At 32.8% G+C, this 54853-nt stretch overlaps 3 protein-coding genes across 3 annotated transcripts; all 3 read left to right on the top strand.

Moving 5' to 3' along the window:
* The first annotated feature begins 9619 nt into the window (after positions 1-9619).
* Positions 9620-13096, top strand: LOC100799646 (transcription factor bHLH79). The gene is made up of 6 exons (XM_003549604.5): positions 9620-10008; positions 10096-10320; positions 10412-10477; positions 10582-10650; positions 11059-11136; positions 12609-13096. The coding sequence occupies exons 1-6, from the start codon at positions 9886-9888 to the stop codon at positions 12735-12737; spliced, it is 690 nt and encodes a 229-aa protein (XP_003549652.1). The 5' UTR covers positions 9620-9885; the 3' UTR covers positions 12738-13096.
* A 5530-nt stretch (positions 13097-18626) lies between these two features.
* LOC100798786 (transportin MOS14) lies at positions 18627-40266 on the top strand. Its single transcript, XM_003549602.5, has 27 exons — positions 18627-18980; positions 19352-19429; positions 19589-19651; positions 19876-19923; positions 20050-20196; positions 20491-20622; positions 20738-20778; positions 21353-21444; positions 22731-22858; positions 25121-25196; positions 25352-25472; positions 25555-25654; positions 25965-26046; positions 26918-27000; positions 27285-27404; positions 33053-33104; positions 33292-33447; positions 34223-34346; positions 34446-34527; positions 34608-34696; positions 34803-34877; positions 34987-35041; positions 35504-35623; positions 38800-38892; positions 38977-39122; positions 39339-39516; positions 39616-40266. The coding sequence occupies exons 1-27, from the start codon at positions 18858-18860 to the stop codon at positions 39892-39894; spliced, it is 2883 nt and encodes a 960-aa protein (XP_003549650.1). The 5' UTR covers positions 18627-18857; the 3' UTR covers positions 39895-40266.
* Positions 40267-42326: 2060 nt separating this feature from the next.
* Positions 42327-46578, top strand: LOC100798259 (serine/threonine-protein kinase AtPK2/AtPK19-like). The gene is made up of 6 exons (NM_001252972.3): positions 42327-42958; positions 43133-43215; positions 43325-43445; positions 43812-43985; positions 44587-44694; positions 45778-46578. Exons 1-6 carry the CDS (start codon positions 42491-42493, stop codon positions 46069-46071), a joined length of 1248 nt encoding a protein of 415 aa, NP_001239901.1. The 5' UTR covers positions 42327-42490; the 3' UTR covers positions 46072-46578.
* Positions 46579-54853: the final 8275 nt, after the last annotated feature.

The following is a 54853-nucleotide window of genomic DNA, read 5'->3' as shown; positions in this document are numbered from 1 at the left end:
TAATTGACTAATAAATGTGTCCCTAAAAAATGAAAATATAAAATTTAGTCATTGAAAAAATGTAAAAAGTGCGACAAATGTATTCAGCCCGTTAACTTTCGTTCGTCACCGTTAATAAAATAGTTTACGTTATCAGAGAGAGATGAATTTGTTGCTGAAATGATTGTCAATGTGATCATCTCTAATTGTGACCATATCTGATGGCCGATGTGACCACTTCTAATTGTCAGCATAATGAAATATTTGTCAATAATATCTTTTTACTTTTTATCTTCCCACTTTGCTAATAAATGCATGTCTGAAAAATAAAAATGTAAAATTTAGTCTTTGAAAGTATAAAATGTACGACAAATATATTCGGTCGTTAATAATAGATTGTGATTAATTATTATAATTTTAAAAAAATTATAATATTTGTAACAAAATTTTGGGAGAATTATATTACACCAATGTCTATTTCCGTTATATAAAGTCAAAGAAATATTATATAACAAATATTTTCCTATACTGACAATTAAAGATGACCAATAACAAATTTGTCTTTATATGTCATGTAGGCTATTTTATTAATGGTGACAAACGAGATATATTTATCGCATTTTTTACTATTTCAAAAACTAAATTTTGTATTTTCATATTTTAGAAACATAATTATCAATAAATTACACATTGAAAAATAAAAATGAATATTTATCTATAATTTTATTTTAATTATTGTCCTGATAATACTCTCTAAATTTATTAGTGAGCTACTTCTTTTGAACTTTCTCGTTTGCTCGACACCATGCTTGGCATTTGGCATGATAGAATTAAATCTCAATCCATATTTGGCAATCTTATCTTTGAGGATGTCCTTCTTTAGAAAGACACTATAGAATTTAGGGCCAGAAACTTGGACTCAGGTTACTCACAGAGTCACATTCCTCATCGTGGTCTGGGACATTCACATATACTTTATAGTTTATAATATAGTCTAGAAATTGATACCAACATTTTGCAAGCATCATTCCCTGTTAATTGCCACGTATCAGGGACAACTGATTTTCTTCTTACAATTTCGCTATCTCCTCTCCATTGATTGAGTAACGTCACAATCAAATTGATCAAATCCTCTTTTCTGGGTCGGTTATAGTGATAAGGACATTCAACTGATTTAATAAAAATTGATTAAGCATAAGGTTATGATTCTTCCACCCAAGTTACAATTTTTATTTTTTTTTTACAAAAAAACTTTGAGGGGAAGTACGTGCCAAAAGCCAAAGCAAGATAGTAATAGGCCTTCCCTTAAAAATAGAGAGAATGGATCTAAAACATTTGTAGAACATTATTGAATGATATCTGATTCTCTGTTGATTAAACCAATTCGTATGAATTAACTCACATCGCTGCATAAGTCGTTCATATAATTTTAAAAGCCACATTAATGCTCAGATACAACGCAGGGGTGAATTTTAACTTGGGCTAAATTTTCAAATAAAAATTTGTGGCGTCATAAATTTGTTTTTAACGCTCCTAAATATATATCAATTCTAATAGGAAATCGATTAATGATACTGCTGAGACCAAGATGGTTAAGCCCTCAAATTTTAATGATAACAAGTAAAATATAAGACTAATGACCGAATGTTGTGTCTTATCTACTTTTTTTTTTTATAAATAATTTAAAAGAACTAAAGTCCTGTTTGGCGAGTTTTTTAGAAGCATTTCTATGAGAAAAAAATAAGAATAAAAAAATAAACTTTTCTATGAATTAAAATTAAATTTTCATTAGTTAATTTGTAAAAATTATTTTATATATCTTCTTAAAAAATGAAAACGTCTACAAATTACTTAATACTTAACTAAACGAGAGTTAATTTTAATTTGTAGAAAATTTTATTTTATTTTTTCTTCTTATTTTCTAGTTCTCCTATAGAAAAGTTTACTCAAACATACCCTAAAATCCGATGGAACCGTGGAAAATGCCATTAAGCATGGGTAGTAGTAGTACATCACTTTTGATGCTAAGGCATGTGCTTTTAGAATGTGCTGGAAAAGTATTGACTTGTGACTTAGGAAGCTTGTTCCAATCCAAACAGCTTATTCAAAATTCAATCAAGTGTGTAAAATTAAGATTATGTTTCACAATACATTTGAGTTCATTTTTAGTTTTTTTTTATTAGTCGAAAAAAATTTATTTTAATTATGTTTATAAAATTATAGTTGAAAGTTGAAAAACTAATTGAAAGCTAAAAAATTAATCGGTAGTTGAAAATTAAAAAATTAATTGGTAGTTAAAATATAAATATTCGATAAAGTTAATTATTAAAGTAGTTGAAAAGTATAAAATGACAAAAAATAATAAATAATGATTTATCTAAAAAAGATAACAAGAAAAATGAATACAAATATTTAGGATAAATCTGAAAAAAAATATAAAAAAATTATAAGTTACAAACTAACGTTTTAAAAAACACTACTTCAAATAATATTTAAAAAAATAATATATGCTAATGAGAAAATACTAAAAACAATTTATTTACTGAATAACTAAGATTTTCAGCTAATAAAAAAGTTAGAAACTTAAATATTTTATTAAATATAATTTTAATTGTTTGGTAAATAAACTTTTTTTAAGTAACTTTTTAATAATTTTTAATATTTTTTAAAATGTTACTTGAAGTAATATTTTTTAAAATGTGAGCTTTTGATTTTTTTTATTTTTTATTTTACTTTTATTTTTAATATATTTATTAATTTTTCTTGTTACTTTTTTAAATAAATAAATAATTTATTATTTTTTATTGTTTTATATTTTTCAGTTATTTTAACGGTTGATTTTAACAAATATTTTAATTTAATAAAATATATTTTCAAGTACCAATTATCTTTTCAGATAAGTTAATTTAGTTAAATATAACCTAAAGCTCAATGAACACGGAAAAACCAATAGCTAGCTAGTTTAATTATTCCGGTATTCCGCGGGGCACATGAAATATTGAAATTGGAAAACTTTAATTGGGCATGGCAAACAGAGTCTTTCGCGGGGTTATTTAATTTTGCTTGGCTAATTATCACTTTTGGGTAATGGCGAGTGATGGTTATGTAGGCAAAAGATTTCATAATTGACCAGATAGGCAATAATGCTATACTGAGCCTGGAAACTTCTCAACCTCTCTCAAGTGCTCCACATTTCACAATCTGGGGTAGCATTTATCATTGCCACCAACTCGGTGTCCATAGCATGGATTGTGGTCGTCAACTTATAAAATTGATTTAATAAAGAGAAAAAAAGTTATAAAATTTACCAAATAATTAGAGAAAAAAAAATTAAAATTGACTTAATAACTAGAGGGAGAAAAATAAGATTATGGATTTAAATTATTTTCATTAACAATTTTTTAAAATAAACTTACGGTTAATATTTGTTAATAATGAACAAATAAATTATCAATTTCATTGACACATCAACTCAAGAAAAGGATGTTCACACTCAACCCATACAAATATAGAGCAATAATTACCATGGATAAAAATCCTAGGAACAAATATTTGAAACTGATCATTGAGAAAATATTATTTTATTTCTTTTTTACTTCCTTTCTTTGGTTATTAAGCTTTGAAAAAAATAGTTGTTACTCTCCATTTGATATATACCATTTCCGTTTTATTTATTTTATCAAAATCTTAGTAATAAAGGAAATAGAAAGAAAAAAATAGAGGTAATTTTGAACCTGATAACTTGGCTACGAGTAACTATATATTTTATAATAACCAGGTACCATAAAAAATTGAATAAACTATTTTTATGAATGTTACTAAAATAGTTTAAGCTTTTTATACTGTCAATATAAAAAATGTCAACCTGTTTACCAATTAGAAATTATCCTAAAAATGACTTTTGAAGTAATTATTTTTATGATACATAACGATTTATGATTAATTAATAGTGTAAACATTATATAAATGATTAGTATATTAATTTTTTATTCATAAATCATTAGTGCATTCTAATTAAATTTAAATAAATATATTGTGAATTTATAAAAAAATAATAAATCACCGGTTTATTTTAAAAAGAGTATTTATATATTAAATTAAATTTTAGTAATTATTAATGGGAATATTGTTTTCCTTTCAAAAAATAACTCTAATTTCATATTATTAATGTGTGCAGAAGCATTTTAATAAAATATATTTTAAGAAAATCATAGTTAAATCACTAAAATACTCCTTTAAAAAAAAAAGTAGATGTGTGGACATTATGGTAGTAAACTCACAATAATTTACTAGTTTATACTAACATTTTGAAAAGAGTATTTTAGTTACATCTTAATAACTTGGGGTTGAAAATTGCAAATTGAGATAATATTCTCTTCTAACAAGTTCTATTTCAGTTGGAGTTGGTCCCAATAGAATTTCAACTTTAGATCTCTAAGATGGAGTACTCAATGGACAATAATTTTAATTAAGTGGTTGCGTAAAGTGCATCGACGCATAACATTTTGTTATGGTCAACTATTGTCGTATAACATCGAATCAACCAAACTGGCAGAGACACTTGGGCATTTTGTTCTAGGTTCAAATTTAGGATCAAATCTTTCCTTACACTGAACACCTTCCGCGTCACACAAATGATAAGAAAAAGAACGGATAAAATATATACAAATTTAAATGGTATTTTATTTTTTCATATTTGTTAAAAGTGATGTAGTTTTAGTTAATTATTACTTTATTAGAGACAAGAAACATATATTTCTGTTAAAATATATAAACTAAAATCATATTATTTTCTTAAAGAAACTAAAATAAATTTTTGGCATATTTTAAGATACTAAAAATATTCTCTAAAAAAATACTAAAAATACATTGAAAAAAATAACACTCACTGTATGGTCAATTATTATTAATATTATTGCAGTAGGGATGTAATCAATTAATGCCTATTAGTCTCAATTGTAATTAATGAATTTAATATTCTTTAAGCAAGACAATAGGATGAATTTTTGTTAATAAATTGTAGATATTATGAGAGTTTTTTTCTTCCTTAAATGAATTCTCCTTATCAACTGAACTTCCTTTTTTTTGGCATTATCAACTGAACTTAATTAATGTTTATAATGACTTTTAAATATCATCATTTTTATCGGTCAGGTTATTAATTATTAACTGATAGTATAAATAACTTATCTGCTCTTTTATTTTTCTAACTAAAAATCTAAATTAGAGTACATAAATAATAAATTATTCTAACAACAATATGAAATTAGATTTCCCTTAAGCAGTGCACGGCAAAGTATATATAACAAATTAAACTCTGATATTTAAGTATTTACCAAGTAATATGAAATGGGATTTCAAACACCGGCAAAGATGAATTTGATGGTTAAAGCAGAGGCAATCTAATGTTGGATTTCGATTAGCTTTGTTTCGAATTATGTGCAAAACAAAATACAAAGAATGAGATCTAAGATAAACGACAAAGAAAAATTGTGGTAGAATCTAATCTAATCCTCTGGTGGCTGATGATTTGTGCAGCATAAAGGGGGTACACATCATTCTGGTGTTTTGAATTTCTTTTCAATAATTAATTAGACTTTACCCCATCGTTTTTATATTGAAGAAGTCCCTCAACCATTAAATTAATTTTTGCTTTCCACAGCTACGTACCTTTTTATGCAGTACAATTAATTAATTGTAAGAGGATGCAAATCCTATATTTTCTTGTTAATTTATCTTATTTTTAACTTTTGTTAATGATTCATTTCGAGCTTTTTGCAAACTAAAAGGGGTCCTCATTTTGTTGCGGTTCTCATGAATGTTGGTAGAGAGGAGAATTTTTTATAGGGTCCGATTTTTGGAATCATATTCAACATAAGACCTCAATTAAGCAATGTTAGGTAAAAGTTAGAAGCAGGATATTATGGTTCTTTCAAATTGCAATGAAGGAAATGACCCAACATCATTGCAATTAGGATAACAATGATTTCATGCACACGTTAATCCTGGGTTGGTGCTCCTATGAGTACAATGTCGCCCAAAGTCAATTACCCAAATCTACTAATAACGTATTTAATTGGTTTTATATATATTTTTTCGGTGGGGGAAACCACTATATAAAAGTAGTATCTTTTAAGAACTTCACGATAATAAATGTAAGTTGTTTATATCATAATCTTGGTAAATATGAAAATTCAGTATTATTTTGGCTAGAATATATCATTGATAAAAAAAAACACTTGTCTATTTGAAGGAAAAAAAAATTACATACAGACACTACTAGAAAACTGCTATTCGATCTACTAGAAGTTATTCCATTTTTAAGAATATCATACTGTGTTATAAGGAAACTGCTATTCGATCTACTAGAAGTTATTCCATTTTTAAGAATATCATACTGTGTTATAAGGAAAATATAACTTTTTTAACTTATTTATTTTCTCTTCATTTCATTATGTATATGAAACTGCATATTTACAGGTAGATTATTGCATGCTAATTTTTGTCATACCCCATCAAAGATATCACTCTGCTAAATGCTAACCATACAAAGTAGGAATATGAATATAACAAGAAGAATCAAGTCAAGGGTCTATTCATTTCTATCCAACTGATTGATATGTAATGTAAGCGACTAATATTTTGAAAACTTGTGCCACCAATTGACCAAGCAAAATTTGGAACCTTGGACTAGGCCTTGAGTCCTTTGACAACTGGTATGGTTCGAACTGAATGAAGGATAATCAAGTCCAAAAGGAAAAGAAGATAGCATGGTCATTCCATTTGCCTTTGAAATTTTCTCAAACAAGAAAAAGAATGGTTATATTTTATTCTTTGGCTGTTTGTTATCCCCTTTCGTGTCCTGCCCTCTTCTAGTTACTTGACACGCTTCAGTCTCTTTTTCTTAATTTGCTTATTTACATACACGAGTTTCATATATATATATATATATATATATATATATATATATATATATATACATAATAACATAAATACATAAGGCTAATTTTGGAGATATCTTAGGTAAGGTAACAATCAAGACATTCATCATAACATTTAATATATTATATGTTGTCATAAACTTTCGATTAAGTGCAATTTATCTCATCAACAATTGAATCAATATTTTTTTATTGACCCGAGCATGGGAGGGCAATAATTCACTCTGTACATTAACATAAATGATAGGTAAAAAGTTATAAACTATGTAAATTATTTGGACAATAAGAAACATCTTAACATACATTTCCCATTGTTTGCAACAATGGACACGTGCGAGTGATCAAATATTAAGAAGAGGTTATGGATGTTTTTAAGGTTTTTCACATGCTTGTCTTAAAACAATTTTCCAGCAAAATCCAAATCCTTCGTTCTGGTAATGGCACAGAATACATGTCTAAAAGCATGACACAGTATTTAAATTCTCATGTATCAAGAGGGGTTGTTCCTTTTGTTTGATTTTTTTTCTTCTTGCCAAACTATGGCAGAAGATCATTCTTCTTCGCATATATTGCCTTCAGGAGCTACAAGTTTTCCTGGTGTGCCTTTTGCAGTAGCTACAGGTTCCACTAGTGTGGCTGTTGGAATAGAATTTGAGTCTAATCCTAATCAATGATTGAGCTCTGTTGTACTAAATGAGTTCAATTACCTTCCTTGGTCAAAAGCCATAACTCTTGCTCTTGGTGGAAGATCTAAATTGAGTTTCATTGATGAGAATAGTTCTCCTCCAGATGAAGCATCTCCTTATCATGAATCATGGTTGTCCAAAGACCAAAAAGTGCGATCATGGATTCTTAATTCCATGAGCCCACATCTTGCTGAGATTTTCAGCTATTCAGATTCTGCTACGCAACTATGGACCACAGTTCGTGATATGTATGGTCAACAATATAACTCTGCTCGCATCTTTGAACTCCAACAAGACATTGTCAACTTGCAACAATCAGGTAAACCCTTTGTTCAATTACTTGGCAATCTAAAAAGAAGGTGGAATGAACTTGAGGTGCACCGTCCACACACTGTTGATGCTGCTATACTTTGTAAATGTGTTGAAGAAGACAAAATTTTCCAATTGCTAGCAAGTCCTGGTCCTGAATATGAAGATCTTCATAGTCATATTCTTATGTCCCCGGAACTCCTGTCATTATTGTTTGTCTGCTCTACGATTCAAAGAGAAGAAGCCAGGAAGAAAGTCATGAATGCAAAAAATAAGTCAAAGCTATTCGACACTCATGCCTACACTTCCATTTATATAGTTTATCTTGACAGTAATTTTACTTCATGTGGAACTTCAACATTTTTCCTTTTGCTCAGGATTACCCCGCCATGTGAGTACACTCATTCTATCTAGGGTGACAACAATTTTAGAGACTTTTTCAATCGGATAATTTTTAATAATGTGTTAGGTAGGCACAAACTAAGAGCATGTGTTGTCTTACGATTGTAAGGTTATGTTTAAAGTAAAAGTAATTTTATTAGACGGATTATCATCTTTATTTTTAGGAATTTTCACTGTTATGAGTTACCTACGAATCTGAATTAACTTAGATCGATTTGAACACTTTGGGTTAGATTATTTATGTATTTGAGTCCAAATCAAACCGAATCGATTAAAACTGTTCATGTACGGGTTGGATCACATATTTAGATTTATAGATCCGATCAAAACTGAATCAAACCAATCAAAATTTTTAGATTAACATTGGGATTGCAAGTGTTGGAACGACAACCGTGAAACTTTTTAAGATATTACTCTCAAGTACATTGTTATTTGTTTAACTTTTTTATATTTATTTTTTTTATTATGTTTATAATATTAATGGATTATATTTTATTTATTTGTTTTATTAAATCTGGTTGCAACAAATCTGGTTAGAATAAAATTTATTGTAAGAAATTAATTTATAGGAAATAGTTGTGATTCAAATTATTATAGCAAATCTCGTTAAAGAATTTTTTATTTTAATTTGTATTAGTCTATTTTAGAATATTATTTTTTATGATATTAAATGAATCAATTTTATTATTTTCAGACATTTGATAATATTGTGTTAATTATATTGAATATTTAGATAAATCATGATATAAAACAATAATTCTAAGAAAAAAAATCAAATTTAAATGAGTAACTCGTTGACCTGAACCAAATCAAATCGATCATGAATGAGTTTGGTTAAATTCCAAAAAAAAATTATGAAAACTAAACCGATCAAATTTGATTGAATTGAATCCTAAATTTAATAAAAATCGATTGAAACCAACCCACCAACAATCTTATTTATTTTGTGTTAATTATTTTTACACGTTAGATTTATATTAAAATATTTGTCACAATAATTTCAACTACAAATCAAATATACACTAAATCAAACCTACTCAAACAAATTAATTTAAATCTTATAAGAAACATTGATCATAATCTAACCCATCATATATATATATATATATATATATATATATATATATCTTAATAATTGGGAATACAAGGAAGAGAGCCAACAAATTAAATCATATAATACCTTTCATAAAATAAAATAAAAAAGAGTTATTTAATTTGAATTAAATTAATTCGTGCATGAAAGGAAAGGGGTAGAATATGACACGTAAAATATTTGTTTTAAAAAAGATAGGAGGATGGGATGAGATAAAAGTGGGAAGAAATAGTTAAGTAGCACGGTAGGCGCAGTAGGCCACAGTCACACACAGCCTTTGCCTTTGCCTTTGCTGTTCAGTGCTCCCACTCCCAGTCCGGGCCGAGGCAGAAAATATCGGAAACTAACCTTTCACACTCACACATCCATCGTCATATCTGAATTGGCAACTCATTATTAAATCAATTACGAAAACGAAGAAACCCAACAAAACAATGGTAGTAGCTTAGCTAATTGCCTAATTGAATGAATCTCAATGGAACCTCCTCTCATCAACGACTCCACATTCTCTTCCGCTAACCCTTCCTTGTCCGAGATTTGGCCCTCTCATTTTCCCACAGACCACACTCCCAGTAACAAGAGACACCTCTCCCCCTCGGTTCTTTCCTCTTTCTCTCTTCATTTCCACCATTTCAATTATTTCTAATCCATTTCTCACACCCTCTTCTGTTTGGGATTCGAACAGACTGATTGTGGCAGCAATAAACATATCAAATCATCAGGATCAGGATCCCAGGATCAAAACGGTGCCTTGAAGGCGGGTGAAGTGGACGCGACTTCAGTAGCCGGTAACAAGTTACCCGAACAAACGGCGAAACCTAGTTCTTCCGAGCAGCCACCTAAGCAAGACTATATACACGTGCGAGCTAGAAGAGGCCAAGCCACCGATAGCCACAGTCTCGCTGAGAGAGTAATTCACAATTCACCTCTCTCTCTCTCTCTCTTTCTCTTCATATCTTCAATGACCTTTGAAAGAGTGTTGTTTACACTTGTTTTGGCAGGCTAGGAGAGAAAAGATCAGTGAGAGGATGAAAATTCTTCAAGATATAGTTCCCGGCTGCAACAAGGTATAACTAAACATGATATTTCAGTTTCTTCGGTGCTAAATTTTATTCCATTTTTATTTAATTATTTGTTTCGTTTCGTGTTATTGTGTAATTTTTCCGTTTAGGTAATTGGTAAAGCACTTGTGCTGGATGAGATAATTAATTATATCCAGTCACTGCAGCATCAGGTTGAGGTGGGTATCTTCTTCATCCATCCTTCTGTTCTGTCTCTCAATGCTCTTTCCTGCTTTTATCCTCCGCCACTGAAATGAATCTAATTGTGTGCTTAGCTGAACAACTTTTACAAAATTAACTGATTTTTTTTTAATGAAATTGATGTTGATTAAAATAAATTTTAAAAGTGAAATGATTTATGTTTTTATTTCAAAAATTAGAAATGAAAATCGATATAAAACTTTTAATCCAACACAAAAAATACTTTAAATTGCTTTAATTCATAATCGATTTTCGACTCAAAATTAATTTCTAAATATGAGACCAAACATGTGAACGTCTATCTAAATATTTTGACATGATTTTGAATGATTTGATACACTAATTCTGTGCAAAATAACTTTTTTTTGTTTTTTGTTTTTTTGCAGTTCCTTTCTATGAAGCTTGAGGCAGTTAATTCGAGATTGAGCATGAGCCCTACTATTGAATGTTTTCCTTCAAAAGAAGTAAGTGCATTGACATAAGTATGCTAATCTAACGCCAAAGCCGTTCATAATTCATTCCATTTAGAAAATCTTAAGCAAAATGTTACATGGTGGGGTATTATTGGCGTTTTAGAATACCCAGGAAATGCCCAGTGCTGGTTTGGTGTACATCGATGCAAGCTATGATGTGTATCGTACATGGATAAGGAAAGAATAAAGGTAGTGGGAAAACAAAACATAAATTATTAAGATTGATAGAAATTGCAATGATATGGTAAAATTCATTTTCCAACCAAAAGAATATAATGATGCAACAGCACCGGATCAATTTGAAATTGTGATTTTGAATGTCTGATTCCAGCACGGGTGGCAGTTATTGTAAGTTATCCAAACATTGCAAACTTTTTTGGGTGTCTAAAAGCCTCCCGAGTAGAAGAGACTTAAGAAAATGAGTTGAATCTTTTTGTGAATTCTGTGAACCCATAGTCCTTTGACCTTGTTGATTGTCATCCAGATTGGTTTCATGTAAATGTAAATTATCATTATCACTATACAGTGATCTACATGTATCATTGTACAGAGATGCATGAATCCTCAGCTCAAGTGAATCCTGTTGTCAAGTATCTAAGTATATTTACTTGATTCTAGAAAATGTTCTGCAAGCTCTCACTATCCTGCACAGCAGATCTGCATCTTGGTTTACTAATTGCTAACTTCCTTGGGATTCATGTTTATCTGGTGTTGCTGCTCATGAATTATATCTTTGGCTTTTACTGTCCATTTTTTGTGTATGATTTCTGCACAGTTTTCTGCATCATTCATGAAATTTTCTATTCTCGTTATTAATATTGATTTTCCTTCCCAAAGAATTTAGAGATTCTTGCAAACTGGTTACTTATCTATGGTCTTTTGGCATGTGTTATTTGAAAGATTAAGAGAAAAATAAAATTAGTTTTTTTCTAATGAATTAACTACAAAATGAATTATGCCAAAAAAAGTCAATCAGTGAAGATGCCTAATGAGCTTTTCCAAGTGACAGCAAAATTAACTTTTCTATGCAAGTAATGTGAGCCAATAATGAATTTACTACTTTTGGCTTCAAATTTATTCTACGATCATTTTTTTTTTTTACTTACACTTTTTCGTTTATACTTGTACAAATATACCTCTAGGTGCAAATGCAGCATGGCTTTTTTTATTCATTGAAAGTAATCTCAATTGGGACAAGAAAAGAGCTAGTTATGCTCTCTTTGACTCACTCTTCTCAACACATTCTTTATGATCGAGTCAAATCTATGTTATGTAGGATGAACTAAATCGGGGCTAAGACTCGCATGGATTTCATTGAATCATAGAGTGTGATGTTCTTGGGGCAATATGTTCGTCTAAGTATTGTTAGCTAGACCTAGAACATATCTTTAACACATCATTGTTTTTTGGGACTGTTTATTTTCATAATACTGTGATTTTGATCAGCTATTTTGTTGGTTCAGGTTGGCACTCAGCCATTTGACCTTGCCGGAATAATATTTGGATCACAACCGGCCAGGGGATATGCTCAAGGATCACAGCCGGGATGGCTGCATATGCAGATAGCTGGTGGTTTTGAGAAAGCAACATAATTTGAGGGAGGTTCATTGGGAATGACAGACCAATCAGTGTGGTTGGTTTTCCATTGAAAAGGAAAAAGTCACTTGGCTGGTTGGTTAGCATGCGCTGCTCTATTAACAACCTAGTCAATTGATGCAAAATGTTGTAAGGTCTGTATGTTCTTTGTCATAGTATGATATCAATAGTAAGAAATGCATCTAATTTCCTTGCGCATCATCTGACTGGGAACGTAGTGTTTCACCATGTTAGCAATTGAAATAATCTTATTGTGGTTTAGTTTTCGTTTCAAAACTCTGGTGTGGTAGGATTCTTCTCTCCTGATTTGTTCTATCACAATTCATATATGATTAGCAAGATATTATTCGCGTTAGGGACAGTATGAAAATTGCCCCAAGGTCGTAATTGAGTCCTTGTCTGAAGTTCAAATGTTTGATTGCGACTAAACAAGTAATATGTTAATGTCAAATGTTTGAGAATTATCTATATCTATTTTTGAGGATGAATTATCTATATCTATTTGAATAACCTATCATTTCTGAATAATAATAAAAAATGAATAAAAAAAACCTATCATTTTGGAATTTTAACTAAAACCAATTGAAAATTTACTCAATTGTATAATTCCCTCCTTCGCACCAATCCAATCTTTTTGCCACGAAATCGCACACATGGGTTCCCACAATCAATATTCAATAACTGACACAGAGATGGAAGCAAGAATCTAATACTCATTAATATAAGAACATGCTCGCCTCAAAGGAACAAGCAGTTCAAATTGCATGGCAAATATAACCAAAAACCAGAATTGTCACAATATGACGCAGCAGCCGCCATTGCCGCTGTCAATCCTTTGTATGGACCTCATTGTTGAAATCGTGACATGGCTTCCTGTGAATCTCTAGTTCGATTCAGGTGTGTGTCCAAGTCCTTAAAATCCTTGACCTCCCATGCAAGCTTCGTGAAATTGCATCTTCAGAGGTAACAGAAAAATGCCAGCACCTTATTTAAGATCCACCGGTACCATTGTTCAGCCATCCAAGGAGCATCACATTATTGGTTCCTGTAATGGGTTGATCTGTTATGTTGCTGGTGATAGCCCTTCTAATGCACATATGCTGCCATTTAATCATGCATTAGCATTACCTTCATATAAAAAATACCCGTTTTATTTGTGGAACCCAGTTACTAGGTTAAGATCAAAATATTTGCTATCTCTCTTCGTCTATGAATCACATTTGACTACGACTAGGTTTGGTTCGGCTATGATAGCTTATATGACACTTACAGAGTGGTAGTAATCATTTTCAATTGGTACAAAATAGCTAACTATGTCACTAGCAAGTTGAGGTGAAAGTTTGCGAGATAGGTGACTTTTGTTGGAGATGCATCCAACATTTGCCTATTTTCCCCATCTCTCTACACTTCCGATTTAATGGTATATATTTGGGTTTTTTCTTTTTCCCTACACTACACTTTCTTTCTTCTTATTTTTTCCAAAATACACCTCCAACAAAAATAATTCCTAAACTAAACCTTTCTTTAAAGTGTGGAGAGAAGTCGGGTTGATGAACCCAACTCCTCCTTGGTTTCGTTTCCTTTTTTATTTATTTATTTTTTTAAAATATTTTTTTTTAATTTTAAAAAATTATTATTTTTTAAATTAATTCACTTGTTTTTTAAATATCATTTTCATTAAAAAATAATTAAATTTTTTAATATTATTATTTTATTAAATATAATTTTTTTGTTTATATTATTTATTTATTTTTAAAAATGATAATATTTTTTGTTTAACAATTTATTTGTACAAAAATATATTACATCATAAATAAAATAAACAATAATATTTGTTTAAGGAAAGGTTGAAGATGAAGGTATGTTGGGATAGTTTTTTCTGTTATGGGTTGTCGACAGATTCCACATCTTCCATCTCAACAAGGAATGCGAATTGAAATCGGACCCCACTTATCTCCTTCATATTTTTGCCACGTTAATTCATGTGTTTGTAAACCAAAGGAGTTGTCATAGACTTCCAAAATGTTGTTTTGTACAAATAGTGTCTGCACATAATTCATTGGATCAATATTAATAGATTTGCATGCAGTCATTGCATGAGAACACGGTAAGTGTTTAGTCTGATATTCACTACAATCATAATTTTGGGATTGTAACATGACCCTAAACCTTTCAGGTGGTTTGAGTGTTTGAAGTGGGACTTGGGTCTCTGTTATAAAGAATGTGTGGTTATGTTTGTCGAATTCGTTAACAATGTGTGTATTTGATTATTGTTGATAACTATTCATGGCCTCCGAGACAACTTCGAAATACTGCGAGTTGGAGTTGATCATTGCCTGGGTGGGTTTGTTGGCCTCTAATAGCAAAAAAAATTGTGGTCTTGAAGTACGTCTCCTCTGATGACATTGACAATTTGAACATGAAATTGACCAACTCAAACAAATTTGTAGTTATATGTCCCCAATGTTTCCCCTCATCGAAGTACTGTACCAAATATATATTGTTTGGGTAACTGATCAAGTTATTCAGGTGCACTTGACTTATTCGCACGGATATGTCCCCAATATGCTGCTAGTGCATCTTCTTTGTGTATGCGTACCCTATAAATATTCAATCAATTTAATACATTATGAAGTTTGAATTAAAATAGTTTAACGAAAAAAATATTATAGATTATCACCGGGCCTGCATGAGTGGTTTCTTCAAATGTTTGTAATTTGGGTTACCGCGAAAAGAATTTGTGTAATGTGGCGTAGGAAAAATAAATGAGAGAAATGTTACTCTGCGGAGTAACTTCTAAGATTCTTCAGGAAAAACCCTCACGCTGAATTGTCTCCCCTTCTACAATACTCTTGATAATTCATTTCTTGGGCGTCTTTGAATTGCATGCGCCTAAGCTCTATGCACAACTATTTTCATGTGATTTAGACATGAAGTTTGGTTTTTTCTGGTCAGAATATATTGTTTTGCAATCAAAATGATTTCTAATATTATATTCTTTGATTGCTTAAATACATTGTGCTTTTTCATTGAAAATCATGCCAACCTCAAGTGCATCAGTTAGTGGTTGTACTCGATCTTTGTTGTTAAATGAAATGATGTTGATCAATGTATTGTGATAGGTGGTACAGGTTCAACACCTAAGTTGGTGATATTGCAACGGAGGTGACGTTAGTACGACAATACCCTCATCATTGTTTTGGTCATTGTTGTGATGAAACAACTTTTGATCCCCATGCTCACTAAAATCATCCATATTTTATTTGTGAAATCGTATAATGGGATTAGTGATGAGATGTTCATTTGAGTTTGATGTTTGTGTTTGTGCTTGTTATGACAAGGGTGAGGTTGTAAAATATTGTGATGGATGATAATTTTGTTGGTTAAAAGATGTTTGTTGGGCACAAGAAAAAGAATCATGTTAGGATAATAGTTGTATGTATGAAGTATAAATGTCAAGAGCGTCATGTGTTTCACGGTTGTTGTTGTATGAAGACACTAGTTGAGTTCAGGTTGTGGAGACGATAATTGTGGTTGTGGAGACGATAGTTGTGGTTGTGAAAACGGTGATTGTGGTTGAGGAATAAACTCAGTAACAACATAAAATTTTGGCATAATTCAATTATGGATTTTGGACAATTGTTTTTAGCATGCCCTTAAGATCGTCATTATCATGTAAATGTGCTTAAATAAAATGTGTTTGGCCATGATTAAATAAAATAGAGACACGATATAACAATTATCTCTATTGCACGATTAGGGATACAACTGTTAATTTTTGGAATAAATTGTGTTAACGTAATAAACTCATGTATATAAATATTAGGTTCATCACTATGGACGACAGTTGATATTTTTCTAGGTGGAGTCATGGGTGTGTTTGGGGGATGTGAATGGGAAGACTATAAGAAATAGGAACAAAAGTTACTTTTGTGAGGATGTTGTTTTGTGTGATGTGTTGCGAAATTGTGAAATTATATATAGGAATTGTTAATAAATTATTAAACAAAAAATTCTCATTATTTAAAAAACAAAATAATAATATTAACAAAAATAAATTATTTTTTAAAAAAATCAAAATTTAATACAAAAAAATAAATTACAAAAAACAAAACCAAACCGAAGTTGGGGTTCTCCAACCCCGACTTCTTAACTTTAAAATTTTAATAATTTTTTTAAATAAAAAAATAAATGGGAAGAGAGAAGGTATAATTTAGGAAAAAGAAACCTATATATTTAAGGGGTACTTTTAGTATATATAAAAGTATATTTTTTAATTTTATTATTAAAATAAATGTTATATTGATAATTATATTTAAATTTATTTACTTATTAAATTGGTTATTTTGAAATATATTTTATGAACAATAATAATTAAAAATAACAATTTTATAAAAAATTTAGTTGAATATAAAATGTTTTACAATATTTTATTTTAGTTAATAATTATAGATAAAAATTAAAATAAATACAAATAAATTTATTAATCTACAAGAATAATTGAAAAATGAATTTACAATACCAAAAAATTAAACTTTATATCAACTAAATAACTTCAATGACATAGTGGATAGTGTGGGCTTATAGAGTTAAAGTTTATCAGGATATTCTCACAATCTTTAAAGTCCCTCATTCGGATATTGAGGAGAGTCATTAGCCTAATGGTAATTACATCATATTTGGGTGCGGTCATCGCAGAAAATGTGAGGCTTACAATTACAATATTAGTATTGGTAATTTCTTAGGTTTGATGTTAAAAATGTTTTACATAACATGTATTTGTATTTTGTGGTAGGAAATTGTTGAATAGTACGAACGTTATCTCACATGAAATGTACAAAAGTTTAAATCAATCAATGTTCCATGATTTTTTTAATTTTTTTTTTCATTAAATCTCTAACAAATAAAAATAAGACACTTATATTTCGTACTGTTTCATGCATGGACTATTTCGTACCATTTAACCGTACTTTTGTGATAGCATGTGAATGTGTGCATGTGAATTATCATGTTAACTAATTGATTTTGAATGTCGCATTGAGTGTTAAATTTGTTTTATAAAAAATAATGTGTGAGACTTTGTATTTCTTGGTATCATTCAATACTATAGCTTTTGTCTAGAAACAATATTTAATTTCTTAATAAACTCTCATATCTCATGCTAACATGTTGTTTTGATGGGTCATAGTTATGGATCAAGGGGGTAATGCTAGCAAAATTACTATGTGGGCAACTATTGAGTTCCTCTTCAAAGTTATCCACAAGCTTATCCTATTCAAAGAAGGCCTATCAATTATGAGAATGCCAATATATTAAAAATGCACAAAATAAATATAATATTTTAACAATTTTTTTCTTCTGAAAGAGGGACCCAACCCAATAACAGAAAACTGAAGAGATAATAAATTTCCAATTAGCTAATAATAAAGAAAAATTAAGTTCAATTCATAAATTTTGATCCAACAATTTGCTTTAATTAACAGATGACTATCCAACAAAACAGTAAATAAAAACAAATATAATTTACTTTACAAGTATAATTTAAGGAAGCCTTTGTGACCTTCAAACATTTTTGTTATTGTATAATTTTTTTTTTTTAAAGTTCAAACAAAATGTGATGCCAATTACCAAAAAGAACCGAAAGGTAAAAAAAAAAAAAATCAACCTCATCCCACAAGGATTCACACGTTGAAGGCTTTAAAAATGGGCCCCAACACTCCAACCTGAATGATCACAGCCACGTGTCTAGATCAGACGCATTTTTAACCCTTTCGCCAAAAGCGCAAGACACAAAAGTTGACCTAGAGTCAATGAATCAAACGGCTGAGAAAGTGTCGCCGTCCACAATCGCTTATCAACGTCCATCAAACCCCTCCAAGCAAGTGCAAGGCTTCCAACCCTTTCTCACCGGGCGCCAAAAACCCCTTTCGTGGCTTTATCAACAGGACAACAAACTTCACTCTCTCAATTTCAAACGCAGTGCCCAAATCACAACACCGAAATTGAAAAAGCTGCAGATATAAATAAATCCGAAATAGCCAGATTGAGCTTCGCTTTCGTCTTCTTCTATCGGTGCTGCGATTCGATTCGTTCCGTTTCCTTTCGATTTGAGGAGCATGGACCTTCAGAACACTGTGAAGGAAGCCCTAAATGCACTGTACCATCACCCCGATGATGCGGTGCGCATGCAAGCCGATCGCTATCTCCAGGATTTCCAGCGAACTTTGGATGCGTGGCAGGTTCTTCCTTCAATCCGTTCTCTGCTCCACTCGATTCGTTTCGTTTCCGATTTCTCTCTCTCTCCTCCCGCTCGCCGATTTGATTTTCACTGAATGACTACATAATTATGTTGTTTGTCGATGCTATCTTTTTTCTCCGGTGCTTGATTTGACGATTGCCGTTGGTTCTGGAGCTGTGTACTTCGCTGAGAGAGTTATCTAGCTGTGTTTTTTTTGTGAATGTTTCTATTTCCGTGTCTTCTGGATTTCAAGGAGACTTAGGGCTTTTTGTTTTTTCTTTTGAATTGTGTGAGCTCTGTAATTCGGTGCAGAAACAAAATTTCAAACGTGCTTGCGTACTGTACATGTGTTTATTACTTTGTTTTCTGCAGGTGGCTGATAATTTACTTCATGATCCCAGTAGCAATCTAGAAACTTTGATATTTTGTTCTCAGACCTTGAGAAGCAAGGTAACTCTGCTGTTCTTCTACTCCCTGTTGATGTGTAGTTAATGCTTATGCGTGTTTAAGAATGTTGGATGTTAGTTTCTGAATGCAAAATACTTGCGCTCAGGGATGCTTCTTCTTCTTCTTCTTGGGTTTTGAGTACTTGTTTTTGGTATGATTTAGGTACAAAGGGACTTTGAGGAGCTCCCTTCCACAGCTTTTCGGCCGTTGCGTGACTCATTGAATGTGAGTGAGGGTTTATGTATTTTTAGTGTTATTCATAGGGTGTTTATTTAAGCTTGGGATGTGTAATTTTATTCCGTCTTAAAAGGATTGCATATATACTCCTGTTTTCAAACCTGCTCTGTGTAAAATTGTTTGGTTTATGGACTCCCATCCATGACCATGCAGATGTTTAAGTAGAAATAATACTTTATATGCTTTACTTTCTTAGTTGTTTTTGAATGCAGACCTTACTGAAAAAGTTCCACAAAGGTCCTCCAAAAGTCAGAACACAGGTGTCATATAGAAGTCCCTTGCAACTTCTGTCTTCTTTTTAGTTTGTCTTATCGGTTAGTTTTGTGTTTTTTATATGGAAATTTAATGTAACCAAATGTATTGTTCAAAATTTTCTGCACTTGTAGATTAGCATTGCAGTGGCTGCCTTGGCTGTGCACGTGCCTGCAGAAGACTGGGGGGATGGTGGTATAGTTAAATGGCTTAGGGATGAGATGGATTCCCATCCGGAATATATACCGGGATTCTTGGAGTTACTTACAGTTCTACCGGAGGTATATAAGCTGACATCAGTAGCGTGCGAGGAACATGCATCATCTTTTCATCTTATTAATTAGGCTAATTCTGACCTTTGAATGACTAAACGCCAAGTTGTTATAATTTGCAAAGTTGCTTCCTTGTTGGACTCGCACATTGTTGTTTATTTAGTGCTTAGCTTAACATCAGACAACTCATAAATTCTTATATAAATGGTTGAGAAAAAGTATTTTAATTAAATTAAGTTTATTAACAATTGGTATGCTTGTGCTGCATAGTATGTCTTTTATATATTTTATATTTATACACAGGAAGTATTAAATTATAAGATTGCAGCTCGCCCAGAAAGGCGACGTCAATTTGAAAAAGAGCTTACATCTCAAATGGAAATTGCTCTTAATATCTTGACAGCATGTTTGAGTATTTCTGAACTTAAGGAGCAGGTGAGCAGTGGATATTGTCTATTTACTCACTGTCCATTATGTGGTTCTTGTGAGGTATTTTCAACTTAGGTTTATTAAGTGGTCTTATGGTGATGTTTTCATGTTAAATGGTCAGGTTCTTGAGGCATTTGCTTCATGGCTTCGGCTAAAGCATGGGTATGGAATTTCTCTTTGTTTAGGCCTGTACCTAAATTTTGTTCATCACATGGTGCATTACTGATAATGTAATATGCTATTCTTCCTCAATGTTATTTTTTTAAGAACTTATAGGGGCATCAAAGACTCATTTAACCCATATAATGAATGATTGTAAGCTTTTGTTAAAATCACATAAATGCTCTGTTGTCCCCAATTTAAGATTTGAAAATCTTTCTTTTTTGTTGTGTGCGTGTGTTTTAATGAACATTAAAATTTGGCTTTCATGTGAAAGAATGTTAGGAGTGGATAATTTATCTGAGTTCTACATATATAGACTGCTTTTGTTAAGTGAAAGTGATCGAAGGTGTGGGAAGCATATCTAAAAATGCTGGGTAATGTGTTTTAGTTTAGCATTCATAAAGTTGAATGAAGAGGCTTGGGGGACTGTTTATTACAACTTGCTGAAACTTAGATGGACTATAAGATATATATGTTCCTTATAAACTTATTCAGGTCTGTTTTTCTCTCAATCTTCTAGTGGGGGAAAAAGTATTTGATTCTATTGGCCAGTGATTTTTTTTTTGTTCCCCAGGATTCCTGGATCAGTTCTTAGTTCTCATCCGCTAGTTCTCACTGCGTTGTCAAGCTTGAATTCTGAGTTACTTTCAGAGGCATCTGTAAATGGTATGACAAGTTGACAACTGGGAAAACATTAATGTTGCATTCTGTTTATTTTATTTTTAGCTATTTACTCGCTTACTTAAGTCCATATAAGTAATATTCACGTTGCTAAGCCAGAAAATCTTCATTAAGGAAAGCTTGCAATAATATTTCAAGGTTAAAGTTTTGTCTTGAGATGAAAAAAACACGAGAAATGCTAAGAACACATTCTAACACACTTTTTTGAACACACTCTAATTTGTTATTGGAAATCATAATTTTGTGGGTCTTGCATCTCTTATTTAATGGGTTTCTCTCATGATTTTGTAGTTTTCAATAATTTCGAATAAATAAAAATAGTGGGTTACAAGGAGTTTGTTAGCACTCCTCAAACATTATTTCTGCAGTTATCTTTTTTTGACATAATTGTCTTTTTTATGCTTAGGGTTATTTCTCATCAACTTTTGACTTGTATTGTTTTATGCCTCTCTTAATCTTTCATATTTAAAGAAAAAATGGATAATTTGTTATCAAAGAGACCGCTTAAAACTTAAAAGAGTAAGCAATTTGGTGTTATAGAATAAAAGAAGTTAGTCACTTGGTGATTGGCTCATGAGAAATAATCAAGCTTCCTAAAATAAATAAACTAGGCATTTTCTCTAGTCCATATAAGTGTTGATTTATTTATATATAATACATTTATTTTGCTGATAAAAAAAAAACATAAGTGTTGATTGATGCCTTAAATCTTAAAACCCATTAGTTTTAGATGTTGGATTGGGTTCCCACCATGATTTGGTCTAGAAATTATATAAGATTTAGGTTAATTAACACTTCATATCCTACACTCTACAGTCTTACAATTTTAACCAGGAACTGTTACCGTTGACCTGCTTATTGTTGCAGTCTTGCTGTAATGAGATATGCTTCTAAAAAATGTTGAATAAATAAAAAATATGATGTTGTTACCCCTTGGAAATTGGAATATTATTAGACAAGGAAAAGAACTGCTTGTGTGCAAAATGAATCTGTACAATGTGTATTGTAAACTTGTTTGTGTGATAAAATTTTGTGTTGGCATGACATCCAAATAAAGTTCCATGTGTCCGACTTCCTTCCTTTAGCAGCAGTAGTTGTGCTTGCTGTCTTTGCTTGATTGCTTAGAAATTGGATATTTTTAATGATCGATGTTGCTTTCACTTTCAGCATCTGTTATTATTACCACCATTTGATTATTGCTGTTGGTGTTCCTGTTGGCAACATAATCTTCTTATTGTTTTTTTGTGTGTATGTGTGTGCTCTCTTTGCAGTGATTTCCGAGTTAATACACTACACAACAGCAGGAAACATTGATGGTGTTTCTGCAAATATGCCCTTAATTCAAGTCATTGTACCTCAAGTTATGAATCTTAAAGTCCAGCTTGGTGATTCTACGAAGGTAAAGACTTTTTAGTACTCAATCTGCATGCTCTGGGGCTTGAGAGATTGCGTACTTGATTATTCTGAAGAATCCGGAACAATTTTTGTTTTTGATATTGCTGATTATGTTCTCTCTGCTGGCATTTACTTGATGGTTATAGTCTACAGTAATGTAAAATTTAATCTGCTCTTTTTTTTGTTTGCGATGTATCAAATGGTTGATTGGGAGTAGCACCTATGGTTTTAGGGGCATGCTGTGAATACCAAATATTTAGTGAATCATCCAGCCTTTGATCATTTCTCTATTGTATTTAGTGGGCAGCTAATAGCTAGCTACTTAAATGTTATGTTCACTTCTGGTTGACAATTTCACTAAGAATTTAAGGTAGGAATATAATGTGTTCACTCTATATCATAGCACTCAATCTTGAAACCAGTGCTGAACAGCTGACCCTAAGAAACCTATAGCAGCCACAATACCAAAGAAAGTACATAGAATGCAAATAATTTATACTACACATGTATAAATGCTCAAAAATATAAAATACTTCAGCATTAATAATCATAAATCATATAAAAAGCCGATAATAATTAATCTAACTAACAAATTAGTTACAGGAAGCATGGAAAAAATAAAAAGTACAGTGGTGGGTGAGGCTGGTAGGGGGACTGTAAATATTACTTCATGCTGAAACCTAGGTGGGCTTTGCTGGAAAATTGGTTGGCTGCTGCCTACTGGGATTCTACTAGGAAATGCATCATGTGAGAAGTCTTCCAATAGGTGGGACATTTGAAAATCAAAACTGAATTACTTGGTTGGAAAACCACTGGGTTGCACTTGCAGATATCCTTTTGTAAGATACTGGTTTAAGAAAGAAAGAAAACTGAAAAGAGAACACAGAGAAAGAGTCTTCTATTTGGATACCCAATCTCCCAGGACGAAGCTTCATTCAGAAGATGGAAAAGATACAATCAGGGAATTCGAGAGACATCTGAACTACTCCCCAAAACTCCTCCCCCCTCCTCCCCATTGCTATTTACTTCCCTCTTACTATCATAACTAACTTTATGTTTCATCTCATTATCATAACTAACAATCCTATCATTAACAGGATGGGCTCTTCTAATATGGACCTCTTATTCCTTCTATAGACCTTGTTAACTGGGGGCCTAACACCTTCGTTCTTCCAGCAGCCTAGGCCATTTGTTTTTCCAGTAACCCAGTGATTCTTTGTCCCAGCCCCCTTGTTTGCCAGACGTTGTGTTCACAGTGAAATAAAGTTAATGAGGACAGGCTCGTGAGTATGATAAAAGTGTGTATGTCTGTTGGTGTCATGCTGAAGTTTGAAGGAACGGAGCAGTAGCCAAACAATCTAGGGCATTGCTCTTTGAAACATAAGGGATTTTCAATCCTACTTTCATATCTCATAGGAGAAAAGGAATGGAATTTCAAAAATTGCCTTTTTAAAAGACCAGTGTGGTAGTCAAACATAAGCAGGGAAAAACAGGAATTTTTGTCCCATCAATCATAGTATCTTGACGGCTTTGATTTGACTGTAAAGACAGCTGTTATTTCTGCTTCCCAAAAGCATGACTTGGTGAACATACCATCGCAGCCAGGCTGTGAGAGGTGAGGTGACAGTGATACAAGAGCAAGGTTAACTACCATAAACTGTATAATTTTTATTATGTATGATGATATTACAAAGCAAACTCACATTCTGATATTACTAAAGTTCACAAGTTCCTGTTGTAATATTTTGGAAGTTTACCCTAAAATTCTTTTTTTTTTTTTTAATTTAGGCTGTAAGGGTTTCAAAATCAATGGTCAATTGAGTTTTTTTTTTCTTGTTTTTTTACATGCATTTTTTTCTCCGTTTTTCTGGCTAATGGATAAATAGGTATATAAATTACTTTGCTAAATTATTGTTTGTTTCTTTGCATGTGTACCTGTTACTGCTGTTGTGTGCGATACTTGGTCTATATAATTTGTTGAGGTGTTTCAGTCACCAAAAAATTGAATAATCTGCGAGATTTTCTGAAAAAAATATATCATATCTGTATTAAGTTAATGATTTTTAATTAAAAATTCTTTTTAAGGATTTCAGTTTGTAAACTGTATGACTGTGTGAATGCCCATGGATATAGAAAACGATTAGTTTATCTTCCAATCATAGCAATGTTTTGTTCATTATAATATGATATTGGCATTCTTAGTTTGCAGACAGTTGCCTGCTATACTTACAAGTCTTCTTTTTACGATCCTCTTATCTGCCTTTAGGACGAGGAAGATGTGAAGGCAATTGCTAGGTTATTTGCAGACATGGGTGATTCATATGTGGAACTGATTGCAACTGGTACTTGTACTTAGATATACACTTTGTTGGTTTCTATTTGAGAAGAATTGATGCTTTCTCATGTGTGAAAAACTTTGTTGCCATGGCTAGTTTCTCATGGTTCTTGGTTGTGTTGAACTTATTGGGTCTGCGTGCGTCATGACTCAATTTTCCAGGTTCAGATGAATCAATGTTAATAGTGCATGCATTGTTGGAAGTTGCTTCACATCCTGAATATGATATTGCTTCTATGACTTTTAACTTTTGGCATAGTCTCCAGTTAAACTTGACTAAAAGGTGAATTTTCTTCACTTTAGAAAGTACTGTTTTTACTTTGCATTGCTTTAACCAGAAATATGATTATTACATAATCTGACAGGGAGTCCTATATTTCATATGGCAACGAAGCATGCATTGAAGCTGAGAGAAATAGAAGGCTGCAGGTTTTTCGACCTGCATATGAGTCACTTGTATCGCTGGTGAGTCTTCCTGGTTGGAAACTTGAAGTTGGAACTAACGTTTCCTCTGAAACTGTCAAACACCCTTGCAGTGCATGGTTTCCAGCTCTCATGTGTGCTACCTTAAAATCAGTTTTGTAATTATCTCTGTCCCATAAAAATGTGCATGGCTTTCTACTTATTTACACGATTGTTCTCAACATTCTTGTTGCATTATGAAATATGATTTATTGCCTGTGTTACTCATTCATAACACTTCTTATTTTTAGTCACGACTGGATTCTGTACCTGTCATTATTTTTATGCTATTTTTTTCATGGATGTTTTGTAGGTTATCTTTCGGGTACAGTATCCTGAAGATTATCAAGACCTTTCATACGAGGATCTTAAGGAATTTAAGCAGACTAAATATGGTAATGGGTTTGTGGTGTGGTGATTCATTTCCTTGTTTTCCATGTATTGTTGTGCATTAGATTGATTCTATTCAGGGGTACATTAGATTGATAATTGATTTCGCATTTGATCTGTTTTGGAGAGAAGCTAGTATGTTTGACAGTTGAGATGAAAACTCAAAAAAGCGGTTCATGGTTAAAAATGCTGTTGGGTCTCCATCTCTCAGCTTGATCATTTGATTCAATTTTTTATATTATATTCTCTCTCAAATGTCAAATTTCCATTTTCACTCATTTACCCTGACTGTTGCATTTATTGCAAAGCAGCAACCTCATTTATCTTTTTTACCTGTGACCTCACTTCTCATATGCTGATCCCAAAATCTCTTCTCTTCTACTTCTCTTGCATTTTTTCTTTTCTCCCTTGCATATTCTTCTGCATAAACCATTAACCCTAAACTATATTTCAAAAAGGTTTAAATGTTAAAAATCATTACTATGATTAATATAACAAATAATGCCATATTCTTTTTTTGTAATTTATTATGTTGAAGTAATTTTTTTTATGCAATATAAACAAATAGTAAAATGGATTTCAATTTGGTCCTTCAATGTTATATATGGGTGTAAAATAGATAGTTTGGATACATTTTGATTAGTATTGAAATGGATAAGTCATAGACATTAGTGCATTCTGATTCATTTTAGAAAAAAAGTAACCCAGCTCATCCATTATTATTTTTGTGTGGATGGATATCCAATCCGTATAAGGATTGTTTTTACTTATCAACAAAACTATATATAATACTACTCAAACCATATATCGACTGTTTTTATTTCAACCAGAATTAGATGATATTTCTAATAGGCTAACTGCAAATTGTTGTTTCAGCTGTTGCGGATGTATTAACAGATGCATCATCAGTACTTGGCGGTGATGCCACACTTAAAATTCTATACATGAAACTGCTTGAGGTGCGGATTACATCTTGAAGTCATTTAAATTAAATATGCTTCGCCTATTATTAATATAAGGTTATTTTAATGGTGGGATATTGCTTATCTGTTTATTCAAATTGTAGTGCATAAGTTTCATTCTGAACTTGTGGGTCTCTAGAGTTTATTCTTCTGCATTAACCGTAATATCAGAAAGTAGATTGTAGGTGTTGGCTATGTTTTTGCTGCTTATATGTGCTTTTTCTTAAATAATGTGAATGTTATTTCCTAAACCTCTCACTGTTTCTGACTTCCCTGTTTAGGCTGTATCTGGCCATGGTAATAATGAACACAAGGAATGGTGTCCAGCGGAGGCTGCTTTATTTTGTATTCGGGCTATATCAAATTATGTGTCGGTTGTTGAAGCAGAAGTAATGCCTCAGGTATGGTTACACCTTTAAATTTGTAAGAATAATAATTATATAGTTCTTCTCTACAGTGTAGCCAAATGAGTAGAATCTCCTGCTGACTTTGAAATATTACAATTTGTTTTTTGCTTTTAATACAACATTATAAAATCCTTCCTTTATACACTTTTGTCTACACAGATGATTTTTCTATCTGTATTTAAGCCCTTTTCTATTTTATGCTTTATTTATATTAAAGAAACTCCAAAAGTAAATGAATTTTTTTATAGAAAAAGAAAAATGTTTTTTGATTGTTTATTTTCTCTCATTAAATTTTATCTATATCAAAATACTAAACAAAAAATATGAGAAAACATTCCTGTCATTTCAACCTCACCTTGAAGGAGATCGTAGAAGTGACAAAGTAATTGTTTTACAGTAAAATAATACTCTAGCAACAAATATTTTTTTTAAGATGTGATGAGAACCAAGATCCAAGTGGGTTGGGAAGGAATCGTTGATGGATTGGAAGCAATTAATATTACGAGCATATGTGCGTTAGGATGGGATTTGTTGGTTAGGCCTAGTCAGTTGAGAGTGGCCCTTATAGAATGTTAGAATAGGTAATTAGTTAGGATTATGATTAGCATAAATAAGAGTTAGTGCTTTAGGTTTAACAGGCATATCAAACACATAATTTCAACCATCTGCATCTCCCACCTTCAAGCAGCACAACTGGTTACGCTGTTTGGAGCAGGAATGCAAAATTGTGAGCAAATTTCTAAACTGCTGCAACCCAGCCAAGTTTGATATGATCCTCGATAGGAGTCATAATGTTTTTAAGGATCGTCCTTGAGTGGATTCATGTTTAATGGAATTAAGGAGAAGAGAAAGATAAGAATTTGAAACAACTTCATTAATCCTTATAACAATGACACATTCAATCAAAGAAAGCTTGAAGCTTTATGGTAATGACGCGCATATAAACAAAGGAATAGAGGAAAGTTGTGCAAGAATGAAAACTCTAAAATATTAAGCACATGAAACTAAAAATAAACAATTAAAAACAAAAATGAAAAGATGAAAAATAATAGAAATTTAGGGGAAGACGCCATACTCTATAGAGAGTGATAAGTTCAGCAAAGATTCGCCACAAAGGTATGAAAACCTTTGATAAGAACCAAGAAAGGTTCAATCTAAGAACCAACAAGAGGCACAACTCTTAAATTCACAAAAGGAGTGAAATTCTAATCTTATCAATTCTGCCCCAAAAGCAAGAGAGTACAAGGCTATTTATAGAAAACAACTAGTGCCTCCCTCCTAATGAGGCTGATGGCTAAACCTAATTTTAATGTTGGAAATTGGGGTTTTTTTTAGTATCAGAACAACCCATTTAGAACAATTCAAAATACTTAAATAAAATCTAAAAATAAATAAGATTGCAAGCACATAGTTGACACATTGTTATTCCACTTAGATCAAATGCATCTTGGGCTCTTCTTTCTCACTTTAGGCTTGAGCTTGGTGGTGTTGATCTCCTTTTCAAGCAACATCTCCTTTTCTTTCTTAGCTCTTTCCCTTATTGTTGGGCTTCCTAGCCCAATTAGATTCTTCCTCTCCCAAGCTCTTCGTTTTTCCCTTGAAGGCTTTCCTTGATCTCCATTATTCCCTCTTTCTTTGAGAAAATTCATCCTCGGATTTAATCCTCCAATACCCACATTAAAGGAAATTTGGTTAGTCTCTTTAGATTTTTCATGAAGCTCATACTTACCTTGCATGTCATCCTTATAGGATTTATATCCGGGCTCAAGCCCTATCCTCTCCCAAGTTGGCCTTCTAGGTAAAGGGGCTTTAGGAATGAGGCTCAATGAATCTTTATTGCACTTCTTCCTTGGGTTAGCACTCCCAATTTTCTGCAAAATAGAGTTGTTATGATTCAGTTAGGACAGTTGTGTTTTGTTATTTCTGTTAGTTTGTTAGAAGCTGTTATTTCTGTTAGAGCAGTAACTAACTTTGGTTTCTTCTTTTCTCTCTCAAACTCTGATTTCTCTACCCAAATAATAGGAATCCCCATCCTTATGCGAGATCTCATGTTGGGAATCCTTCTCCTTCCATCCTCAAACTGTGTCAATCTCCACCCTAATCTTCTCTAACTCCCTTGTGAAGAAGTGTATTAAATTAGCTGTCCTAGGGGACGGGGGTGTACTTCCTCAACTCATTTTTTTTTCCAGAACTGGTAAGACCAATTTTCTTGAGTATGGCCCATCCTCTTGCAATATGTGCATTGAGGACGTCCACTCCTTCCATTGCGGCCTCCTCTACTGTTACGGCCTCCCCCTCTCCCACGAGGTGCCACCATGGCTGATGTTTCCACAACTTCAGTGAGATTTTCATCCTTCAACGCATGAGCTACACAGAGAAGCCTAGTAATGAGAGAATCCATTGATGGGACTTGATCTTTAGCCAGGACCTGATCACGTACATGATCAAAATCTGAGTGTAGACTCCTCAAGATAAGGACCATGTAGAACTTGTCCAGTTTCCTATTCACCTCTTCCAACGAATCAGGCACAAGAAACCTTCTCAGCTCTTCTACTGTTGCCCGAGCTTTACCCATATGTGCAATCATGTCATGGTTAGATTGCTTGAGAGCTGTAACTTTCACAGTCGCATCAAATAGGCTTTGAATATCGTTGGCGAAGATCTCTTGGGCCTTCTTCTAGAAAAGGTGACATGTTTTGAAAGATCTGAGAATCTCCAAAACATCTGGCTCGACTGATTGCCATAGAACAACACATAGTTGATAATCTAGCTTCTCCCGTTCAGGTTTCTTGTCGTTTGGAACAGCATTGACGCTTTTCTCTAGGTGGTCATGCTACCCTTGACCAAGAAACCACAACTCAACTGAAGCAGACCACGACAAATAATTTTTCCAGTTGAGCTTGGCAGTTGTAATGGTTGGGGTTTCAGAAAATGAAAAAACAGGACTGAAAGAAGTCATTTTTGACCCAAAAGCAAAAATGCGCCGTTTGAGACAATTCCGGCGGGATTCCGACAGTCGGAGTGCGGCAGCGGCAGACGACGGCCAGAGGCGGCGAATGGTGATTAGAGGTGGCGGACGGTGACAGCGGCGACGATGGTGGCCGGAACCCGCTCTGATGCCAACTTGAATTTAAATATGTGAGGAAATTTCACTCACAGGGCATGTTTCAGCTTACAATTTATAGAGTACAAAGCATAAGAGAGAGAAAGGGGGAAAGGATAGCCCAGCCTAGTCTATGTGACAGCTTAGCCTAGCCTATGTCTGCTGACTTCTAAAACAAGGAAAAAATATTTAGTAATGATACATACAAATCTAATTTAGAAACCCAAAAGATATTCAACAACTTCTTTAAGTGCTAGGGGCAGTCTTTTTTCTTTTACCCCTATTTGTTTTGCCCTTGTAACAAATTATTAATATGGCCAACAAATAGGAGTTATTAGATTTCATATTGAGATGCTATAATGACAATAAATGCATGATTGCCAAAATAATTGCACAGATTCAGAAGAAAAAAAACAGCATGAAATGATAATTAATGGCAATAAATGACACCATTATGATTAGTTGATGACATGATCAAGACAATTCAGAATGGTGAAATAAGGAAAAACAGAAGAACACTATCAACTCTAGGATCCGGGCTCTAGATACCACATGATATGATCCTCGATAGGAGTCATAATGTTTTTACGGAACATCCTTCTAGGGAAAAATCAAGAGCTTGGGAGAAGAAGAAACTAATTGGCTTAGGAGGCCCAACAATAAGTGAAAGAGCTACGAAAGAAAGGGAGATGTTGCTTGAAAAGGAGATCAAGACCTGCAAGCTCAAGCCTAAAGTGAGAAAGAAGAGCCCAAGATGCATTTGATCTAAGTGGAATAACTATGTGCTTGCAATCTGATTTATTTTTAGATTTTATTTAAGTATTTTGAGTTGTTCTAATTGTAATAAATGGGTTGTTCTGATACTAATAAAAAGCTCAATTTCCAACATTAAAATTAGGTTTAGCCATCAGCCTTATTAAGAGGGAGGCACTAGTTGTTTCATATAAATAGCCTTGTACTCTCTTGCTTTTGGGGTAGAATTGAATAAGATTAGAATTTCACTCCTTTTGTGAGTTTAAGAGTTGTGTCTCTTGTGGGTTCTTAGATTGAACCTATCTTGGTTCTTATCAAAGGTTTCCATACCTTTGTGACAAACCTTCTTTGGACTTATCACTCTCTATAGGGTGTGGCATCTTCCCCTACACTTTTGTTCTTTTCCATCTTTTCATTTTCGTTTTTAATTGTTTATTTTTAGTTTCACGTGCTTAATATTTTGTAGTTTTCATTCTTGCACAACTTTCCTCTATTCCTTTGTTTATATGTGCGTCATTTCCATAAAGCTTCAAGCTTTCTTTGATTGAATGCCATTGTTATAAGGATTAAGGAAGTTGTTTCAAATTCTTATCTTTCTTTCCTCTTTAATTCCATTAAATGCGAATCCACTTAAGGACGATCCGTAAAAACATTATGATTCCTATCGGGGATGATACCATGTGGTGTCAGAGCAGCCCATTTACTACAATTAGAACAACTCAAAATACTTAAATAAAATGTAAAAACAAATCAGATTGCAAGCACATAGTTGGCACATTGTTATTCCACTTAGATTAAATGCATCTTGGGCTCTTCTTTCTCACTTTTGGCTTGAACTTGTAGGTGTTGATCTCCTTTTTAAGCAACATCTCCTTTTCTTTCTTAGTTCTTTCCCTTATTGTTGGGCCTCCTAGCCCAATTAGATTCTTTCTCTCCCAAGCTCTTGCTTTTTCCCAAAGGCTTTCCTTGATCTTCATCAAAGTTGCAGTTAGAATGAGAAATGACATGAATTCTGGTTTAGTGGCTTAGAGTTTTTTCCCTCAAAAACAGAGACCTTCTTTCCTTTTCAACGTCAACAAGGAGGAAGAATGAAGGGGATCAATGGAATTCTGTTGAGAAAAGGTAAGGGCTGCGGCATTTAACTTATCAAGAATTTATGTAGGCAAAAAGTAAAGGGTTATGTTTTTGTGTGTTGAGAAATTCCATCCTTTGTTTCAATGCAAGGAAAAATAGTTAAGGTTGGTGATTTTGGCCTTTTGGGAGATAATGAACCTCTAAATGAAGGAGAGGTAATTGCTATGGGAGTGGATGAAGAGAATAAGGAAGAAGCTTCTTCCCACTTTCAGCCTTGGGGACGAGGCCGATTTTTTAGAAGGAGCTACTGATGAGAGGTAGAGAATTCTTCGTGGGTTAGGAAGGATGCATTGATGGATTGAAATGACTTATCCATTGATGGGATAGGAAGGATCCATTGATGGATTGGAGGCTGTTAATATTAGGAAATTATGTGTTTGAAAATAACTATGAAGGTGGCTGCAATACTAATTTTTTTACCTCTTCAATATGTCAATATGGTTGGTACTCTTTTTTAGTGGCTACCACCAATACGGTTGTTTGTTTTGCATAATTTAGTGCCCCCTAGTTCAGGGTCTAGTACAATCTGAAATGGCATAATTAAGTGTCCCTTGTTTCAGTGGCTAGTATAGTGACACTATCCAAGTACATTCTTTTTGCAAGCTCATAAGTTGTTTTATATTTGCATTCTTTTTTTTTTGCCTTCATACAGATCATGGCTTTGCTTCCGAAACTTCCTCATCAACCCCAATTACTTCAAACAGGTAATGTTTATACTGCCTTTTTTAAAATAAATAAATAAATAATGTTATTCTCTTCGCAATCAACTTCTTTAGTTCCCGCTTGCCATCTTGTAATTTTATATCTAACGCAAATTGTAGATTTTCTACTTCAATTTATATGGTACCTGACTAATAAAATGCTTTTTATGTCTTGTTGCTGTATTTTCAGTGTGTTTAACTATTGGAGCTTATTCAAAATGGCTAGATTCTGCATCTTGTGGACTGTCTGTACTGCCCTCAGTTTTAGATATCCTAATGAATGGCATGGGTACATCTGAAGAATGTGCAGCTGCTGCTGCTTTGGCATTTAGACACATCTGTGATGGTATAGTCAACTTCTATTTGAGTACATTTTTGCACTTTCTTTTTATCCCTTGGAATGTTGATGAATAAGCTTGGTGAGTTACAACAGTATTCAGTGCAAACATGGCGAAGATGAGTGACTCCAGTTTAAATGATAACAAATAAACTTCTGATTTCTGAACTTTGTGGTTTTGATTATGAAGTGTTACATAGAGCATTTGTTTTCGTCATTTTCATACAGTGATAAAAACACTTGTGGTTTTATGAGATGAACTTCTTTAAGTAAGCTTTTATTGTTTTTCAAGAAAGTATTGCAGGAATCTAATTTTTTATATTTGCTATTACCAAATAAATTTCTGCCAATGGTAGAGGTTGTGTTTAAAAGAGTGCGGTAGAGAGTGTTGCTAGCATTCTCATTTTACTTTTATATCTGCTTTTACCAAATAAAATCAGTAATGATTGGAATTTTTCAGAAGATGAATAAAAAAGAGAATATTGGATGGGGAGAACAGAGAATATGTTGTTTTAATTTATTTCCATTATTTTTGCTATGGCCTGTTAACTCAGACAGAATATTTGATGGATCAAATTATTAAATTTTGCTTTAAATTTTATGATTTTTGTTAGATATAAAGCCGTTAGTAAGCCTTCACCCTACAGCTTAAACTTTTGGCAGATAGTCGGTTCTTGACCATGCGGTCAAGAATTCAATCATTGCTGTGTAGCCAAGTTGGAGATGGGCAGTTTTTAGTATTTGATATGTGAGTCATTTCTCTATGATTTTGTTCTGATTTCAGACTGCCGGAAAAAGCTTTGTGGATGCTTAGAAGGTCTATTCCACATCTACAACAAGACCGTTAATGGAGAAGATAGTTTCAAAGTTCCTGCTGAAGACTCTTTGCATCTGGTTGAAGCTTTGAGGTAGTTTGGTTCCTTTAAATATTTGCATCTAGGATTGTTTGCTATTGTTTATATCTTGAATTGTAGGTATTGATTTAAACATCTTTAATTTCTGTGCAGTATGGTTGTTACTGAACTTCCTCCAGATGATGCTAAGAGAGCTCTTGAGGCATTATGCATACCAGTCATAACTCCTTTACAGGTTAGTGTCCAATCTGCAGAGATATTTTTAGTTATACATTTTCTTTTGATGTTTTTGCTTTCTATAATTTGCTTCATCAGGAAGCTATCAATCAAGGTCCAGAAAGCTTGAGTAAAAGACCTTCTCGTCAGTTAACAGTTCATATTGATCGATTTGCCTACATCTTTAGGTGTGTTCCATAATTAATATTGTCATGTCTATGCACCCTACTACCTTTTTTTCCTTTTAACTCAATTTTTTCACAATCCTGAACGCATGACTGAATCTTCTTCTAGATTTGTAAATCATCCTCAAGTTGTGGCAGATGCTATTCAACGGCTATGGCCAATTTTTAAGGCTATTTTTGATATGTAAGTGGTCTCTAATTGCTTATGTAATGTCTATCATTTCTTCTTTTGTTTTCTTCTATTTTTTGAAGCTTGCTTGTCTAAGACATGTTTATGATGATATTGATGCCAGTCGTGCTTGGGACATGAGAACAATGGAATCTCTCTGCCGAGCATGTAAATATGCAGTAAGCTAAACCATTAACTCTGCTCCATCTGCACATTTACAATGTAAAGAAAATAATTAATAATGACAAGACATGAGTTGGCATTGAGTCATCCAATTTGGATTAGGCATTTATCTTAAATTTCCATATTACTGCAATTTTTGTTTGTGGTTTCAACTTTCAACCCAGGCTTATTATTTATGTCTCAACCTATCATATGGCTACGCATAATTTTCATGAGGTCGCAACACACTATGTTTATGATATGTTTTTTTCCATCATGTAATATAAGCCATTTTTCAGTTGGCTGTTTGTCAGCCATGTCTGTGATACAAATTTAAAATTTAATGTCAGTTCCCTGGTGGTTTCATCCTCTTAAAGAGTCTGTACAAGCTCAACTCTGGTTCTATGCATTATCAACGTTGAAAAGATTAGTTTGTATTATTGAATGCTATGTGGCAATATATTATCACATGTTTCTAGGTGAGAACTTCTGGAAGGTTCATGGGGCTCACAATTGGTGCCATGCTGGAAGAGATTCAGAGTCTTTATAGGCAGCACCACCAACCATGCTTTCTTTATCTCTCCAGTGAAGTTATAAAGGTATTAATATCTTGCTACGCCACTGGCCATTCCTAATGACCAATTGTTGCCAAAGTTATATATGGTTTTAGCTCAATTTATTGTGCATGTTAGTAAATATCTTTTATTATAGGAATGAGTCTGGATGTAAAGGTGGTCTTAGAACTACCTTTCAACTTTAAATGAAGATCTTTTTTACCCTAGTTGAACATGAGTTCATGGTTATTAATCCCTGACCGTGGCATGACACGGCCAAACCCAAAAATACCACAGTTAACGACATTAATAATTAATAATCCAAAGTCATAATTTAATTCTAAGCACACATACACACTATCATCCCTAATCTAAGGTTACAACAAAAGCAATGTGGTCACAGTTGAGTGGATGATGCCATGCTGTGAAGAAAAAATGAAAATGCAGCAATGAAGTAAAAGAAAGATGGAATTATGTAAGAAAAAATAAACGCAATCACATGTGTAAACAAAGACCACAGGAGTTGGGAAAAAATGCAGACCAATTAAGGAAATATAGACTGAAGTGTGCAGAAAGAGCATAACAACACAATAAAAACAGACAACTGTACAAGAACAGAACAAAGTCCTAACAGCTGTGCTATGATGCATGAACAAAGGGGTGGTCAGAAACAGTGCTGGAGATCTTCTGGGTTGGTCAAAAATGACTCTGGAGATCTGCTAGTTGGTCAGAGAAAAAAACACAAGTGCCTTGTGCTTTTTTGTCTCAACAAGGGGAAGATTTTAATTGTTGATTCAAATCTGAAACCCTATGCATTTCTGATGTAAAATGGGGGAGAAAACTGAGAATATCTATAAAACTGGTTTAGTAACACATAAAGCAACAGGGTAACTATGCTTGAGCGTGCACTTATCATGTTGTTTAGTTTATGGGTAAGGAAGGAATTCTATGCCTTGTTTGATTTGGTCAGTGATTGTGCTCTCAAGCATAGTGTGCTACCACATGGTAAGTGGTTGGATCTGTGTTCATGCTATATACACTAAAGAATTGGAGAGTTATACGGTTGTTGAACTTATGAGCTACCTGTTGTCTCTGTTTTGTATACACATTTCTCTTTAACAAAATCTCTTATCCAATACAAAATTTCAGTTTAAAAATAGGAAAAACAAGGACTGAAGATGTGTATGATTTCATACACTTACATTTACAAGCATAGTTTTGTAATAATTTTTCGAAAATGTTAAGGAGTTTTACTATAGTGGTAAGGACGGGGTTCCTTTATCACTTTCATTGCCTAGGTTCAGCTTATCTTGGTTAGGGACTGAGGTAATGACCACCAGCTTTTATTTTGTAGTGTTTAAAAGTTTGTGAGTGAAATCTTGCCTGTTTGAGCGAGATGTGTAGGAAATTTGTTTCTGAAGCACACAGAACTTTGTTCCAGGGAAGACTTTGGATTTGGCCCTTATTGTCGGTGCTAATTAAGTGGTAGGTGGTATTTAGAAGAGGAAAAAGAAATTCTGAGTTGATTTTAAGAAGGCCTTTGGTCATGTGCAGTCGAGCTTTCTAGATGATGTCATGGAGAGGAAAGTTTTTGGCTCTTATGTGTTCTCACTAGTAGCCATGTATCCCTACACTTGGCTCTTATGTATTTTAAATTTTAATATGGGTTAGTTAGTATTAGAGTATACTTACTCTGTCAATTGTTTTTACTTTGTCTATTTTGTTTTAGCTCTAACCAGAGTTAGTTTGTAACATATAGGGCTAGTTGGCGGTTAGACTTCAAATCTCTCTCTCTCTCTCTATATATAGAGTTGACTATATTCTTTGTAAGTAGCCTGTGATTCGTGGACACTGTCTTCATCACTTCATTGTGAACCTTCAGATGCTGACTAAAGCCTGCTTCTGCACCTTTTTCTGTCACGGCCTTCTGTGGTGCTGACTGGGCCTCTGACCCAGATGACAGACGGTCCACCTCTGGCGCTTGTGTCTTCTTTGGCCCAAATCTCATCTCCTGGTGGTCTAAGAAGCAATCTGTTGTTGCGTGCTCAAGTACTGAAGTTGAATATAGAAGTCTTGCTTTGGTCACTGTTGTAGTTTCCTGGCTCCAATCTCTTCTTTCTGAGCTTGCTGTCAAACATATTGTTCCTGTGATTCATTGTGACAACATGAGCAGTGTGTCTCTTGCTCATAAGCCTGTTCTGCATGCTAGAACCAAACACATGGAACTTGATCTGTTTTTTGTCAATTGGTCCTTAGCAAGTTGCTGAAAGTGGTCTATGTTCCTGCCCTTGATTAATATGCTGATATTCTCACCAAGGCTCTGTCTCCTACTCACTTTGATTTGTACAGAACCAAGCTCACAGTGTGTGATTCTTCTGCTTCTGCTCAGAATCACCCACCATGAGCTTGCGGGGGAGTATTGGAGTATACTTATTCCGTCAAGTGTTTTTACTTTGTATATTTTGTTTTCTATTATCTGTGAGCTGTCAGTTAACTCATAGTTTGTTATAGCTCTAACCAGAGTTAGTTTGTAACAAATAGGGCTAGTCTATGGCTAGACTTCAAGTCTCTCTCTCTCTCTATATATATAGAGATGACTATATTCTTTGTAACTAGCCTTTTCATTTTCTGATCAATGAGAAATTAGAGTTTCCCAAACTCTATTAGTTAGTATCCAGAGAATTGTAGATTTGTGCTGCAATCTTTGAACTTCTTTTATATTTCTATCAGTAAAGAGAGAAGAGCCCTTTGATAGATAGATATCAGGAGAAATGTTCTTTACTTATTTTATCTCTCTCTCTCCCTTTCTTTATTACATGTATGTTCTTACTTCTTTTAAGATTTCATATTCTTGACTAATTTACTCCTGCAGTTTCTTTTCCTAATAAAATTTCTTATTTTAAATTAAAAAGGAGTTTTGATAGATGTACTTCTCATTACCCCCAGTTTCTTATTCTACTTGTATGCTTTTTCTCTATGATTGAGATATCAATAAAAACGAGCTTTACCTATTTCCATCTTTCCCCTTGTATATTCTTGCTTCTTTGTGGACTTTGTTTCCTCAACTAATTTACTCCCCTAATATTTTTCCTAATAAAATTTCTTGCTGTATAAAAAATTATCATCAGCTATAGGTTCTACAAATTCCTTCCCCTTCCCCTTTGTGGTGTGATCAATGAACTAGTTCCCATTACTTTTATGGTTGGTGTCTTGCATTTCAGATATTTGGTTCTGATCCATCTTGTGCTGACTACCTGAAAAATTTGATTGAGGCGCTCTTCCAGCACACAACACGCCTTCTCACAAATATTCAGGTGTGATTTAAGTGACTTTGCTGTAGCCCTTCCTTTCAGATCTAATGATTGTGTTTGGATGTTTGATTTTATTTCTTGCTGCAGGAATTCACAGCCCGGCCTGATATAGCAGATGATTGTTTTTTGTTGGCCTCAAGGTGTATTCGCTACTGTCCTCAACTGTTTATTCCCTCGTCTGTTTTTCCTTCATTAGTTGATTGCTCTATGATTGGGATCACAGTACAGCATAGGTACAATCTCTCTCTATCTCTCTTTCACACTCAACAAAAAGAAAAAACTTGAAAGCATCATCCATTCTTTTGACAGGGTGTTACGTGCATTCTTGATCCTTTTGTTTACTATTTATTGTAGAGGCAAAAAATCTTTTAACAAATTTTCATGCTGCTCCATGGCTTCCTCTATGTAGTGTGGCTGTTTACCCTTTTTGCTATTTTCCTCCTCTGCAGGGAGGCTTCCAATTCCATATTGCATTTCTTGGCTGACATTTTTGATCTTGCGAATTCCTCTGTGGGGGAGCAATTTATACCAATAAGAGATAGTGTAATTATTCCTCGAGGTGCCAGCATCACCAGAATTTTGGTTGCTTCATTAACGGGAGCACTTCCTAAATCTCGAGTGGATGTGGTAATTTCTCAAGTCAACGTTGATTTTCTTTCATTCACATTTTTGACAGGATGAAGTCCAACTATCTCTTTAATTTGTGTGCATCTGCACCTCCCACAGGTATCTTATACACTCTTGGCATTAACTCGATCATATGGGATGCAAGCACTGGAATGGGCAAAAAAAAGTGTTTTGTTAATTCCATCAACAGCTGTTACAGATGTAGAGCGATCAAGATTCTTAAAAGCTCTTTCTGATGCAGCATCCAGAGGGGATACTAATGGACTTACTGTTCCTGTTGAAGAGCTGTCTGATGTTTGTCGACGTAACCGGGCAGTTCAGGAAATAGTTCAAGAAGCTTTGAGACCGCTTGAGTTGAATATGGTGAATGTATCATAGAGGATTGGTAAATGCCTGTGATAGAGAGGACCATTTTGTTTAGGTCCTGTCTGTTGGTTAGGCTAGTTGGTTGTGTATTATCTATCTTTTATATTCATTTTTTTTATCCATTATCATTCTCCAATTTTTTAGGAGAGTTTGCCCCTGCATGCTCTGTTGTGTTGGCCGGAAGAAATTAAATGGGGTGTTGTATCTTTTTATTCTTGAGATGTGGGATTGGTGAGTGATGTTTGTCCCGGTTTTCATTCTTGGGGGGCGGAGGTTACATGGTATACAATTGTAATTTAATGGAACAGGAAAAGTGGGGGAAAATATAGTACATTGATAAGTTGCTGCAATTTTTCAAGTTGGGAATGAATATCGATTTTAGAATCTGTGACTCAATTGTGTTCAGTTCGCCGTACTAATCTGTTAAAATGAATGAAGGCGGATGTTGAGATGTAAATATGCGGTACATTGGACTCATTTTGGATCTGATTTTTTACTTTTGTTATTGATGCCATGGAAGTGACTGTTCTACGGGCATCATGCAAATTGTTGGTGTACTTAGCATAATAATTGTTGGTACACTTAGCATAATTTGTATAATTCTCATTTTGTTCTTTTGTAAGACACTTTAACCAATTAAGCTAAAAGATTAAATATGTTATAAAATAATTAATGTTGTTATATATAACACTAAAATTTATAATATATACTTAATGAGTATATAAATTTAAATAATAAATTTTATAATAATTAATTTTAATATAATAATTAATATGTTTACATATATGAATTTTTATGATTTTTATTTAAAATTTATGTGTAAACAAATTAATTATTAGATCGAAATTAATTATTACAAAATTTATTATCTAAATTTATATGTACATTAAATATATATTAGAAATTTTAATATTATATATAGTGATATTATTTATTTTATAACGTAATTAATTTATTAGTTCAATTGGTTAAAATATCGTGTTAATAACACAAAAATCACATGTTTATGAGGCTTATGGAAGGGCAAATATGCTGGGTGCGAGTAGCAACAATCCATGAAAGTACAATGTTAATCTCTTGTGGGGGGCTCTCTAGCCTTTTAACTTTAGAATGGAGAAGCCATCTGAGTATTTTTATTTTTTTCACATGAAAAAGAGTTTGAACAGATCCTTAAAATTGGCTATACGGGATCTAGTAAAAGGGTGAACTTGGATTACTACAGGCTTAGGATTTTTGTTATATATGAAGTCTAATTATATTGAGTAATGAATTCACTGATGATATGAATTTCAAGGACTAAGTAATTGTTTTACTTTTTTTTGGCTGGATGAGTAAATGTTTTACTTAAAATAAGGCAAATGAAAAAAAAAATAAAGGTTCAATTTTGGTTCCTAAATCCTAATCCATACACTTGATCTTTGGTTTTATTCCTAAACTCCTTTCACATGTCCCTATTTTGAATAACGGTCTTGTGAGTATTTTTGATAGATGGATCCTTATGTCTTGTGTTTGGTAGAGAGAAGCCAAATAAAATAAATAAAAATGAAAGAAATAATTTGAAAAAAGAAAAATAGAGTAAAAATAAAATGGAATGTTAGATTATTTGGTTGTTGAAGATAAAATGATACAAAAGTCATTGCATCAATAGTCTGGATTCTCTCACGTCATAGGTGACAAGAAACTATTTATGTAGGATCCATTAAAAAATTTATTGTTAATCTATTCTACCAAACACATTGTCTTTTATCTGTTCGGGTCCATTCACTCCATTTCATCTTGTCAAACTCAACATTAGTGTATAAGCGTTCATCATGCATGGGCAATAGAGAACAATGGACTACATAAATATTCAATCAAGGGTATACAAGATTATCATCTTTCCTTCTAGAGTCATCATAATTGTGTTGTCGATAACAATGCCTTTTGTCTCGAATAACACTCATGAAAAAGATGAAGAGCACCAAAACCAAAATGTAGTAAGACTATAAGGACAAATGCTAAAGTTCATTTTAACATTCCTATACACTAGCACTAAAAAAAAGAATAAAGAAACAGTTAGGATTGACCTAATTATGGGAAAAAAATGTTTAATTGTATAATGTCTTAGGTTTTAATTTTGCCACCATTGTTAAGAAAAATAAATAAAAGATAAAAACAACAACAATTTTCTAATTTTTGTGTTAATTTGCAGCATCCAATAATTGTTACTTGGGATACAAAGGTTGCCTTTCCATGTGTGTCTTAATCCCCAACTTTGGCATGTTTAGATTTATAATTGCTATGATTTTAGTCTTTAGATACAAAGAGAAAGAGAACTGTTGTTAGGTCGAGATGGGCAAATGGCTAGGGTAACTATGGATGGGTTGGTGTAGAAAATTATGATAAGAAAAAGCTAACTTTAATTTCGATTTGTTTATAAAATCATCTATTGGCTGAGAACCAGAAGTAAACATCAATTATTGATGCGATCATCTCAGGAGTGGACCCATCCTTCCAACAACTCCAAGTTCCACTGCCATTGCAAAGTGCAATGTAACCAATCTGCATCGTCCTCTTCTCTTCTCTCCCTCACATAACCAACCAAACCGACTAACTGAAAATAAACAAAATGGTGTCGACGTTCGAGAAGAAGAAGAACCTGAGCAAGCTCATCATCCCTTCATCTTCTTCTTCCCCAAATCCATCCCCATCAAGCCCACACGTCATTTTCAGTAGGTCCCACTCCTTCGTGGGCCCCTCTCCTCGCTTTGTCCCTTCCTCCACCCCTCTCTTCTTCCTCGAAGAAGAAGAAGAAGAAGAAGAAGAAGAAGAATTACCATTTGGTCCCGACCCCCCAAAAATTGGACCTTCCGATTTCCATATTCTTCGTGTTGTAGGACAGGGTGCCTTTGGGAAGGTCTTTCTCGTCAGAAAAAAAGGTGATTGCTTCGACGACGCTGATGGCGTGTTCGCCATGAAGGTGATGAGGAAAGACACCATCATTAAAAAAAACCACGTCGATTACATGAAAGCCGAGAGGGATATTCTCACCAAAGTCCTTCACCCTTTCATCGTTCAGCTCCGTTACTCTTTCCAGGTCTCTAACCTAATTCAATTCAATTCCATTCATACAATAAATAATTTTTTTTTTATCCGCAAATAATTTTAATTGTTAGTTTTTGTTAGTACAACCCACTCCCTCATCCCTTCTCGCTTCAACCACTAATAAACACACTTAATGAATTTGTTATTATTATGTGTTTATGTGCAGACCAAATCTAAGTTGTATTTGGTGTTGGACTTCATAAATGGAGGGCATCTCTTCTTTCAATTGTATCGTCAGGGTATCTTCAGGTATCTTTTTCTTCATCATGTTAACTGTTAAGTATTGCAACCTACGTATTTAAAAGAATTTTAATTTTAATTATGGCTTTGGTTTTGGTTTTGTGTATGTGTTGAGTAGTGAGGATCAGGCAAGGCTTTACACTGCTGAGATAGTGTCTGCTGTTTCACACCTTCACAAAAACGGCATCGTGCATCGAGATCTTAAGCCCGAAAACATTCTTATGGATGCTGATGGGCATGTAATAATGCCAGTACCCCAAATGCTTTGTTTTCTTGCAGGAACATTTTGAATTTTCTATATATGTATTTGAACCTGTGTGGTTATCTTCTTGATAAGAAATGTTAGCAACACACTTTTTACCGTTGCTGAAATTTATTAGAAATCACGATTTTTTGTGGGTCCTGCATCTTATTTAATAAGTTTCACCTATGATTTTGTGATTTTTCAATAAATTTTAACTAATAATAGAAAGTGTGTTAGGAGGAGCGACTTAGAAAATGTATTGTTAGCACTCCTCTCTTCCTGATATGTCAAGTTCACTGTTAGAATATCTTGAAAGACTGAGTTGTATTATTCAACTTTAATATTTGCTCTGCCTGTATAGGTCATGCTAACTGATTTTGGACTGTCAAAAGAGATTAATGAATTGGGGAGATCCAACTCTTTTTGTGGGACTGTAGAATACATGGCTCCAGAAATCCTACTGGCTAAAGGCCATAATAAGGATGCAGATTGGTGGAGTGTTGGTATTCTGTTGTATGAAATGCTAACAGGGAAGGTAATGCCATATCTTTCATCATTTATCTGTAATTGGTTGTGCGTGTGAGTGTGCATGTTTGTAGGTAACCGAAGTTGAATATTTGGAATTATATGTGGGTATACAATAACAATATGCATGATTAGAATCCATTATGTCTCTGGCAATCAAGTCTTGAATAGAGAACATTAGGAGTCAAGATAGGTAAGTCTTGGGCAGGCTTAGTTGCCCATGCAATGAGGGAAAAGGTGAAAAGATTGTAGAGTCAGCAGGTGCATGTAACTCTAAATTTTACCTTGTTGATTTAAGTTCAAATTATAGGGTAATGAACAGTTGTGAACTGCATTTTATCAACATGGACCTTATTGGGAATCAATCTTCTTTTTTTTATTTCCAAAATTGGTATGTGAATGAATCTGTTTATTTGCTGTTTAGGAACCTTTTCTATTTCATTTCTTTTCTATATAAGAGCACAAGTTGAAGCTATCAGCATTTGAAGGCTCCCTACTTTAGGAAACCTAGCACCACTTTGCAGAATCTCTCTTAACCAATACCAAGGGATTTTGCTATGTTACAAAGTGTGTACTTTCAGTTTTTCTTGATTGTGAGTTTTATTTGGCAGGCACCATTTACACACAATAACAGAAAGAAACTTCAGGAGAAAATTATTAAAGAGAAAGTAAAACTTCCACCATTCCTTACCAGTGAAGCTCACTCTTTGCTCAAAGGAGTAAGTAGACAACAGTTACTGGTTTTCGTCCTTTTTGTTTCTCTACACTCTCCTATCCTGTTATAGTATACTTACAACTTACAAGTATAAAATGCTTGTTTCCTAAACATGGCATAAAGGTTTTATAGTTTAGATTTCTGAATTCACTGCCTTAATATTTCTTTGGTATCCTTTCTGTATGCCAATGTTCTATTTTTTCATGATTTTTTGCTGAAATCATGTCAGGGTTTACTTTACTCCAAAAGTGATCCTATCTACATTCTATTTGGATAGTTATATTTATTAAAATTTTAAATTTAACATTTATACTATATTGACTTATTGAATTGTGGCTTTGCAAAATGAAACTAAATATATGTCAACCAAATACCATATTCAAAGGCATATTGCGATTTGTATCTTTCTGAAAACCATTCTATGTTAATTCAAAATTCTCCTTTTCAAAATTACAAATCCTATAATTTGTAAACACATTGTATTTATCAAAACATTTTTAAACTCAAACGCAGATCTGTTTTATTTCATGCGTATGTTAATGGACCCTGATGTCTATTGTTAATCTACTTGGATTTCACTTGCATTTGTTTTTTTATTTATTTAAATAAATCATAAATTTTAAATGATATTAATATTCTAATAAAAATTAGTAGGAAAAATGTACCATGATTTCCCTGCAACTGTTTGTGAATCGGTAATTTTCTAATGTTTTTCCAGGTTAGCCTGCAAAGATGGGATCATCTTGCTTAGAAAAGTAATTCTTTAAGTACAAAATTAAATGTAGTAAAAGCATTTGCACAATGAGTTTAACCACTTTTCCTTATATAATTTCAAGTTCTAGAAAAAGAAAAACATTGATGACCACATTCTTGTAGATGTTATTTTGCTACAAAGCGTGAACATTCAAAGGATATGAAAAAGAACATAGGAGAATGCAGGGATACAGGCAAAGTTCCTGCTCTGGGACATGATGTTCTCTAAATATTTTTGTGTTTGAGATTAAAAATGAAAAAAGAAAGCCTTCGTAAGGAGAGAGACAGAGGGGCCCAATGCTAAAAACTGCACATTTCTGTTTACTTGTTACAGTTGCTACAAAAGGATCCATCGACAAGGTTAGGCAATGGGCCAAATGGAGATGGCCATATCAAAAGTCATAAATGGTTTAGGTCAATCAATTGGAAAAAATTGGAGGCAAGAGAACTGGAACCGAAGTTCAAACCAGATGTGTCTGCGAAAGATTGTACATCTAATTTTGACCAATGTTGGACAGCAATGCCTGCTGATGACTCGCCAGCACCCACACCTACAGCAGGTGACCATTTCCAGGGCTATACTTATGTAGCACCTAACCCTTGGCTTTCATCTAGATCACTAGATTGAAGAAGGAAATTTGTACATGGATGAATGAATCAAGATATGACCTGAATAAGACAAGTAACCCAAATCTTCTCGCACAAAGGTGCCTTCCAATCCGTTTTCAGAGTTAACTCTTAAATGTAAATTGTAATGCTCATTGCACAGAATAGAGAATGTTTAGTGGCTCTGATGTGGCCTTTCATGTTTGTGCAGTTTGGTTTAGTTCTTGTCTTAAAAGGTAAAAGATTTGAATTTCTTTGCCTTCCATTCAGGTCAACATTAATATATTTGACTAGCCAGGGCCCAAAAGAGGCTGAAGGGGTATAGCATATTTGACTTACTACTATTTATCTAGAAGAGTTGCACGCATCAAATTGTATTGTGTCCTATTTTTTGCAGCAACACAACTGACAGGTTGATGCATTTTATCATTGTTCCTACTTATGTATTTGTAATTGTGTGAGCTATTGAACACGTAGCTATCAAATGTTCTATTTATAAGATTTAGAAAAATAGATAGTTGTTGGCAGCAATGTCTTCGGTTGTGTTTACTTCCCTGCAAAAGCGCACTTTTTTTGGGGGGTAGGAAGTAAGAAGTAGGAACACACTAAATAACAGTATCTATAAAAACTTCTGTCTAATAAAAAAAGGTCATGCCTTATTGTGGTTGTTTAAGATGGGTCTCCTTCTTCCATCACTGCATGTTTGACAAGTAGAGTCAGATAAACATGATGAAATGATTCCACAAAAGCGTCACTAGTAAGGTGAGAGCAATCGTTATTTAAAATGTAAAGACAAAACATTAAGAAACAAACTATGAGAGAAGCAGTCTCAAAGAATCTTATACCTCCACGACTTTAGACTATGAGTAACACAAATATATTAATTAATAAAATATAAAGCCTCCGCAACATGTGAACTACGTGAATGATTTAAGAACAGGGTAAATTCTTAATTACATCTCCCCAATCTCTGGCCACATATGCACTATCACTAAAATCTACTTTTTGCCTGTTGATAATTTTATAAAACACAGAATCTTAATGGTTTTACAAATGGTGCAACCAGGGACCAAACTCACCAAACCAATTATTGATGTTGTATGTGCTACTACATGCTTTCACTCATCATACAGACAAGAAACGCAACAAGATTCTGTCTTACGTGGGCTCTACTCTTTGCCAAAAGAACCTTCATTTAACTGAACGAGCAAGGGATCCACCCACTAAAGAAGCTAGCTAGATTAGGATATATTTGGATGAGGGTTTACACGAAACCAGAAAAAAGGCCAAAAAGACCAATTCACCCATCTACATCCTATGCTCTTATAAATAGACCATGCTTGCCTTTTATGTTGTATTAACCATCTATTTTGAGACACCAAGGACTTGTTAAGCCAAAAATCATGGATAGAATTAAGTCCAAGAGTGAGATGTCTCTTTGCGAGAAATCGATGCAGGTTGTAGTAAATGTCATTAGGTTTTCCTCTTTCTCTATTGCTCAGAAGACTCTTGGAGCTACCAGTACAACAAAGGCTGGTCCAGGGTCTGATATGGACCCTGATGAGGAACCACTGGTTGCTGTTCCTGATCAGTTCCCAGCAGCAAGCAAAAGGTCACAACAGCCACAGAGCCGCGCCAACCCCACATATGTGATCAAGTCAGCTGGTAGCATCGGATCAACCGAACATTTGATTTATCAAGAGAGAGTCCCTGGTGATGTTAATCCAAAGAAAGAGCAGTGTGTTGATGGATTGGCTTCTGACTATATCAGTAAGATACGTAACAAGCTCGGGCGTGGTGTATAAGGAGAAATCATTACATGTTTCAGGACCATGTGGTCCTGGACATTCTCTGCGTGACATGTAACTACATATTTTAATTCACGAAAATAATATGTCACATGGAGATTGACTGAGACCAACATAGTCTTGGACCATATAATAATTTCTTGTGTATAAGAAGAGACTTGAAATTAAAAGTCTTGGCTTATGTGCTCCTAGTAAAACTATTGTCTTCATAGATTTATGTGTTCCATGTATTATAGTACTACTTACATAAGCAGCCATTTTGGTTTGCATTAACCAGCTGTAATAAACTTAGTAGTTGTTGGGATCTCTAGCTAAAAGAAATGATGTGGCTGTTTCTGATGAGACCCAACTCAACTTTTCCCTGATGCTTTCTTTAATATTCCTTGCTGGATGGACAAGTATTACATGTAGACTAGTTTACATAGGTGATGTTTTTCAGCATGAGTTTGCATGAATTATATTAATTATTTCATTCTGTATTTAGATAATTTGCTCTATCCAAATCTTATCTTTATTCAATTGCTGTTTAGGCTCATGACAAAAGATATTATTCATTGTGAAATTGAATAAACTGTCGATAGTATATAATAACAAATTTATAATATCGAGTATTTGAGTGCTGCAGTCATAGTGGTGGTCCAACATACATGTGCGGGTAAAAAGATAAAGTACAAGAAACCGTGAACAAGTGATTCAAGAATATTGTTGCTAAACATCCTGATGGAAGGTTCCCCCACAGTTAAGCTTCTGACTTTTTATAATTAACTAGATTTACGAGCTTGAAATAGGCCATGTAGATATATAGTGAAACAGAGAACTTAAGACTGTTATGCGGTGCAAAAGTCACTGGTAATTCATGCGCGGGCTTCATGGACTCATATAACAACAAATTATATGTTTAGGAGGCGATTATAATAGCTTCTATTGTGCGTATAAAAATACCTTCACATAAATTCTTTAGCTTAACTAAACTTGCTTCAACAATTCTCGTAGTCAAGTTTATGAATATGCTTTATGCGATAAGCTGGTTTAATGCTTTCAAGTTAACAAAGGCGACATGCATCAATAAAAGCTTGCTGAGCATAACTCAAATACCAGCAAAGAGATGTCAACTTTATCTGCCTTATACTTCACCGGCCAACCATATTGCTTTTCACTCACGATAGGTTTCAGCATCTTTTTTTTTTCTTTTGACTTTCTGATTATATTTTAAAAATAATTTTACTTTACCTTGCCCATTAAGAATCCCGTGAGTCATGCTCCCACAATGCCTCAATTTGTTTAGAATTATTATCTCACCTCAAGCTATATATATTTTCTTCATTTCTTGTGACTTGTGACAAGCAATACACTTTTTTTTTCGGCAAATGTTAGTTTTGTTAGCAGAAGAGATCGAATCTGCAACCTTTTCCTCCTTTCCTTCTCCCTTAACCATAAAAAGCAATACACTGTGAGCAACACATAGCATGCACAAGTCTTGAATTCAAATTCTGTGTTGATGCAAGCGACAAGCTTCAGTTCAAAGCATTGAATAATTAAACATTTGGCATGGAGCTTGTGCACAACACAAGGAACTTATGCCTTTGAAGGGAATGGCTATAGCTAAATGGGAATCCAAATTTAATTTATCAGGTGCTCTACACTAGTGAACCAAATCTTCCACAATCCCTCACCACCAGTGTGAACAAAACATTACATCAGCGTGTGATGATTGTTGATGATTATGTCATTGCCTCGACAATTGTAGTATATACATGTGACTCAATCGGTAGTGTTTGATTCTTCCATTTCAATTTACACGTTTATTGATTTTCTTCTTTCATAATGCGTGTTAATCCTACCTTCTTTTTGTTCTGTTAGCAAGCAAAGGAAAGCTAATATACTCTTTCTCTTTGTTCTTTGGAGAAAATTGGTGGAAACAAGTCAACCATTGTGTCAACTCTTCACACCCATTTTTACAAGAATCCATAGGACAACTGTTTATATTCCATGCACATTTCAAATCCAACGACACATGGTAATTCACTTATTCACACCATCAGGGAATAACAATTTTCTGCTTCATTCATTTCAAAGGATGTATGTTTTAAAAGGGTAAATTCCCACTTTAGTCTTGAAATTTTAAGCATTTTCTTTTAGTTTTTTAATTTTATAAAATTCTCACTTTAATTTCTAACTTTGATTTAGTCTTTTTGTTTAAGATTGGTATTCACTTTAATCATTAGTGGAAAATATAGTATCAAAGGAATAGAGGGAGTAACATTTTACTAAAGGACTAAGATGAGAATATTTATAAAATTGAGATTTAGTGACAAATGCTTACAAATTTATAAATAAAGTAGAAGTTTACTCATTTCAAAAGAAATACTAACAAAAACCCTTTCTAACACCTACTAAATGAGATGAAGAACTCATTATATAGAAAGTGGAACACATTACAGACCTACTTCATTTAACAATACTAATATGAATTTCAAACCCTAGCAAAGAATTGGAATTTTTATGAGCAATGCTAATTCTTCTGTAGTACAGTACATATGATAGCATGCTCACAAGTCTATGCCAGATCCACGTGAATCTCACTCTAAATCAGCTTCCCTGATTTTGGTGAAGAAAAATTCTTCATTTCTCAAAGAGCCAGATCTAAAACAAAATCACATGTGACGTGTTTTTCTCCTCGTTTGAGAATTATATATACCATTGCATTCACTAAATATTAAACCCTTTTAATTTTTCTATTAAGTTCACAAAAATATGTATAAAAAGGATATCAAATATAAATACAAAACAAATATACTTAATTTGAGATTGTTTGCACGCCATGAACTTAGTTTTTGTCTTTCTATAGAAAATTAAAAGTTAGGAAGAACATAACACCCTTAATTCTACTGAACAAGATGCCATTAGCACGCTGCGAAGATCATTAGAGATCCAAATAGGATGCGTGAGAGTAAGATTCTCTTGTTTGTCTTAAAAAGAAAAAAGATTATCTTATTAATTATCTATGTTCAAAGTGGGCTTTAGAGGCTTTAGAGGCTAAAGCCCAGTTTTTATCCAAAACATAGTTCTAAGCTCAGGAAGTAAGAGTAATGTCTTCGTTCAAACCCAACTAAGTCGCATGCGAGTTTAACTAAACATTTAACTTTATCAACGGGTATAATAAATCAAGAGGTTAGGTTATTACCCTAAAGAAAAAAGAGGTTGGGTTATTAAAATATGTTTTAAATTTTCTTTTCACGAATAGTTATACTCTTCGAAATGAAATTGTTAATTTGAAGAAAATTCATTGACAATTATTGAAGGTTAAATTGCTCCAGTGTATGCTAATCTTTATTATATGTTGTAATTTGATTCTTTATTTTTTAAAAGTTATAAAATAGTCTCTTATTTATTAAGAGTTATAAAATAGAACCTTGAGTCATTTTTTTTATAGCATGTTTATTCATGAAGTAATGTATTTTTCAGTATATTTTTTGGATGAAAATGTTATAAGAAAATTTATTTAAGAGATCATTTTATAATTTTTAATAAATAAAGGATCATTTATAACTTTCAGAAAATAAATAACTAAATTATATCATAAAATAAAGATAAAAGACCGTACAAATAATTTAGCCATTAATACTAGTCTAGTGATTTGAATTACACCGACAACAGAATGGAACCAAAATGAAACAGAAAACTGCGGGCAGGGAACAAAACATAATCTCACTTTTACGGGTCCGCACAAGAAGTCAAAAGATTCGCCCTGCCTCCATAAATAATTACTCAACTTCCCTTCACTTAGTCGATTTTTTCTTCCTTTTTTTTTCTGCAGCTTTTCACCCGATAATATCGGACATTGTCCTTCTAGATAACCTAGAAGAAGTGCCCAGGTACGAAATAAAGTTTGATAAAATGGGCTGGGAAAGGGTAACAGAAGCGTAAATGGCTATTGTATCTGCATTCCTGGTTATTTTGAAAAGTTCCTTTCAGAATATAAATTTACATTTTTGCAAATGAGTTTTTCAAAACATAATGAGAGGTGTTCGAGTCAGAGTCAGGATATCAATGTCAGCGTAAATAGCCCAACAAAATACATAGATGATAAAATAATCAAAACAAATAAATAAAGAAATTTACTTAGATAATACTACAAAATAAGGTGAGTGGTATTTATCAATTATTGTTTGTTCCTAATTTTAATGTATTTCTTTATTTTTTTATTCATTATCTCAAAAACTAAAGGTGTTCGTGAATCACTCTAACTTAATGTGATTACAAAACTTTAACAGAAAAATTAAAAACTAAAACATATAATTTTTTTCTTCATATAATCAGGAAATATTTAGAGTTTATATTTGACTCAACTAACCCTTTCATAATGAATTAGGATTTTAATCAACATTATTGTTTTGAATGGTGTTGAATTTAATCTTCTTAAGTTAGGTCTCAAGCTCAATTTTTGTCAATGGAAAAAAATGTAATCGATAAAAAAATATTTACCAAAGTCACAAAATAAAACACAATAAAAACAAAAAATAATTTTTCACTTGAAAACGTTGGTTGTCATGTTGTATAAGGTCTCTATCTATTGTTTAAATTTAAAACAAAATTATGATAATTTGAAAATTTTAATAATTAACTTAAGGAATTAAAAAAACATTTTAAATTTGTTCCAATACAGGTTTCCTCACTTAGCACCGGAGGTTGTATATCCAAAACATTCCGATTGAGTAATGTGTTCTTTATGGCCTTTAGGAATATGTATGAAACCATGATTCTGTTCAAAAAAATTGAGAGTGGTTTTCCACTACAATGGGTTAGGTTATCCTCTGATTTTTTTTCTCATGGTTGTGGATAAGGCTATTGGCATGATGGTTGATATTTCAAAGTTGTTACTGTTGACAAAGAACTACAACGTGCCCTTGCAGGTTGACAAAGAACTAAACCTCAATAACTAATCCCCACGTTGGTTTTGGTCAATGACCTAGTCGGCCACTAAGATAGGAGGGTATAAAACTCTCCAACCTCAAGTTTTAAGGAACGAAGAAGTTATATAAGAGTGGACTTCATGAATTTGATACCAAGATAAGAAAGATACACAATCCGTTAATGAGACACGACGATATACTATTCAATTATTTTTTTATTTAGTATCATCTTAATATTTTTAGTGATACTTAATATATTTTACGAACTTCAAACTAATCATTGATAGGAACCTAATCTTATTTAAAACTGTTCGTTCATCTCCAATTACTATATAATAAAGAAATACAATTTTAAAAATAGAAATGCACTTACAACAATTTTTTGGACAACATTTTATAAATTTATTTGGAATTTCATTTTTTATTAATCAGATTAAATTTAAAATTAGAATCAAATGGATTTTTTTTCTCCATAAAACTAATTCTATCCTCCGGTACCCCTGCCAAACACGTCACAAGAGTAATTATAGTAAATTATCTGATTCTCAATCACTCAAAAATTTTGCTAAGAGGAGGCAATAATTAATGGAGTAAAATAGAAATTATCTCAAGCCATAGGCCTGAAATTACTGGTTTGGAGTGGTTCACAGAAATATCTAATCCGAATCTCCCTCCCCTTTAGAACATTGTGTTGGAGAAAAGAAAATTCACACTGTTAATGTAACTAATAGTAATAGATCCCGTTGCTAATCAGGGTGGTCCCTTTGTAATAAAATATGTATATTATATGAAAGGATATTATTCTAAAAACGTGGTTCTCGTTGATCAATGCTATCCCCTGCAGTAAATAAGCACGGGAATTTCAGAACTTTTGGCTTTAAGACGTATTCGGCAAGGCAGCATTAGCTACCAATCACTATTCACTAATGGAGAAACACTAGCAAGGACGAATAAAACTCACTATAAAAAATAGTGTTGTTCACTAAATACTAGTAAAACATATTTTATTCAATAAAATTAGGACTAACCTCACCTAATAATAAAATTATTAAAAAAGAATTTGCTTTTATACATATAAAAAATACTTTTATTGTTAACTAATCAAAAATATTCTAAATATCACTTTTAATATAATTATTACAAAAAAAATTAGTATTTTTTATCATTTTTTAGTTACTACTAATATGTTAATAAGTACAAAAATTCTATTAATCTTATTATTAACTGATTTCTACCAAAATAATTCGATTAATCATTTTTAATAAGGTATTCATTTTTAATTGTATTTTTTCTATTCATAAAGTTGAAACTCAAAATCTTATTTAAAATATTAAATTTTAGTTTTACTTGTACTAATGTAATGATACTATTTTTATTGTATATAATAATTTATGGTTAAATAATATCACAGAAGACATAAATCGTCTAGTATGAGATTATCTTGCTTCATCAATAATTTTATGTTCGAATATAGCTGGGTTTTTTTTACAAGAGAACATAGTCTATACTAAATCTATGATAAAATAATACCGTTGTCAACAAATTCTAATTCTAATTAAATTCATAAAAGAATATGCTAAGGAATATATTATTAAGAAATAAATTTGGCCGCTCGTCGGAACCTATAACCAAATCTACATTATGCACAAATCAAATTAGACCTATTTGTTAAATAAGTACTAAGTAGGGTCAAGACTTTAAAAATTAATTTAGCTAAAATAGTCAAACTTCAAATTATTTAAAAAGTTTTTTTAACGATTTAAAAAGTTTTTAAAATTCAATATACTGAACAATTTAAATAAATACAAATAATATAATAATAATAATAACATAATTACTATTACACTGTATTCAATTTATAAAATATTTTAAGATCGTATATTTTTAATTTGTTTAAAAAACATAAACTCGCTTGTCTATGTGCAATAAATTCTTTAGATGTATCATGCATGTATTCTTATTTAATAAATCTTACTATAAAAAAGTAAGCTTCATCGATAATTTGGTTAATTTTCCAATAATAAACAGTAATATACACCAATTTATTTAAACTAAGCGTTTATTTTGATAAAATAAATAATTT

This window comes from Glycine max, chromosome 17, assembly GCF_000004515.6.
Source record: "Glycine max cultivar Williams 82 chromosome 17, Glycine_max_v4.0, whole genome shotgun sequence".
In the NCBI taxonomy this organism is placed as follows: domain Eukaryota; kingdom Viridiplantae; phylum Streptophyta; class Magnoliopsida; order Fabales; family Fabaceae; genus Glycine; species Glycine max.
Note: the sequence above shows the minus strand (reverse complement) of the source record. Positions and strands in the feature narration are given on the sequence as shown.

Bases quoted from the DNA above. Each gene is read 5' to 3' on its own strand.
- LOC100799646 (XM_003549604.5), top strand. From the start codon at position 9,886: ATGGAACCTCCTCTCATCAACGACTCCACATTCTCTTCCGCTAACCCT. The intron at 10,009-10,095 runs GTTCTTTCCTCT...GGATTCGAACAG, and splicing joins AGAGACACCTCTCCCCCTCG to ACTGATTGTGGCAGCAATAA. The intron at 10,321-10,411 runs GTAATTCACAAT...TTGTTTTGGCAG, and splicing joins GCCACAGTCTCGCTGAGAGA to GCTAGGAGAGAAAAGATCAG.
- LOC100798786 (XM_003549602.5), top strand. From the start codon at position 18,858: ATGGACCTTCAGAACACTGTGAAGGAAGCCCTAAATGCACTGTACCAT. The intron at 21,445-22,730 runs GTATGACAAGTT...CTCTCTTTGCAG, and splicing joins TTCAGAGGCATCTGTAAATG to TGATTTCCGAGTTAATACAC. The intron at 35,624-38,799 runs GTATTAATATCT...CTTGCATTTCAG, and splicing joins TCTCCAGTGAAGTTATAAAG to ATATTTGGTTCTGATCCATC.
- LOC100798259 (NM_001252972.3), top strand. From the start codon at position 42,491: ATGGTGTCGACGTTCGAGAAGAAGAAGAACCTGAGCAAGCTCATCATC. The intron at 42,959-43,132 runs GTCTCTAACCTA...GTTTATGTGCAG, and splicing joins AGCTCCGTTACTCTTTCCAG to ACCAAATCTAAGTTGTATTT. The intron at 43,986-44,586 runs GTAATGCCATAT...TTTATTTGGCAG, and splicing joins ATGAAATGCTAACAGGGAAG to GCACCATTTACACACAATAA.